Source organism: Panthera tigris, chromosome X (assembly GCF_018350195.1).
Source record: "Panthera tigris isolate Pti1 chromosome X, P.tigris_Pti1_mat1.1, whole genome shotgun sequence".
Lineage (NCBI taxonomy): Eukaryota > Metazoa > Chordata > Mammalia > Carnivora > Felidae > Panthera > Panthera tigris.
Genome location: NC_056677.1, coordinates 125,988,357 through 126,048,285, shown reverse-complemented (window position 1 = coordinate 126,048,285; position 59,929 = coordinate 125,988,357). Strand labels below are relative to the sequence as shown.

General features: G+C 49.5%; 3 protein-coding genes across 3 annotated transcripts in view; 1 reads left to right on the top strand and 2 right to left on the bottom strand.

Annotated features, from left to right (window-relative positions):
• Window positions 1-23,689, bottom strand: part of TKTL1 (transketolase like 1) — a 25,211-nt gene extending 1,522 nt beyond the window's left edge. Inside the window, exons 1-12 of the mRNA XM_042974758.1 lie at window positions 23,452-23,689; window positions 19,454-19,571; window positions 15,239-15,336; window positions 13,664-13,855; window positions 13,456-13,583; window positions 12,044-12,237; window positions 7,681-7,845; window positions 5,105-5,261; window positions 4,605-4,735; window positions 3,138-3,221; window positions 838-934; window positions 586-705 (exon numbers count right to left, since the gene is read on the bottom strand). Coding sequence (XP_042830692.1) covers window positions 586-705; window positions 838-934; window positions 3,138-3,221; window positions 4,605-4,735; window positions 5,105-5,261; window positions 7,681-7,845; window positions 12,044-12,237; window positions 13,456-13,583; window positions 13,664-13,855; window positions 15,239-15,336; window positions 19,454-19,571; window positions 23,452-23,588 — 1,621 coding nt within the window. The 5' untranslated portion in view covers window positions 23,589-23,689. The remainder of the gene's footprint in view (window positions 1-585; window positions 706-837; window positions 935-3,137; window positions 3,222-4,604; window positions 4,736-5,104; window positions 5,262-7,680; window positions 7,846-12,043; window positions 12,238-13,455; window positions 13,584-13,663; window positions 13,856-15,238; window positions 15,337-19,453; window positions 19,572-23,451) is intronic.
• Window positions 23,690-31,480: 7,791 nt separating this feature from the next.
• On the top strand, window positions 31,481-44,220 carry TEX28 (testis expressed 28). Its single transcript, XM_042973988.1, is given in 6 exon segments — window positions 31,481-31,516; window positions 32,116-32,564; window positions 32,566-32,847; window positions 43,300-43,435; window positions 43,859-43,886; window positions 44,018-44,220. Coding segments are annotated over 6 exon segments (1,134 nt in total).
• Window positions 44,221-44,667: 447 nt separating this feature from the next.
• LOC102969987 (long-wave-sensitive opsin 1) lies at window positions 44,668-56,948 on the bottom strand. Its single transcript, XM_042974688.1, has 6 exons — window positions 56,837-56,948; window positions 52,182-52,478; window positions 49,774-49,942; window positions 48,622-48,787; window positions 47,232-47,471; window positions 44,668-44,778 (listed from the first exon to the last, which is right to left on the bottom strand). The coding sequence occupies exons 1-6, from the start codon at window positions 56,946-56,948 to the stop codon at window positions 44,668-44,670; spliced, it is 1,095 nt and encodes a 364-aa protein (XP_042830622.1).
• Between the last annotated feature and the right edge of the window lie 2,981 nt (window positions 56,949-59,929).

Genomic DNA, 59,929 nt, shown 5'->3' with positions numbered 1-59,929 from the left:
CAGAGGATCACTAAAGCCATTAAGTGCTCAGTGATCATGCGGGGGGCAGGGGGTGCTCTTGGGGCCCCTGATACATGAACACATGCAACTCTCCACTCCCTCATGTGCCCCACCTGACATTCCCAGTTCCCTCCCTCTCCCTGCCATGCACACTTTTTTTTTTTTTTTTTGCAGTTGCCACGTTCTCTGCTTGCAAGGCACGATTTCCCATTTTGAGAGGGGAACAATTTATTAATCATTCAAAACTCAAGAGCAACTGTGAAGCTTTTCATTATGATCCCTTCCTGCCCGCAAGAAAGTTATAGACACTCCTTTGTGCTGCCACTAAGCCACCCGGGGACCAGGCACTGTGCCGGGGTCACACAAATGAGTATGGGCATGCCCCTCCCGCCCTCCGCGAGGAGCTGGTATAGGTGGGCAAGAGACCCGTAAGATGATATACTTGCAAAGAGCAGTAATAAAGACTGTTGTATGAGTGGCTGGCTGGCTGACACCCTGAAGCAGGTCACGCTTTCCATCATGGTAAACAAAAACACTTCTAACCAAAGCAGACTTTCAACATGACCCTCAAAGGCTTGCACATACCTTCTGGGTAGTGATCCTCCACTGTGATAATACGGCCACCTGTGGCTTTTGCACTGGACATGATGGTGACAGTATCCAGCGGTTTAACGGTAAAAAGGTCAATGACACGGATGGAAATATCTGGAAAACAGCAATAGCCAGGTTTATGTGTGAAATGGACTTAGAATAAAAAGACCAACTGGGGCACATGAGGCAGCCCAAGTCCTACCTCTGCCCAGCTTAAACTTCAATGTTCACCAACCACCAACTGACCTTGCTTGGAAAGATCTTCGGCAGCTGCTAAGGCTTCATGCAGTGTCACTCCAGCTCCAATAACCGTGACTTTGTCATTGACACTGTGGCGGACGACCTGGTATTATGCCCATTGAACAAAAAAGCCGTGGTTACTATGCACGGAGCACATCTCAAACATAACACTCTGCTACATTGCTCTTCCCTGATCCTACCAATTTTACTGCTTAATAATTCACTATAAAAAAAAGCTGCATCAACACACTGACAAACGACACTCTTTTTGATAAATCCTACTTCATATTCACTTTACAAATTCACCTATCACGCTTCATGATATACATGGTGCCAAATCACTAAGTTCTTACAGAACAAAATACCCCTTTAGCAAAGAAGGTGGACTTCAAATCGGATCTGAAAGGCAGAGGGCCAGAAACAAGTTGTATGAGACACATGTTGCAGACCACAGACTCACACTCACAGAGGGTCTGTAACAGCACTATTTCTGGACCACCCGCAACATCTCGTTGGGGCGTGCGCACAGACTGGACTCTGACGATGAACACGTCAATGGGGATAATTTGGGGGCATTTGCGACATGTACTGTGCAAAGCACCTTGCATGTCCAAATGCCCTATAAAGCCCATGCATTAGAGGGCTCATTCTGTGGCTGGAAAAAGCAAACCTCAGAATGGGAGGAACTTGCTCAGGATAGGGCTGAGGCAAACAGCCAAGCCCATCTGACATCGAAGCCTACATGCTCACCCACTAGCTATTCTGTAAGCAAGGACAGGGGCCTGGCCTTTTTTTCCATAGACTTCTATTTCCTCCAAAGTCACTCAACCAAAGGCATCTGGAACTATTCTGCACTTCATCCTTTTGTATAGGTTTTCTTGTAGCTTAAGCACTGCTGACAGTACAAACATTCAGGGCTTCTAAACCACCCCATTCTTTGAGAATATCCTAACTTTTTCATATACGTCCATATAAATACATAACGCACACCCCCTTTGCAAAACCTAGCCCTTGAATTATCCATGCCACGCACATTATCACACACATTTTAACTCACATCCTTTACCATCAGGAAATGTACTTCATTGTGTCAGGACAGGGCAAATATTAGGGGAAAAAGACGACAAGCTATGAGAAAGCTCTGCCAAATTACAGGTCACTCACCGAGACCCCCACCTCCACCCTCAGAGACATTCAAGCCTTGAGTTTCCGCGGGAGAGTAAGGGGAACAACAGAACCTGTGGTTAACACTGAAGATGAATACTGCGGCTTTCTCATTCAGTGCTGGCAAGCTACCCAGCAGCAGGTCACGATCATCTGGTTATGCCCGCTTTTTCTGCAGCACTAAAGCCATTCAGTAGTACTCAGACACAGTCCTTCTGAGCACTACAAACTATGAATTCTCCAGCAGCTTAGTTCTTAGCAATCAAGTCAGATGTCACCTGTTGTTCCTTCAACACTGGCTAGTGCTCTTTCACACATTTAAGTATGAATGACATTCCAAAAAAGCTTAAAAGATAAAACATACAAACTTTCTTCTGCAATATGATCTCAACTACATAAAACATACACGCCGTAAGAAAGGCAGGAAGGAAATGTGTCAGAACATCTGCGAGCTCTGCTCTCCAGGTGGCGGAGCAGAGTCACTTATTTTCTCCCCAGACGCTGTTGGTTCTGTTCTTTGCACATACACGGCCCCCAACAGAGACCAGGTCAATGTCTTGGTCTGAATCCTGGTCTTGCTGCTGTGAACCCGTAGTAAGCCCCTCACCTACAACACAGGGCTGCTACCAATCTGTGCTTCTAGGGCTTTTGCGAGAACATAGAAGATAGCAAGTGCCCAGTGATGCTAGCCTTTATCAGGCCTATGGGCAAGGCCACATCCCACCAACTTCAGTGCCACACAATGGCCAGTGGCAAGACATTCATGTTCCCTTTTATTCCTGGCTTGGATCTGCAAAACCCAAACCTAACAGATTCATTATTCATTTGAAATCGGTTGTACTATTTCGTTTAGCTCCAGGCTGTGGTAATTTACACCCCAACAACTCAAGGACCTTTAAGTTGTTACCACTTTAAGAGTTCAACAAAGAAGAGACTCCGTTTGGAAAGGGAAAAAGTTTGCTTAGGCTGATACTGATAGAATGCTCCTTCCTGAGGAAAAGCAGGTAAAGGTCACAATGGAATTTTTTTTAAACTAGAGCAAAGGATCAAGCCTTGACTGTAGGGATACCTAGTGCTAGCTTTAGACCAGATCTCTCCACATGAAATGATACTAGAAGGCACTACAGGACTTAAGATCTTACCTTGGCCCGTCCGATCTCAAAGCTTTCTTGTTGGGTGTAAATAACTGCAGTTTCTGGTCGGCTGGTCCGAATATAGCACATCCCCTAGGGCGTAAATTAAAACCAGAGCTACAGTTAAAAAAAAAAAATCAAACTAAATTTCCAACTAATAAACTTGTTTTAAAAGGGGGGGGGGGGAAGACGACTAAACAGTTCTTTTCACTAAGAACAAAGCACACATTTTGGAGCAGAGGATAAACATCTATACAACTACTGGCAAACACGTCAGGTGGCACCTGATCAGATCACTACCAAGCCAGGCAAAAACCTACGTAGGACCCTGGCAGATGCCCTCAGTGACAAGCCTTCTATGCTATCACATTCAGTGACACAGGAAAGCTTTCTCACATACCCACGGACTTGTTCTTTCTCTGCAGAACACAAATGCAGGCCACAGCATGGACTCATGTTTAATAAAAATCCCAGAACACGACGTTAAACAACTAATTTTTGCCATAATAGTTCGTAATATTTCATTCTTTAAAAAACTATACATTATAAGCTATTAGTTTAGGAACACTGGTTCTATCCCAACCATGCCCAGGGCTGCCTATGCAGGGCCATGGGTGGGCACAGGGCTGGTGGTGAGGGGAGTCTGTTGACCATTAGGTGGAGCAGCTGAAAAGGTTCAGACTGTCCTCTAGCCTGCCCTGCAGCTGGGTTCTAGACAGGAATTAGGTTGAGTCCATCTACAGCCCTTGTGGGAGACTTGCAAAAGGGCAAGTGGGGCACAATTCATACTCCTGCCCTTCTAAGAGGTTTCAGAGGGCGGACCTGGGCTGGGGACTCAGAGATGTCTACAGTGGAGACACTGGCCACCCACTGGTCACTCTCCAGCTTCCTGGATATCATGAGGTGGTGACAGCATGGGATGTGTCTAAGGCCAACATCACTGATCCCTCCTGGAGCCCATTCCCAGGACATTGCTGACAGCCCCCCTTTCCTTGGAGCACCCAGAGCACTCTCCTGGCCGTGTTGAGCCCTGCCCCATATGGGCCGTCAGCTGTTTCGTGTCCTTTTGTACTGTCTTTTACAATGTGATCATGTTTATGTTCTACATGCTCACTTTTTTGGGGTAATTGTTCTGTCTCTTAAAGGAATCGTACAGCCAAATTTTCTATAACAAATATAATCTTTACACTGAGAAAATAATGGGAAAAACCCAATCATCAGTATCAAACTAGCAGCGGAGCCCAGAAGCATTTTGTCTTAAAGTGTCCCCTTAAAAAAAAAAAAAATACCTTAGTGCAGCACCTGGGTGGCTCAGTCAAAATGTCCGACTTCGGCTCAGGTCATGATCTCACAGTTCGTGGGTTTGAGCCCCTTGTTGGGCTCTCTGCTGACAGCCTGGAGCCTGCTTCAAATTCTGTGCCTCCCCGCCCCTCCCCCATTCACACTCTCAAAAATAATAATAATAAAAAAAAATACCGTGCTATTGGCTGCCAGGAAAACAGCATGTTCTGTTGAAATGGCATCACTTGGATAGAAAATAGTGCAGTTGGGAACAGCTCGGAACATGGCCAGATCCTCCAGGGCCATCTGGGAGGCACCATCTTCACCTGAGAAAGCAAAGCCATGGCCCAAAAACGCATGATCAAGGGCCAACTGGGAACCTGCCCTCTGCTGGATAAACAAAAGCTTATTTCCATGGGGGGGGGGGCCCACACTTGTAGCTGAGCCCTACAAAACTGTCCAATTCTTGGGCCAATATAATGCCATAATTAACTGCTACATGTCTCCCATGAGACATCACTGTGGGTTAGGATCCTAACTGACCTTCCAGATCCCTGGAGCCTGCTTTGGATTCTGTGCCTCCCTCTCTCTGCTGTTCCCCCCCCCCCACACACACACTCTCTCAAAAATAAGCATTAAAAAAACCCTTAAATTCTAAAAGCAAAACAAAACATGCTGATACTGAGAACTCATACCAACAGATATTCCACAGTGGGACCCAACAAGGTTGATGTTGGTTTGAGAAACGGCTCCCATCCGGATTTGATCAAATGCTCGGGTCAAAAAGGCAGCGAAGGTGCTGACAAAAGCAACAGTCCGACCACGGGTGGCACATCCCAGTGCCACGCTCACCTGCAATAAAAATGTGAATTAGACACCCTTAGAATAGTTGGCCTATTTAAAAAATATTAAAATGTGGAAGCCTTGGGAAAACAAAACCACAATAGTGAAAGGGAAAACAAATGCTTGAACCCTGCCCCTCCTTTTCCCTTCCCCTGTACACAGTGTGTCCCAGGATAATCTCTACTCCACATTCCCCCCACCACCTCTCATCCTTCCCCAGGCACGTAGCTGGGCAAACCCGAAATCTGGCAAACCCCTGATGTCCCCCAAACTTCCAGAAAATAACAGGAATTGGGGCACTGACTTGGCTCCTTCGAGTCAGGAAGATAGGGAAGAGAAGACAGGAAAGCTCGGGACATTCAAAGCCTCCCTCCCCACAGTCCTGGCAGGTCCCCTTCTGCACCCTTCTCCTTATTCCCTCACATGGTGCCCTCACTTTGCATCTCCTGGGAAACGAGAAGAGAACAACAGAGGCTCTCCCATCGGCCCCCAACCACCCACCTGCTGGCTAGGAGACAGGGTACCTGCACCTACCTACGGCCCACTGGCCCACCTGCCATGCTGAATCTCACCCTTCTCCTGAGTTCTCAAGGGCATCTCCAGCAGTGCAGTTATCCCCTCCCCTCATGGATCCAGCCCCTTTCTCGTGTTACTCTCTCACCACTCGAATATATGCTCGTATCTTCTATCTCTACCTCTCCACCTCCACCTCCCCCTCCCCCTCCAGATACCACCCTTCACCTGGGCTCTCCCTCACAAAAAACTTCTCATACCATCCTCACTTTCCCACTTCCTACTCTCTGCCCAGCCTCTTCCAGGTTATCAATAAAAGGCTTTCATGTATAAAAAAAAGTTACGGCAATAGAACAGCAATAAGAATTGAGATAGAAATGCTTCTGACAACTAAGGAGTCCTTGTGTGATCTTTAATTGGATAATTTGAGTATTAAAGTGCCTCAAATTCAATATATGGGAAACTATCTTTTGTTAACTACTTAAATTTGTAACAAGAATTTAAATTTTATCTTAAAACTAGGCAGAAGAATACATAGTTTAGAAAAACACATTCATAGAATACACTTGAAGACAACTGATTTATCCTCCCAACTACCTGACCCCTTACCAACCAGTACTCTGACCCCCCAGGGCCCAAACAGAGCTCCCATGCCCCCAAATCCACTTCTCCCCCAGTCGTGTCCATCTTGGGAAGTGACACCACTCTCTACCGAGTGCCAGCCTTGGTTCTTGCCCTGACACCCACCCTTATGGCATCCTGTTGGCTCTCCTTCCCAAAGAGATTCCAGATGAGTCCACTTACTTCCAACCTGGCCCAAGTCCCCATCTTCTGTCACCCCGCCCCCCAGCAAGCTATTCTTAACATTGCAGGGCCTTGTAAAACATATCATGTGGTTTCCCAGTAAACTGCAAAAGAACCCAAGACACTGAAAGTGGCCAGTAAAAGCACCATATGATCTGGCCCCTGGTGACCTTGCCAATTTCCTCCTGTACTCACCATGCTGCCACTTTTTCTCCCTAGATGGTTCAAATGTTGGCCTGCTGCAGAGATAGCTGTGCCCTCTCTGCTGTTAATGCTGTCTTCCAGATCTGTGCACGACTCATCACTTAAATATCAGCTTAAATGTCACGTCAACTGAGAGACCATCCCTGATTGGCCCCGGTTACATTCCTACCATAGCCACCAGGTTTGACATGGCATTGGATACTACTTATTAGCTGCAGTTTTACTAATTTTCTTCCCACCGTGGGAACCCATCAGTACAGAGTATATGCTGAAGGCTGCTAACTAAAGGAATCAATGAGATGGGGAGCAAGCTTTCTGATAAGAGACTCAATTTGGAGAATGATGGATTGTATTTTTTCCATTCAAAATGGAAATAACTTAATGAGACCTAGAGAAAAACGTATTTATGCTTACAGATGTAACGATCTACTTTACCTAACAGGGTAGCTTAAATTCTAATACTAACAGGGCCAGAGAAGCACCATAAATGAAAGTGCAGGGTGGCCAGAGGCAGGGACATGGCCGGCTGTGGACACCCATCTAAAGGGGGCCCCTGCTTAGTTCCAGCCAACTGGTGGCAGGAGGTAATGCTGTCTCGGTGCTGACAGATCTTCCTACTCTTTAAGAGAATCCAGAAATTTGGATTCTACAGAAAATCTCATTTTTAAAACCTGGCAATCAAAAAAAATTGATAAATACTACTTGTTCCAAATGAATCCTAGCAGTCCTGGAAGCTACCCCACAAACTGCCTAGCTACTCTCGACTTGCTTCCTCAGAGCCATTTTTTCCTCCAGTACCTTTGCTTTTATAAATGGAAAGAAAAACTGTAATTCGGGGCTGGCCTCCTGTGTCCAGCAGGCCACTGTCAATGAGAAGACCCAGGAGGAACACCCACAGTACACGCACCATGTTTTGCTCAGCAATAAAACATTCAATGAAGCGCTCAGGGTGCTCCTTCTTGAATATGTCTGCGAAGGTGGCGCTCTTGGTGTCACCATCCAGCACAATGACTCTATCATTTGCGTGGCCCAGTTTAGCCAGCGCCAAACCACATGCTTTCCGAGTAGCTACCTGGAAAAAAATCAAACGGTAGAGTTTTCTAGAACAGATTTAGAAGGTGAAATTTTGTGGATTACAAATGGTCTTTTGTCTTAACGAAGAAAGCAAATTTGTAATTCATCAAGAATTTCCTTTTGTGTCACAAAAATGGATGGCTAGCCAATCTTAAGCCCATCCTTGGTTCACTGGGTAGCAATTCTCAAAAAAACTTATTCTTCTGCCCCCATTCATATAGTTCACCGAAACAAAACAAAATTTTTTAAATGTTTATTTTTGAGAGAGAGGCAGAGAGAAAGGGAGACAAGAGAATCCCAAGCAGGCTCCACACTGTCAGCACAGGCCCTGCTGTGGACTTGAACTCATGAACTGTGAGATTATGACCAGAGCTGAAACAGCTGGATGCTTACCTGAGCCACCCAGGCACCCCTCACAGAAGTTTATCAAAATACTTAAATTTCCCAAAATGCAAACACCTGTGACTTTGTAACTATAAAACTGATAATGCACAGTGCAAAAATTAAAATGGAGAACATTTTTTAAAAGTTTATTTTGCGGGGGGGGGGGGGGGGAGAAAACACAAGTGGGGGAGGGGCAGAGAGAGGGAGCAAGAGAATCCCATTGAGCAGGCTCCTTGCTGTCAGTGTGGAGCCAGAACCCACAAACTGTGAGATCATGACTCGAGCCAAAATCAAGAGTTGGATGCTTAAACCAACTGAGCCACCCAGGCACCCCTTAAAACATAGAACTTTAGAATCATGATACCAACAAGAAATTCCATTAGGATATTGAGATTGAACTGAGTTTATGGATTCAGGGGATAGTTGACATTTTCACAATATTGAGTTTTTCTACTAGAAATTAAGGTTTGGCATTTTCTCAAAACGTCAAACAGAATTATCACGTGACCCAGCAGTTCTATTCCTAGGTATATACCCAAGAGGAAACTAGATCTCAACAAAACCTTGCACACAAATGTTCAAAGCAGCAGTTACAACAGCCATAAAAGTAGAAAAAACCTAAATGTCCATCAAGAATTGAATGCGTAAACAAAATGTATAGTATATTCATAAAACGCAATACTGTACTGCCACAACAGGGATGGACCTCAAAAACATCATGCTAAGAAGCCAGACAAAAGGTTCACACATAACTATTTAATATGAAATGTCCGGAATAGGCAATTTCACAGAAAGTAGACGAGTGGTTACTAGGGGCTGGGGGAAATAGAGGGTGACTGCTAATGGGCATGGGTTTTTTTTTTTTTTTTTCCTTTGAGGGTGATGGAAATGCTTTAAGACTGAGTGTGGTGGTAACTGGACGATTCTGTTAACATGCTTTTAAACCACTGAATTGTACTTCAAATGGATGGATTATATATAGAGTCATATCTCAATAAAGTCATTAAAGAAAAAGGTTGGTCTCTTCAATGAGTCTGTGTTCATTTCTCTAAACACATATTTTTAAAAATAAACAATTCATGTAGATAGTACAAAATTCAAGTTATGAAAGCCTCAGGTGAAGAGGCCATCCTCTCCCTGCTCACCTGTCCGCCATCCACCCAGTCCCTTGCCCAGAGGCAGACAGAAAGGACGAGTCTGTGTAGCATCTTTTCAGAAATGGTCTATGTACAGATATTTGTTGAGCATCTCATATATACAAAGCATGTGGGTTTCTTTTTGGGGGCTACAGTTTTAAAAGTACCTTTTTAAAAAAAATTTTGATGTTTATTTTTGAAGGAGAGAGACAGTGTGTGAGGGGGGAGGGGCAGAGAGAGAGGGAGACCCAGAATCTGAAGCGGGCTCCAGGCTCTGAGCTGTCAGCACAGAGCCCAACATGGGGCTCAAACCCGTAAATGAGATCATGACCTGAGATGAAGTCAGAGACTTAACCAACTGAGCCACCCAGGTGCCCCTAAAAGTATCTTAATATAGCTCCTATATATTTAAGTTTTTTAGTTTTTCTTGCCATTACAAAAGTCATCTGTTTTGTTAATATAAAAAAGGAGTGAATCTTTTTTTTTTTTTTTGATTATTTTTGAGAGAGCGCGTGCACAAGGAGGGGCAGAGAGAGGGGGGACAGAGGATCCGAAGCAGGCTGTGCAGTGACAGCAGACAGCCTGACACAGGGCTCAAACTCACGAACCGCGAGATCATGACCTGAGCTGAAGTCGGACACTTCACCAACTAAGCCACCCAGGCACCCCCATATATTAGTTTTGATACAAGCTCTTTTACTGGACTCTTATTTATAACTGTTTCCAGCTGATTCTCTTGGGTTTTCCAGACATACAACTTTATCACCTACAAATGAGGAGAGGCTTGCCTTCCTCCTAGTCAGGAGGGAATCTTTTACTGTTATTTAACCTCATTGGCGAACACTTCCAGAGTGGGGCTGACACTCTGGCAGATTAATGAGATACTTCACTGCGAAGTATGAAGAGGGCTCTAGGTTTAAGACCTCTAGATCAAGAATCTAACAGAAGTGTCTTATCAGTCCTGTTTATTGGTTTAAAGTTTTCTTTGATACTTATTCTGAGAGAGACAGCACAAGCGGGAGAGGGACAGAGAGAGAGGGAGACAAAGAATCCCAAGCAGGCTCCGCAAGGTCAGTGTGGAGCTCAACACGGGGCTTGAACCCACAAACCTAGGAGATCATTACCTGAGCCAAAACCAAGAGTCAGATGCTTAACTGACAGGGCCACCCAGGCACGCCATTTTTTAAAGTCCATTTATTTTTAAGTCCTCTCTACACCCAATGTGGGGCTTGAACTTATTAGGACCCTGAGGATCAAGAGCTAATGCTCTTCTGACTGAGCCAGCCAGGTGCCCCTGACTTGGTTTTTAAACTCATTCATTTTTTATGAACCGGACTTAATTTTTTCCTGTTCATAAAAAACATAACCTCTTTTAAAAAAAATGGAAGTTCAAGGGCACCTGGCTGGCTTAGTTAAGCGTTGGACTCTTGATTTTGGCTCAGGTCATAATTTGTTTCGTGCCCTGCTTGGGATTCTTGCTCCCTCTGCCCCTCTTCTGCTCTCTCTCGAAAAATAAAGAAAAAAAAAGTTCTCAAAATCCCACCTTCCATCTTCAATTTGGTGTCATTTCTCCAAATGCACTTTTCAATGGTTTCTAATAATATATGATGCCCCACACCTTTTAAGGTTTTCTACACAAAAACAATTTTATGCTGCTTTACAACTTGAAAAATTTAGTAATTGGGGTGAACTCTTAGCCTCTTGCTGGGTTCTTCCAATTCCATAAGCATTCAATGCTGAAATCAGTTTACTACCTATTTTAAGGTGGGGGGAGACAGGCAGAGGGAGAGAGAATTCCAAGCAGGCTCTATTTTCAGCACTGAGCCTGATGTGGGGCTTGACCCCGTGACCTGGGATCATGACCTGAGTTGAAATCAAGAGTCAGATGTTCAACCAACTGAGCCACCCAGGTGCCCCAACATTCATTCTTCTAGACATAACTGCACACTTGCATAGATAGTTCTGCCGGATAAATTCCTAGGAGTTGTACTATTAGTTCTAAGAGTATGAACAGTTAAAGTGGTGCCCTTCATTAATATGTGCATTTTCCTGATTAACACCTTTCTTCTGTTCCCCCCCCCCCTAATTTCTGGTGTAATCAATTCACTTTAACCCCTATTACCAGGCTAAGAAAACATAAGCAACACTCTAAAGGTCTCGAAATAAATAAATGAAGGCTAAACAATTCTTTCCTTCTGGGTTCATCACCTTGTTTTTCTTTGGTCCCGAAGACTCTGCCTATTTGGGGTCTGCTATTATGGCAGGGTTTCATACCTAATTTGTTTCTTTTGAAGAATTGGTCTTTGATGAATTGACCTACTTCTTTCTGTAATCCAGGGGTAAGTTCAAAACCTTGGCCAGCCAGGCCCCAACCCTTAAAGTAGACACAGAATTGTGGCAGTTTCACACAGAGTAGACTGCCACACCACAATTTTGCAAGCAAAAGTTACACAGCACTAGACGCTTAGAAGTATCAATTGACTAGTAAGAAAATTCAGACTGAAGTTTGAAATAAAAATCAGAAATAGTAAAAGAGAAGATAAGCCTATTTTTATTGCATATAACCTTTAGTTAAATGTCATGCAATCTAATAACTGGTTCATCCATGGAGATCAGAGTAAATGAAGAGTCCTGGGTATTTAAAAAAAAAAAAAAAAAAAAGAACAGTTTGCCTACCTTCTCATCAACTGTGTAAGCAGGTAGAGAGATCATTTCTATACCTAGGATGTTGATTTGAGGGGAGTCTTCAATAGGGGGTTTTGGGTCAAGATTCTCGTTGGTCTGTATCTGGCTCTCAATTAGTTTGATAATTGCATCAGCTCGCTCTTTTGGCATTGGCTTTCCATGCCAATTTTCTGCATCTTCAATACCTGCAACCAAATAAAAGACATTTGTTCCAGAAGTACATAATGGAGCGTCTGTTAGATCATCTCAAAGACATCCTTATGGAAAAGATATTAGCTGAGGACTCACAAGAATAAAAACCTGGCACAGGGAGCCCGAGTTGGTACTGCAGCCCCAGAGGACAGCCTGAAAAGGCCAAGAGGCTCTTGGGGGGAGGCACTGGCCCATATGCTGGTGAATGGAGGGGGGAGTGTGGGATAGGAAGCTGGAGAGACAGGCAGGGTGGACCATGGAGGATCCTGTGCGTATAAAGAGTTTGAGTTTTGTCAGAATCAAGACAGGAAACCACAGAGGAATTTGGAGTGGGGAGGGGACTGATGAGCTCTTAAATGTACAAAGACCACCATGGCAGCCGTGTGGAGAGTGGCTTGGGGAGACTATAATTAGGGAGAGAGGACTTGGGTCTGAGCATGGGAAACGGAGAGCAAGAAGCAGATCTGAGATCAACCCGAATCAATCCAAATCGATGACAGACTGTGTTTGCATGTAGGGGGCACATAAGGGAGAGGTGAAGGCAAGGATAATACCCAGAATTCTCCCAGGAACAAACTGGTCAAGTGGTCATTTACTGAACTGGGGACACCACAGTAAGACTGTATTTTAAGGAAGAGTCATGAAAGTTTTATTCTAAAGCACAGATATTAAAGCAGGAATCACACCCTTTGCAACTATTTATACTTGAATGACTTCAGGTACAGCTTTGAAATCTGCCAGACTTTCAAAACCCCGTCTTCCTTCCCTGACCCTCAGTTCTACAGGTACCTTTTCCAGGAGTGCCACTATCACCAGGTCTGTAGGTGTCCTCCCAGAGAGTGTGGGCACAGACAAGTGTACATGCCCTTATTTGCCTATCTGTTCACGCATATAATAGCATTCTCTCTCACTCTGCACTTCTATGCAAATCGCTCTCCGCCAGTCCTCTGATGGACTATCCTCCTAGCTACTCCCTCCTGCACACGGAAAAATCACTGCTCACTTGCTGGGGGTCTGGGCTTCCCCTCCAACCCTAACCAGACCCACTATGTGTAAGGACCAAGGAGAGCAAGGGCCTCCAGCACATTACAGGTGGGATCACTGAGCATTAAGCCAGATGTCTGCCTGGCCAGACTGAGTCTCCTCCTGCCACACTGCTGTGCAGACAGGTGTTTTCAATAACCCCGAGCAGAAAAGAAACATTTGCTTACTTGGAGCGCCGCGGCCCTTGAAGGTTTTGGCAACTACAGCAGTGGGCTTGTTCTTTACTTGACTTGCCTGCAAGAACACCTGGCACAGTACCTCCACATCGCGTCCGTCCACCACGTAAGTATTCCACCTGTCAACCCAGGAGGAGGCTAGGTTACAAGGTGAAGTGGGAATGGGGCAAAAGGGTGACATAAAACAGGACACAGTTACCCAAAGGCTTCGCAGCGCTTCTGATAGACATCCACGCAGTGCTCAACGGGCAAGGCACCACTGTGGCCCAGGCGGTTCACGTCGAAGATGGCCACAAGGTTATCCAGATTGTAGTGGGAAGCAAAAGCCAATGCTTCCCAGACGGAGCCTTCTGAGGACTCACCATCTCCCAAGAGGCAGAACACCCGGTAGCTAGGGCAAGCCAAGAAAGGTTAAGACCCTGCTTAGGGCTCTTCTGGAGCACTCAAGCAAATGTATTTCATGGAGAAAAACAAAGGAATAGAATGAAATAGTTGCTTCACACATCATTACGTTCCTAAAACTTCTTCTTTTCAGTTCTGTCCAAACTCTACGAGCTAAGGAAACAGCTTTAAAAACTTGGGCCTCACAAGATGGATTTTTGGGCTAGTTTTCTTATTCTAGCATTCTTCTGCCACGTCTCTGGGACCCACAAACAACAGGGGATGTGGAGAAAGTAGCCCCTTAAACACCCAAACAACATTCATATATACAGTTTCTTGGTAAGCTCCGTTTTAAGCACAACCACTATTTCTAATCTAACAAATTTATTTACAACAATCACAACAAAACACTGTACCTCAGGAGCATACGTTCTGTTGTAAACCGTGAACTTCTCCACAACAAAAACACAAAAACGTTAAGACCAATAAGACACAACCTAGACCCCACCAAAACGCTGCAAAGTTTTTAAAAAAATGATTAATGGGGTGCCTGGGTGGCTCAGTCGTTAAGCGGCTGACTTTAGCTAAGGTCATGATCTCATGGTTCACGGGTTCAAGCCTGCATTAGGCTCTAATGCTGGCAGCTCAGAGTCTGGAGCCTGTTTCAGATTCTGTGTCTCCTTCTCTTTCTGCCCCTCCCCCGCTCACGCTTGGTCTCTGAATAAACATTAAAAAAAAAAAAGTTTAAAAATTGATTACAGGATAGGAACTAATACAGGCAATAATGAGATGAAAACGTTAACAGACTCCTGGGAGATGGAACAGGGTAGCTGCCTGAGCAGTGGAGGAAGCACAACCAAGTGCCTCCAAAGGGGCCACCTGGGATGGAACCAAGATGTGACTGGATCTGGACTCAGGCATGTCCGGTGCATCTCGGGAGAACATGCACACCAACACGGCCAACCCTGGGGACCCCCAGCACCACCCCATCTTGCTCACACATCAGCGGCAATTGGGCATACACCCCTGTAGGAAAGACACTGGTGGAACCACTCTAAAAAAGGAACTCTTTGATTATTAACATACAACGGGGCCCAACGAGTCGCAAATGTACCAGCTACTAGCTCTATAATGAGGCTCAGGAGAAATGGAAAACACAAACATGTCACTCTTAGCAACAGAAATAAACCAGTCTATACACTACAGGCAGCACTTAGAATCCAACCAGAGAAGCCAGAACAGTTTACAGAAACACAATTTCTCTACTGCTAGAACACTTGGGAACCTGACCTTTCTAAACAATCACGGTCTTCCGAAACTAGTAAACCATAAGTAAAGCCAAAGTGCCTGAGGGGTGTGGTGGGGACAGGTAAACAGTGGATAAGAGCCTTACCTGGCTTTGTCAAAGTACTTGCCAGTATATGCCATCCCACAAGCAGCCCCCAGTCCTTGCCCAAGCCATCCGGTTGCCACATCAACAAATGACAGCCTCTGTAAGAGAAGGGACCAAATGAACTTAGACATACCTACAGGACACAAAGTTATCAGTCCAACTTCCAGCATGGAGCACAGGCTGCTCTCTGGCACGGCCCCTCCCACCCTTTGGGGTGGATTTCTCTTTACCACACCCACATAGCACCCCGAGTCTCAGATCAACATCAAACACAGGGGGAGCCATAGGTAATCCAAGGTCAGCTGGACCTGTGGAATTATAGAGAAAGGAAATTTCTTCACACAGCAGCCTAAACAGAGCCTAAGAGCAAAGCAGAAAATGTAAGCATGAGCCTTGCCATTTTCACAAAGCCTTTCGTGTAGTCCTGCACAAACCAGATGTTCAATCTCTTTGGAGAATGCGGGTTCTGAAACACCGGAGTGCCTGGATGGCTCAGTTGGTTAAGCGTCTCTCGATCTTCGCTTGGGTCACGATCTCACGGTTTGTGAGACTGAGCCCCGAGGTGGGCTCTGTGCTGACAGTTTGTGGAGTCTGCTTGGGATTCTTTCTCTGCCCCTCCCCCACTTGCACTCTCTCCCCTTCAAAAATAAACATTTTAAGAAAATGGAGGCTCCTGGGTGGCTGAGTTGGTTAAGCATCCGAGTTTGGTTCAGGTCATGATCTCATGGTTCAGGAGTTCAAGTCCTGCATCAGGTGAGCTCAAGCCCTACTTCAGGCTCTGTGCTGACAGTGTGGACCCTGCATGGGATTCTCTGCCCCTCGTTCACTTGTGCCCTGCGCCCCCCCCAATTGAAGATTACAATTTCCCTGGTTTGTAAAACTCAGGTCAAATGAGATTTCAGAAGCAGTCATCTGTAAGTGCTCATGCCAGAGATGAATCACTTTACACCACTGCTTCCTCTCCCCTCCTCCTGTGTCTATGCACAGGCTACTACTATCCATAAAGATAATGGCCTCTGAGTGCCACAAGGTGGTGTCAAAGGTCCCAAGCTTCCGAAGACACACTGAACTTATTCACTGCTTCCCCTGCCACCATCTTAAACTGACCACAGACATCTCAATTCTCACTGCAGTTAACCTCCTTACTTCCCCCCATACCTATTCTCAACAGAGCCACCAGGGGGAGGCTGTCAAAACCTAGGTCCACTCCTCACCCTGCAGAGAGCTGTCCAAGGTCTATTTTGTGCCAAGTAGAGCCCAAGTTCTTACACCACTCTCCAGCCCCCATAATGTCCTACTCTCTCCTGCCATCGCTTTGGATGCCCTGGCTTTCTTGCATCCCTTGAATGCCCTGGGCATACACCTGCCTCAGGGCCTTAGCACTCACAGCTCCCTATCCCCCAAGTGCAGGAGTCTAAACAGGCACACAGTTCCCTCTCACTACGCGCCCCCCCACCCCAAGTCTCTGCTCAAATGTCAGCTTCGAGGCTTTCCTGGACTGTTTCAACTAGTAAACCCTCCCACCCTCACTTCCCTTGGATCCGGGATGCTCAAGCCCATCCAACATGCTGGTTACCCAGGTTTCCTGTCTGACTCGTCCTCCACTCAAATGTCCCCTCCATTCAAGCAAATAATGAGGTGTTTTGTACCAAGGATGGGCCAACGGTACTTGTTAGTCTCTGATCCTTCTCTCGTCGTGCTCCGCCCAGGGCTCTTAACTGCCTTAGCTTTTTTCACACTTTTGTGCCCCCAGAGACTCCCTCTGTTTTGTACTCCTAGCCCTGCAGAACCATCCCGCTGAAGTCTCTCCTGATGTCTCTAGTTCTGCTAAAGAGTCCCCCTCAGGCATCAGGAGACTGTAGGATTGAGAAGATTGGCAAGCACCAGCACAACACTCAGCATGGTGGAGGCACCCCACATGGGTTCCCTTACCTTCCCCAAGAACCCTTACACTGTGGCAAGGGGGGATACACTCACGACTGGGGGGAGGAGCAAGAGCTACAATAGAACGCATACGAGGTGCTATCTATGCACACTGGGAAAAGACTGCTCTTTCAGGTGGCACTTCTTACCTTTGTTCTGGCCCAAAATACGCTTGAAGAACCAGTTCACAAAAAGAACTTTTGGTTACTTCTCTGGCCTGCTTGGTTGGAGAAACAGCTGATAAAAAACAAGGCCCTGCGGCGAGATAGAAGTGGATATACAGGGATCACAAAAACCTCCCCAAAAGCCTTCACAGCACCTCATAGTCAGCAATACCGATACTGCCAGGCCTTAACAGTGAGCCTCCTGATGCAGTTGTTGGTGCCGGACATTCACATCCCAGGAGTACCAATCGTGAAGACTGTGGCTCTTCTGCCATAGCAAGTCCATTTATTCCATTCTCAGCCAATGCCAAGACGAACTACACTCCTAGGTGTTTTCTCTTTCCTTCCAAACTCACCTGCTTCTTAAATCTGATGAATCCATAAATTCTGGCAGCTGAACAGTGCCCAACCTGCTACCGTATGCCAGAAAGCCTCTTTATCCCACTAAGACAGCAACAGTTACAGGACAATCCAGCCATCTTACAGTTTAATTTTTTTTTTTAAGTTTTGAAAGACTAAGCACACACACAGGGGAGGGGCAGAGAGTTCAGATGTGGGACTTGAACTCGCTAACCTTGAGATCATGACCTGAGCCGAAATCAAGAGTCGAATTCTGAACTGAGCCACCCAGGCACCCCATCTTACAGGTTTTAAACCAGAGATCTGTGTGCGCATGCTGTTTGTACATCTGCATTTATTACTTAAAATTTTTAAAAATATTTTTGACAGAGACAGAGCATGAGAGGGGAGGGGCAGAGAGAGAGGGAGACACAGAATCTGAAGCAGGCTCCAGGCTCTGAGCTGCCAGCACAGAGCCCACAGACCGTGAGATCATGACCTGAGCCAAAGTCGGATGCTCAACCCACTGAGCCACCCAGGCGCCCCCATTTACTTTTTATTGCAAAAGTCAAGCTTACAGAAAACTTGTAAAGATAGTACAACGAAATCCCATATACCCTTCACCTAGGTTTGTTACTAAGGGACCACTTTTGCTTCATCTTGCTTTTTCTACACTACATGCTCAGAAATTTTATCTTTCGCCAAACCTCATTTGAAATCACATTTCAGACACCAAGACATGGGTCAGAAATATGACCCCAGGTACTTCAGCCATGCCCATATTCTGACTTTATTCTCTAAACTAACACCCACTACCCAGATCTGAGGTTTCTATTTGTACACGCCGGCTGAGTTTTAAATGTTTCTCTCAGAACACCACAAACTTTCAGACAACGTCAAAAGAACTGAATGTTCTTTTAGATCAACCCTGCTTTTAATATTACTCCCCTTTCCTGCCCCTCAATGTCATGAGATACCTGGTGCTACACCTAGTATAACGAGAAAATCCTCCCATTGTGTCAGGTCAAATTTACTGAGAGATAGAAAATAAAGCTAACTGTCGGGTGGAATATCCCTCCAAATTCAACTCAATTTTCCTTGAGCTCAACATAGATCCACTAATGTTGCCCACCTCTACCCAGGTGGCAGAAGATGGGAGCATGACCCTGCTGGGGACCTGGGGGGGGGGGGCTTTAGTGCTAGGTGGCGTAAGGCAGAGCACCAACAAAGGAAAGGAAGGCTGGCCAGTTGCCACAAGCATCCCTTCCACTACTGCAATCCTTGCTAGAACATCTCTTAAATCTTTACAAGGTGCTATTGTCTCAGTATTTGTGCCTCTCAAAACGCTGATGTTGAAAATCTAAGGCCGAAAGTGGTATCAGGAGGTTTGGGGGGGGGGGGTCTTTGGGTGGTGATTAGGTTGCAAGGGCAGAACCCTCACAAATGGGATTAGTGCCCTTATAAAACAGGGCCTAAGGAGACTACTTCCCCTTCTATGTGAGAGTACAATGAAAAATCTGCAACCAGGAAGAGGACCCCCCACCAGCAGTGACCATGCTGGTGCCTTGATCTTGGACTTCCATTTCCAAAACTACTAGAAATAAGCTTTTATGCTTTATAAGCTACCCAGTCTGTAGTTATTTTGTCACAGCAGACTGAAGAGACTCAAGACATTAGGCAAAGAAGAACCAAAAAAATAGCCCATTTCCGGTCTTGTTGCCACGTGGTGGCTTTGAAAATAACTTTTAAGAAGCAACTGGGCAGGCTCCGGGCTCCTGCGGGGACTTACCTTTGAGAGGATGAAACGGTCATTATCTGGGTTCTCCGGGTCCTCCTGTTTATACCTCATGATGTGAAAGAACAGCACGGCCATGACCTCAGCAGCACTACTGGAGGACGTGGGATGGCTTAAAGACAGACATGGTACAGGTCATTTCTCACAGGTGATTCACCAGGGACCCGGTGCACAAGGAGGCCTTTTATTACACAGGCTTCTCAGACTAGAAGCAGCAGTCCTTTCTCCCAGGCATGGAAGAATCCAGCCAAGGAAAAGGGATGCAGGGCCACTGCCTCCCAAGTTCATGGCTTTTAAGGATGCTATAAGGCCCAGTAACTTCATAACCTCTCTCCCTGTAGAGAGCAAGATCTTCAAGACCAGCTCCCCCTCTATCAATGGAGCACCTGTATACTTGGGGCAAGTTCATCTGGTGACTATCAGCACCTGAGTAGTCTTTTACTTACCTGAATTTATCTTTGAGATCATTGATCAAAAACACCATGAAGCACAAATTAACCCATGCATGTATGAGAAACTAGAATTTGACGAGAAAGCCAAGAATATTCAATGCCGAAAGAACAGTCTCTTCAATAAATGGCGCTGGGAATTGGATATCACATGTGAAAAAATGAAACTATAATGCTAGTGTTCACTCACAGAAATTAAGTTAAAATAAAATTAAGACTTAAATGTAAGACCAGAAACCATTAAGACTCCTAAAAAAAAACCTAGGAAGAAACCTCGACGTGTATCCTTGTTTTTTAAATACAACAGCTAAAGTCAAAGCAATAAAAGATAAACAAGGGGGACTACATCAAACTAAAAAGCTTCTGTACAGCAAAGGAACCATCAACAAGGTGAAACAACCTACAGAACAGGAAAAAATATTGCCAATCGTTTTATCTGATGAGGGGTTAATATCCAAAACATAGAAAAACTCATACAACCCAATAACCTAAAAAAATTTAGGTAAAAATATAGGCAAAGAACCTGAACACCCCCCCACACACACAAATATATGCATGAGCAACAGGCATGTGAAATGATGCCCAAAATCACTAATCAGAGAAAAGCAAGTTAAAACGACAAGGAGGTATCACCTCACACTTGTTAGAATGGCTACCAAAAAGCCAAGAGGTAACCAATGCTGGCCAAGGTGTGGGCAAAAGGGAATCCTCATGTGCACTGTTGGTGGGATTGTAAGTTAGTGCAACTAATTTACAGTATGGAGAATCCTCAAAAAATTAAAAATTAAACTACCATATGATCCAGCAATTCTACTTCTGGGAATATATCTAAATGAAGTGAAAACACTATGTCAAGAAAATCTGCATCCATCTGTCCATAGCATTATTCACAACAGCCAAGACATAGGAACAACCCAAATGTCCATTAACAAAGATGGGATATGTAGATCAAATGGCTATTTGCCATTTGTGACAAAATGGACAGACTTTGAGGGCATTATGCTAAATGAAATAAGTCAACAGAGAAAGAAATACCGGCTGACCTCACTCACATGTGTCATCTAAAAACAAAAACACCTCCAAAGTCCTAGGAAAAGAATCAGATTTATGGCTACCGGAGGCAGGGGATGGGGGAGGGAGGAATTAGATGAAGGTGGTCAAAAGGTACAAGTGTCCAATCACGAGGTAACTACCAGAGATGTAAGGTACAGCATAATGACCACAGCTAACACTGCTATATAGTATATTTGAGAGAGTATACCCTAACAGTTGTCATCACAATGAAAAAAGATTTCTACGTATATAACACAGACGTTAACTTATCATGGCAATCCTTTCATGATATACATAAATCACCATGCTGTATACCTTACACTTACAGAAAACTAGCTGTCAATTATCTCAAAACTGGAAATTAAAAAAAAAAAAACACGAAACACTGCAAAGATCACATACTACCCAAAATGATTTTCTTTTAGGAAGTGAACGGTGAGACCCAAGTTTCTCACAGTGGAATAACTGGAGGTCCTTACTGAAATCCAAAGTAACTGCTGTTCTTAGAGAGCAGCTGGCCTGGGAGTCCAGCCAGTCCATTAATCCAGAAGGGAAGAGGAGACAGGACAGGGGAACAAAACCAACTCTCTAGAACCCCTGCCTCAACTTGCAGAAAAGATTTTAGGCCCAACTCACATGTATTAATCATCTCTTCTTTCAAACTTCACAATTACAAAGCAGAGACTTAACCCCTTGCCTCGCAAGTATTCCATAAGTGGAGAACAGGAATTTTACAATTGTTACATATTAAAAAATTAAAAAAACAAAAATTGCTAGATACCTTGAAGAAATGCAAACCATTATTAATTCTGTAGGCTAAGGGAGCAAAATGAAAGTTAAAAAAAAAAACCCAAAATACGCAGTTAGTTCTTAAATTCATCTATGCAACCTTAATACCATAGTTCAGTATTGAAAAGATTTTATTTGAAAATAGGGATGATCATGGAATGTATTTTATTTCACCACTGAAGTTAGAAATTACTAACAGAAGGAAAACTGGAAAATCCACACATTTGTGGAAATTAAATACCACACTCTTAACCAGCCAATATGTCAAAAAAGGGGAAATTAGAAAATACTCGGAGGGGCGCATGCGTGGCACAGTGCGTTAAGAGCCCAACTCTTGATTTCCGTGATCAGGTCAGGATCTTGAAGTCCTGAGGTCTGGCTGAGCCTGGCTCTACACTAAGCATGGGGCCTGCTTAAGATGCACGCTCTCCCTCTCTCCCCACCCCTCCCCCTATGAGGGCCTGCGTGCGTCCCGCCCGCCCCCCCCCCCCAGCGTCCCGCCCGCCCCTCCCCCCCCCCACGAGCGTCCCGCCCGCTGCTTCCCCCCCCCCCCCCGGGCGTCCCGCCAGCCGGCGAGCTTTCTCCCCAATTTTTTTTACTTAAAAAAATACCTGGAATATGAAAACAGCACACCAAACTTTACGGGACACAAAAGCCATACTAAGAAATTTACAACTACGAATGCTTTCGTGAAGAACTAAAGATCAAAAAATCAAAAACCCTTACTTTACAACATAAGAACTAGCAAAATTAAACCTAAATCTACAAGAGTAATAAAGATTAGAGCAAAAATAAATTAGAACAGAAATGGAGACCAAGAAAGCCGGTAGAACAAATCAATGAAAACAAAAGCTACTTGTTTAATAACGTGACCAAAATTAACAAAAACGAAGACATTTTAACTTTAAAATTTACTGATTTGAAAACACCAGTTTCATTTCTAAAATGAGGACAAAAACAGTACTACCAACCATACAGACGTAAAAGGGAACACACGGTACTACGAAGAACTGTACACATCGGCTAACAGCCGAGAAACTTCTAGAAGCAGAAAACTCAAGAACACTAAGGACCAAGTAGAGATTTGAAATACACCCGTGACTAAGGAGAAGCCTGACCCAGGAGTCAAAAACCTCTCTGCACAGGAAAACATGGCCCCATGGGCCTCACTGGTGAATTTCAAGCACGAGCACGGCCCCCCAGGGAATGCGAACCGTCCCACCGCCCGCGCGCCTCACGAAAAAGCTACCACACCGCGACCGCACGAACCCGACCGTCCTGGCACACGCCAGGGGACCGGAAAGCCGCCTTCGGCGGCCGTTCCCACTCACCCGCCGCCTTCTCCGCGGCTCGCTTTCGAGTCCGGGACGCCAGCGTCTAGGGCAGCCGCCCACACAACGCCACGGCCGCACGCCCCCTTCCCACTCTGGCCCGAGGCCGTCCCCAGGACGCCTCCCCGCCGGGCCCGGAAGATTCTGGGCTGCCTGCTACTCAATGGGAGAGACCACGGGAGCCGCTCCCTTCCCCCCCCCCCCCCCCCCGCCCAGCGCAGACCCGCCGGCCACGCGGGCCCGTCCATGCTTCCCCCCGCGGCCCCAAACGGGGCCCCTACGACTGAGCCCGCCTGCCCGCCCACCTCCCAACGACTCCCTTACACCTCAGGCGCCGGCCACCACGATGCCTCTGACGGGGGAACCTTACCCGGAGCTCGAAGCGCAGGTAGCCCTGATAGAATGGATGCGCAGGCGACTAGCCATGTCTCGCAAGATCTGCAGGGTCTTCCAGTCGGGTTTGGTCTCCTCCTCGGCCGTCACAGTGCTCAACGCGGAGTCTGCCATAGCTGCGAACTCTTCGGCGTCTGAGGACCGAATGCCGCGAAGCGGGTCCGCGGAGCGTATGAGTCGGCGCCGAGCGACTCTCTGAGCTCCGCCCCCTCCTCGTGCTGATTCCTTGCGCACTCCGCTCCCTCCGCGCACCGCCCCTCCTCGTGCCAATTGCCCTCGCGTGCCGCCCCCTCCGAGCACCGCCCCCTCCTCGTGCCAAGTCGCCTCGCGCACTGCTCCCTCCGCGCACCGCCCCCTCGCGCGCCAACTGCCCTCGAGCGCGGGTCCCTCCTCCCGCCAATTTGCGCCGCGTGCCGCTCTCCGAGCTCCGCCCCCGCCTCGTGCTGATAGCCTCAGCACTCTGCTCCCTCCGCGCACCGCCCCTCCTCGTGCCGGTTCCTTCCGCGCACCGCCCTTCCTCGTGCCAATTGCCCCCGCACTTCGCTCCCTCCGAGCCCCGCCCCTCCGAGCTCCGCCCCCTCCGAACTCCGCCCCCTCCGAGCTCCGCCCCCCCGAGCTCCGCCCCCCTCCGAGCGCCAATTCGCCTCGCGCACTGCTCCCTCCGCGCGTCGTCTCCGAGCGCGCCAACTGCCCTCGAGCGCGGGTCCCTCCGCCCGCCAATTTGCCCCGCGCGCCGCTCTCTCCGAGCTCCGCCCCCGCCTCGTGCTGATACCCTCCGCACTCCGCTCCCTCCGCGCGCCGCCCTCCTCGTGTAGATTCCTTCCGCGCGCCGCCCCTCCTCGTGCCAATTGCCCCCGCACTTCGCTCCCTCCGAGCCCCGCCCCCTCCGAGCCCCGCCCCCCTCCGAGCCCCGCCCCCTCCGAGCCCCGCCCCCCTCCGAGCGCCAATTCGCCTCGCGCACTGCTCCCTCCGCGCGTCGCCTCCGAGCGCGCCAACTGCCCTCGAGCGCGGGCCCTTCCGCCCGCCAATTTGCGCCGCGCGCCGCTCTCTCCGAGCTCCGCCCCCGCCTCGTGCTGATACTCGCCGCACTCCGCTCTCTCCGCACTCCGCTCCCTCCGCGCGCCGCCCCTCCTCGTGCCGATTCCCTCCGCGCGCCGCCCCTCCTCGTGCCGATTGCCCCCACGCACCGCCCCTCCTCGTGCCGATTGCCCCCGCACGTCACTCCCTCCGAGCTCCGCCTCCCTCCGAGCCCCGCCCCGCTCCGAGCGCCAATTCTCCTCGCGCACTGCTCCCTCCGCGCGTCGCCTCCGAGCGCGCCAACTGCCCTCGAGCGCGGGCCCCTCCGCCCGCCAATTTGTCCCGCGCGCCGCTCTCTCCGCGCTCCGGCCCTTCCGAGCGCCAGTCCCCCTCGCGCGCTGCTCCCTCAGCTCAATGGATTTTGAACTCTTCTTTGCGTGTGTGCGGACATTAATCGAAATAACTTAATTTCTTTACATATCCCTTTGTGCTATCAATTCAAAGAGGCCTGCCTCCGCCGGGGTCCAGGGGCTGCTGTGGGGGTGATAAAAAGGTTCTGGAACTAGATGTGGTCTTTTCACCACCTGGTGTATGTAAACGGGACTGCTTCACACACTTTAAAGAGTTACGATGGTGAAGTTTATGTTTCATGCAATTGATCACGATATTTAAAAAAGCCACGCTGGAATTTTACCCTCTGTTGGTCCCTTCCCCCCACCCCCAAGGCAGCCCAGGTGGGCTTCTTAGCAGATGAGCATGCCTTGTCTTTGCGGTGACCTCTTTCTCTTTCTGGAACCCTGTGCACGGCGGCAGGCCACAAGCCCCTTGTGACTATTGAGGGTTGGGGTGGCCTTAGCCCAATGCTAGCGTGCAGCTTTCCCCAGGGAGCTTGACTTCTGGGAGTTTCCCACCTCCTCCAGGTCGCAGCGTAGTCTCAGAGAGCTGTTGGCTTTGACTTTGCGATGATCTTCCAAGGCCCAGCGTGGCTTCCCCACAACTCTATGCCCTAAGTTCAACCAACGCGCAGCATCTTCGTTCAAAAGGGCCCCGCTCCCGAGAGGCCCCGAGTGTCCGTTAATGCGGCGGCTACGCTGCCGTGTTCTTGCTTGGGTGAAGGGTATCTGCGTTGAAAATTTTATTTGCTCAAGAAAAACCTTCGTGTATTCCTACCCGCAGAGTATGTGAGTGTTCTTTTTCCCACCTCCTCATCGACACTGAATGTTTAGTCTTTTTAGTGTGTGCCATTCTCATGGATGAGAAAATCGTATTCAACAGTCAGTGCTTTGACTTACATTTGCCTGATATCCTTGTAGTTGCACATTTTTTTGTACGTTTGTTGCCACTCGTAGTTTGTCCTTTCTGAATTGCCTACTATCCTTTACTGTTTTTGTAATGGATTGTTTGTTTTAGTTTCCTAATTTGTAGGAATTCTCTGCATATTGTGTTGAACAGACTGTTCTCTGTCAGGGAGACTGTAAATATTTTTTTCTCAACCTGTTGCTTTTTGAAAATATTAAGAGATACTTTGGTTTTAAGTGTTTGAGCCCAAACCTAAATGTTGCTTTTTTTTTTTTTTTGGCTTTTCCCTTCTTTATTTTGTATTTTTAATTTATTTATTCATCACTTATATATAACGCCCAGTGCTCGACCCAAGTGCCCTCCTTCATGCCTATCACCCATTTAGCCCACCCCCCCGAATGTTGCTTCTTTTTAACTTCATGCTTTTTTTTTTTTTTCCATGAGAAGGTTTGAATTTTTTTTCTGTAGTAAAATATATAAATCTTTTTCTTTGTGGAATTTTGGGTTGACTCTTGTTTAGAAAGGTTCTCTTCACACAAAGATTGTAAAAACACTTGCTATTATGTCCTTCTAACACTTTTGTTATTTCCTTCTTTTAAAGTTTAATTTATTTTTGAGAGAGAGAGAGTGCACACGCAAAAGGGGGAGAGGGGCCGAGAGAAGGAGACGCAGAATCCCAAGCAGGCTCCAGGCTCCGAGCTGTCAGCACAGAGCCTGAAGTGGGGCTCAAACCCAAGAACCATGAACTCATGACCTGAGCTGAAGTCGGACGCTTACCCCCGACTGAGGCACCCAGGAGTCCCCTATTATTTCATTTTTATGTTCAATTCTGTATCTTGTCTCAACTTTATATGATGTATATGATGTAAGATGACACTGTGATTTAATTTTTTTCAAATAGCCAATGGTCCCAAGACTATATTTATTATTCTTTTTAAAAAATTGCTCTGCTAGGGTCGCCTGGGTGGCTCAGTCAGTTGAACATCTGACTCTTGATTTTGGCTTGGGCTGTGAACTCGTGGGATCGAGTTCCTCATCAGGCTCCACACTCTTCGTGGACCCTGCTTGGGATTCTCTCTCCCTCTCCCTCTGCCCCTCTTCCCTACTTGCGCTTGTACCGTCTCTCTCTCTGTCTAAAAATTCTTTTTTCTTTGCCGCTCTTTTGCATTTTCTCTTCCAAGTAAGTTTTAGAAGCAGCTAATGTAAGATTCCTAAGACAATTCCATTGGGTTTTTAATTGGGATTTCATTGAATTGATAAGTTGATGTGTAGAGGGCTGACATATTTGTGGCGTTGAGTCTTCTGTTCAAGAACATAGCGTATGCTTTTTGATAATCACGTCGCATCGGCATCCTATTTTATAGCTTCTGTGTACCCTGATATCTCGTTTCTCTTTGTTCCTCCTCTCCTTCCTTTTTTTGGATTAATAGAGTTCCATGGTTTTTCTCCCCTTGGTTATTTGGATCTTATGTACGTGACTTTTTTTTTCTAATGGTTACCTTTAATTTTTTTTTCAATTTTGAGTTTTTTATGTTATCTATAAAATTCCACAATAGAACCAGTCATTAACAACTGTCCATTCTCCCTATTTCCTACTTCCTTTTTAATTTTTAAAGATTTTATGTTTTTTTAAGATTTTATTATTATAAATGTTTATTTTTGAGACAGAGAGAGCATGAGAGTGTGAGCGGGGGAGGGGCAGAGAAGAAGGGGGACAGGATTCGAAGCAGGCTTTGTGCCGAGAGCAGAGGGCCCGATGTGGGGCCTGAACTCACAAACCATGAAATCATGACTTGAGCTGAAGTGGGACACTTAACTGACTGAGCCCCTCAGCCATCCCTAAAGCTTTTATTTTTAAGCAATCTCTACTCACAATATGGAGCTCCTATTTATAACCCAGAGATCAAGAGTCGCATGCTCTACTGACTGAGCAAACCGGGCACCCCCCACTTTGTTTTTAAATAAACAATTATTTTGTTCTTTTATTCATTCAATGGTTTACCTGAACATAGTTGAAAGCAGGGGTCGGCAAACTTCTCCTATAAAGGGCCAGATAGTAAATATTTGAGGTCACGTGGTCTCTGTTGAAGCCATTTGGGCCATTTTTGTGGCACACATACAGCCATAGACAACACCTAAATGAACAAGTGTGGCCATGTGCCAATCACTGTGTTTACGGACTGAAATTTGAATCTTACGTACTTTTCACATGTCACAAAATACTCTTCTGATTTTTTCATCTGTTTCAAAATTTAATAAACCATTCTTAGCTGACACCTGTATAAAACCAAGCCATTGTTGGGCCAACTCCTGCTTCAAAGAGTTAAACGGTTCTACAAGGTTTATTGCAAAAGCTGTAATCGTTTCCACCCACGTAATCGTCCACCTCCTGGAATCAACCACTTTCAACTCTTTCAGCTGTTTCTTTTGGTATTTAGCTCCAGTTCTCTAAATAAATTGTTTATAGTGCTATTTTTTATTTTTATATTTGAACGATTATTGATTGTTTTTTTTCACTATAGAAGATGATAACGTAGCTCTTTGTCATACCCCCCCCCCCCCACCAGATCCTTCCAGTACGGTATACAATGATTAGGGTTAGGTCATATCTTGGTGTTTGCATTATCAAGTCCATGGAACACTAGTTATAACTGAGTCATCACTCTGATGACTTTTGTCTCCCAATGTTTCGTTGACCTTAGAGTTGACCCTTGTCTCCCACCCCCCCCCCCCGCCCTGCTCCCATGTTTCTTGTTCTCTACTACTTTTCACAGGCCCGCACTCCCCCCAGCTGTCTCCATCTCCTCTCCAGCTGGTTACAGATGTCCAGCAGGACGTGCATTTCACTCCCTTGCAGTGTTCTCTCCTGAGGCCTTTTGACTTGCCCCCCGAGCCACTAGCCTGGGCCCCCCTTCCATCATGCTGGAGATATCCTCTGCTTCCTCTTGACTGGCCTTATCGATCCCATCTCAACCTCTTTCTTAGGTTCCCCTCTGGTTTTGGTGAGACTCCTTCTCTAGTAGCTTCCAGAGAATGAATGCAGACGGGGTGAACTATTTCGGTTCTCTCATACCTTTAGTCTAATCTCACAATAGACAGTTTGGGTGCAGAATGCTAGGTTGGAAAATCATCCCTCCCCCCAGTTTGGAGGCATTACTTCATTGTTCCCAGTGCTTTGCTGAAAAATCTGAAAACGTTCTGACTTCCAATTGTTTGAACGTGACCTATTTTTTTTCTCTCTGACAGTTATTCTCTCAGCATATTGAAGATATCACTCAACTCTTCTGAATTTCATTAATGCCATTGAAAACTCAGCTTTCAGTCTAAAGGTCATGGTTTTAAAGGGAATTAGCTTTTTAAATGTGGCCTTTTTTTGAGAGAGAGAGAGAGAGAGAGAGAGAGAGAGAGAGAGAGACAAAGCATGAGCAGGGAAGGGGCAGAGAGAGAGGGAGACAGAGAATTCCAAGCAGGCTCTGCACTATCAGGGTGCAGAGCTCAATTCAGGGCTCAGACTCACGAAACTGTGAGATCATGACCTGAGCTGAAATCAAGAAAGTGATCGAGCCACCCAGGTGCCCCATAAATCTGGCTGCTTTTAAAATCTTGTGTCTAGATGTGGTTCTATTTCTCTTTTCCTGTTTGGGATTTATTGGGCTTCTTGAATTTGTGTTGTCTTTTATCAGTTCTGGAAAGTTGTTTGTGACTCTCTCTTAAAATCTCGCCATTCCCTCATTCTATTAGACTTTTGCATCTATTTTCCACGTCTTCTGTCTTTCACTAGTTTTTTTTTTTTTTTAATTTTCTGTTTCTTTGTGCCTCTGTGTTGCATTCTGGATGCTTTCTTTACTAATTCTCCCTCTAGCTATTTCTAACTTGCTATTATATCCATCTCTTGAACATTTAAAAACTTTTACAAATGTGAAATTTGGCAGATGTATGTAAAGGCACAGGAAACATCAACAGACATTTCGGGAAATAATGATGATGTGAACTGACGTGTAACTACTACTCAGGTTAAGCACCTTGGCCTCCACCTGTCTCTCCCAATCACGACCCCCTGCTCCCACTTTAGTGGGAGCCACTATCCTGACACTTAGGCTACCAATGCCCATGCTTTTCTTTATAGCTTTATTGTCTGTTGTCCCTAAACAACATCATTTTGTTTTGCTTGCTTTTCAACTTTATATGCCGAAACCATATATAGTATGGATTTTTCTGTGTTTAGCTTCTTTTGTTCAACATTATGCTTGTTCATTCATATTTTCTTTTTTTTTTAATTTTTTTAATGTTTATTATTTTTTGAGAGAGACAGACAGACAGAGAGCAAGCAGGGGAGGGGCAGAGAGAGAGGGAGACACAGAATCGGAAGCAGGCTCCAGGCTCTGAGCTGCCAGCACAGAGCCCGAGGCGGGGCTTGAACTCACAGACTTCGAGACCACGAGCTGAGCTGAAGTCGGCCGCTTAACCGACTGAGCTACCCAGTGCCCCCGTTCATTCATATTTTCAAGGCTGTAGTTCACTTTCATTGCTGTATAGTAGTATGTTGTTGAATATTTTGCAGTTCGCTTACACATTTTACAGCCGATGGGCAGAGGGTTATTTCTAGCAGTTGGCTATTGGGAACATTCGTGAACCTGTTTCCCAAGGCCATACCAGTGAATGCAATTGCTGGGCCATTTGGTATACATGTCTTCAGCTTTACAGTTTAGCACTGCTTTTCCAAAGCGCCCGTACCAGTTTCTGTCCTGCGGCTCCATTTTCACCGAGGAGCCCACCTCAGATCCTCTGTCTCCCTCTCTCTCTGCTCCCTCTCCCACTCGCTCTCTCTCTCAAAAATAAATAAACATTTAAAAAAGCTTTTTAAAAAGTAGAAACAGAACAGAGACTTTACCTGTTCTTTTTTAAAAGTTTTTTTAAAGTTAACTTGTATTTTTTATATAATTTTTTTAAATCAAAAAAATTTTTAATGTTTATTTAATTTTGAGAGAGAGAGAGAGAGAGAGAGAGAGAGTGCAAGCGGGGAAGGTGCACAGAGAGAAGACACAGAGGCTGAAGCAGGCTCTGGGCTCTGAGATAGCAGGACAGAGCCAAGTGCGGGGCTTGAACTCATGAACTGCGAGATCATGACCCGAGCCAGAGTCAGATACTCAACCAACTGAGCCACCAAGCTGCCCCTAAATTTAAAAAAATATTTATTTATTTTTCAGAGAAAGGGAGAAAGAGCACGAGCGGGGGAGGGACAGAGAGACACAGGGACAGAGGATCTGAAATGTGCTCCATGATGACAGCAGAGAGCCCAATGCAGGGTTCAAACTCACAAGTGAGATCATGACCTGAGCCAAAGTTGGACGCTTACCCAACTGAGCCACCCAGGCGCCCCAAGATTTGATTTTGAAGTAATCTCTATGCCCAACGTGGGGCTCAAAGGCATAACCCCGAGATCAAGAGTCACACCCTCCGCTGACTGAGCCAGCCAGGCACCCCTCCACCTGTCGTGACCTCACCTGCCTCTCCTAGCTCATCACCATCCACTCTGCCCTGGTCCACTGTCTCCCAGCTATGCTGCTATGGCCATCTTTGTTTGAAAGATGAGAAAACTGACTCTCTGAGTGGTTTATTAACTTGCCCATATGAGAGGTGCATTCATTTGCATTACAGTAGTTTTTTTCACCCCTGACTGTCCGCTCTCTATGAGCAAGGAATGTGTCTGGCTTCTGTACCACATGGTAGGTGCTCAGGAAGTGTGTGTTGAATGAATGATCGAATGAAGGAATGAACTCGTCGGGATGCGGATCTCCTTGCCTCCCTCTTCGATCTGCTGGCGGTAGCAATATAATAAAACATATGGGTTGATGGGAATGAGCTCATTACGTACTTTATAAGATGAGATCTATACCAATACAGTTGGTATTTGTGGGGAGAGAAGAAGTCCAAGAACAGACAAGACAGGTGTGGAGGGGGGGATTCTAGCCACCTGAGGGTTCTAGCGAGGTCCATTCATACAGCAAAAAGTCAGGTGCTCAGTCAGAGGAGTGTGCGACTCTTGATCTCAGAGTTGAGTTTAAGCCCCATATTGGGTGTAGAGAGGACTTAAAAAAAAAAAAAAAAACAACAACTAGGTGCTGAAAAGAAAGGGAGAGGGGCCCGGAAGTTGAACTTGACCTCTCCAGTCTGTGTTGGGCCCGTCTTGAGTGCACAAATGTTGCATATGTAAGTACCTGTGCCTGCAGCTGAGTATTGTTACAGAGTGAGACGACAGTAGGTCCACTTGTACCGTTTGCAGCTCACAGAAGTACCTGTTAACCATTCCTTGTTTCCGACGCAGGCAGAATATACCAAGAGCCCAAGTGCGGCCATTCTCTCCGACGTTTCCTCATGCGGGTCCCTTTCATCCAGCGAGGACGGCCCCCCCAGGGGCCATTCCTGTCTGTCAGATGGGGAGCTGGCCTGGAACTTACAGGATAGTGTCAAGCACCGCGTCCTTTACCTCTCAGAGCAGCAGAGACTGGAGAAGGCCAGTCGGGACGAGAACACGGTGGGCTACCTCAAGCTGGTGTCCAAAGCCAACCGGCACCACGCCCCCCACATCCGGCAGGCCTTCGAGAAGGTGAACCAGCGCGCCTCTGCCACCATTGCCCAGATCGAGCGAAGGCTCTGCCGTTGCCACCGGCAGCTGCAGGGGCTGGAGGGGGGCTGGAGGCCCCAGGGCTTAGCGCCCAAGGCCAAAAGCAGCCTGCGCCACTGCAGGCGGCCCAGCGAGAAGGCCCCGTCTTCAGTCTCCCAGGCCAGGTGGGGAAGACTGCCTGTCCACCGACCTGTCTGATATCGTCAGACACTTGCCCCTGGCGAGCCACTTCCCAGCTTCGTGGCCGGGGAAGTCCTGGGGGACAAAGCGTGTGGCCCAGCAGCGAAACCTGCCGTTGCGACAGATGAAGGAGGACCTAAGAGAAGTTAGGGAGCTCCACCTCAGCCTCCAGGTGTCCTATCGGAGCCTAAACGAGAGCCGTCTGATGGGCCTGCAGGTGTCGCTGGCGTCCCTCCAGGAACAGAAATGCAGGTGAAGTGGCCCATCCGCTGCAGCCTGGGCTGTGGGGTCGCCCCGCCCCCCCGCCCCGCCTCCGGGGCTATCGCTGGGAGAGTGGAGGCAAGCAAGGACATGGGTTTGGAGGGTTGCGGGGAGGGGGAGGTGGAGAGGAGCTGGTCAGTGTTTCTCGGGCCCCTGGGCCCCGTGGTGGAGAGGGCTCGTCCCCTGCCTGCTGTTGTGCGCCCACCGGGGCCCTCTCCTGGCAAAATGGGGCTCCAGCTCAGGGTCTCGCCAGCTGATCCCAGAAGCTGTAGGCTCTGCCTGTGGTGGTGGGAGATACTTGCGGTGGCGGTGAGCCTAGCGGGCGCCCGTCATGGGTCACGGAGGGGTCCTGCACATCCCCATCTGTGAGCATAATGTGTGAAACAGGATGCCCTACCTGCCACGATCCCTTCACCTGTGCTCATGGCTGAGCTGGGGCTATTTCTTCTGAAAATGATTGCCTTCTGGGGAATGCTTTCTCCCCGCTGTGTGGCGGGTCGAACTTATTTTCATCTAAGATGAGACCAGGGCTCACAAATAAGGGGGGAAAGGCAAACACAGTCTCTCGAGGACCCGCACTATTCCTATTTGGACCTTTCTTAGGGTCCTAGCGGCCCTCAGGGGTGCCACATTCTCTCCCCTGGTCCCCGCAGTCTGTTGCATCTGGTTTTTGCATTAGCTCTAATTCTTCCAAAGCCTGGCCAGAGAGGGAGGTATTACATGGATGACCCAAGATTCCCAGCAAAGTGAGAACTCTGCCATCCCTTCTTAGCACCTGTGTGTCTGTGGGGAAAGAGGCACTTGGGGATCAGTCCTCTTCTGCTTTCACAGGGAAGCGTTACCTGCATTTACACTGCTTGACAAGTCTGTGGGGGACGCCTCAAAACTACTGCAGGGCAGCAAAGTGTCAAATAAGAGCGCCGATCAGAATTATGAGTTTCTTTTGGGTGTGATGTTTGGAGGACAGGGCAACCAAACCTAACTCTTGGGACTCTTAATGGCAACCCCTTTGTCAAAATACCATTTCCAAGATTGGATTTATATACAGCGAGACTAGAGCCCAGTGGCAGTGACACATATCCCCATAAGTTTCCATACCTCCAGGCCAACAGGACTGTTGTGCTCCCATAAGCTCTTAACCCCTTAGCAAATCAGGATGTGCCTGCAGCGCGGTGGGGCAGGGTGACCTCCCTCCCTTGGGTTCCCTGTGAATTCTACATGCTTGCACTTCTGAAACAGCCACCCCCACCACCGTTGGACTGTGATAGGAGTGTGCTGTAAGCTTTTGTTGTGTTCAGCCACCGAGATTTTCCACTTGTTGCCCACGGCAGTTAGCCTATCTTGATAAATATACATTAGAAGCAACAAAGCAGGTCTGTAGGACTCCGATTTGCCAGGAGACATGGAGAATGGGCGGGAGATGACTATATAATAACAGTGACAGCAGGGAGCAAATAGCATTGTCACCTGTGGTGTTCAGCGACCCACTTTACGGATGGGGAAATGGAGTCTCAGAGAGGCACAAGCCTGAGAGCATGTCAACATGTCCTGGCCACGTAGCTTCCTAATCTAGGGTGAAGGGGACACAGGAATTCATTGAATTTTTTAAAACCTATGTCTCCTTCCAATCTTTTAAAAAACCTTTATGTGAGCTAGATGTAGACATGACCTATGTGTTGAAGTCAGTAAAGTGTCACCTGGTGTTCATACCTGTACGGTCACCACCCAAGCCCCTGTGATTGTCACGTCTCCTCTGGCGTGTCACAAACTGAGATTTCAAACCGAAAAGTCCTATGACACTTCTCACAGGTAAATGTTTCCTTTCAAGAGGTCTTTCTTCCTTCCTTCCTTAACCACTTTTAAAATGTTTTATTTATTTTTGAGAGAGAGTGCAAGTGGAGGAGAGGCACAGAAGCAGGGGGTACAGAAGAGTCAAAGCGGGCTCTGTGCTGACAGCAGCGAGCCTGGTGCAGGGCTTGAACTCACGAACCGCAAGATCATCACCTGAGCTGAAGTCAGATGCTCATTGACCGAGCCACCCAGGTGCCCCTTTTCTATTTTTGAATTGAGATGAAATTCACAAAACAAAATGATCCATCTTAAAATGTGCAATCCAGTGGCATTTAGTACGTTCGCAGTGTTGTGCAACCACCACCTATATTTGGTTCCAGAACATTTCCATCACTCCAGAGGAACACCCCACCACTCCCCATTCCCCTAACCCTAACCCCTGGTAACCACCAGTGTGCTTTCTGTCTCTCTGCGTTTGTCTCTTCTGGATACTTCATGTAAATGGAATCATACGGTATATAGTCCTTTATGTCTGTCTTCTTTCACCCAGTGTAATATTCTGAGATTCATCCAAGCTGTGCATAGGAATAGATCACTCTTTCTTGCTCAGCAGTATTCTACTGTATGGATGCACCACAGTTAGTTTACCCGTTCACCTGCTGCTGGTTGGGGCTGTTATGAATAAAGCTGCTATGGACATTCTTGTACGTCAGCTTCTGGTGGCTGCCGGGACCTTAGCTTGTGGCCACATCACTCCAACCTTCAAGGCCAGTATCTTCACATCTCTCTCTGCTCTGTTTTCATATGGCCCTCTTCTCTGTGTGTAAAAGCTCCCTCTGCTTCCCTCCTATAAGGACGCATGTGGTTGCACATTTGCTCAGGAGGACCTACTCGGTCCCTGCTGCATTACCCCACCCTACCTGCAGGGCTTGATCCCTCCTACATTTGTTTCTTCATCTCAGACTTCTTCAAGTTGCAGGCCACTAGTTTCTAGCTCAGTTTGCCAAAAGCCAGTGCTCAGGTATGATCAAGAATAAACTCATCTTAAGGGCGCCTGGGTGGCTCAGTCGCTTAAGTGTCCGATTCTTGATTTCGGCTCAGGTCATGATCTCACGGTCATGAGATCAAGCGCCTGTCAGGCCCTGCACTGGGTGTGGAGCCTGCTTGGGATTCTCTCTCTTCCTCTCTGTCTGCCCCTCACCTGCGCACACTTTCTCTCTCTCTCTCAAAATAAAATAAACTTAAAAAAAGGATATACTTTTCTTCAACAACAATGATGTTTAAGACAATTTGTATTACAAAGGGTGGCCTTCACAGCTCTGGAAGATTTGGGGGGCATTTTGGTTGGCTGGTCGTCACGTTGTCTTTGTAAGAGCATTTTCTAGAGCGGTCCATTTGCTGGACTAAATGCTCCAGTCAAAAGATATGGGGTATTAGAATGGATTAAAAAAAAAAAAAAAAAGACCCATCTGTATGCTGCTTACAAGAGACTCATTTTAGACCTAAAAACACCTCTAGATTTAAAGTGAGGGGATTGAGAACCATCTATCATGCTAATGGACGTCAAAAGAAAGCCAGGGTAGCCATACTTATATCAGACAAATAGATTTTAATTTTTTAATGTTTATTTATTCTTAGAGAGAGAGAGAGACAGAGCATGAGCAGGGGAGGGGCAGAGAGAGAGAGAGGGAGACACAGAATCTAAACCAGGCTCCAGGCTCTGAGCTGTCAACACGGAGCCCGACGCAGGGCTCAGGCTCACGGGCTGTGAGATCATGACCTGAGCCAAAGTCGGTCACTCAACCAACTGAGCCACCCAGGTGCCCCCAGACAATAGATTTTTTAAACTGAAGACTGTAACAAGAGATGAAGAAGGGCACTATATCATAATTAAGGGGGCTATCCAAGAAGATCTAACAACTGTAAATATTTATGCCCCCAACTTGAAACACCCAAATATATAAATCAATTAATAACAAACATAAAGAAACTCATTGATAATAATACAAGAATACTAGGGGACTTTAACACCCCACTTACAACAATGGACAGATCATCTAAGCAGAAAATCAACAAAGAAACAATGGCTTTGAAAGACACACTGGACCCAATGGACTTAACAGATATATTCAGAACATTTCATCCTAAAGCAGCAGAATATACATTCTTCTTGAGTGCACATGGAACATTCTCCAGAATAGATCACATACTGGGGCACAAATCAGCCCTCAATGAGTACAAAAAGATCAAGATCAAGAGTACAAAAAGATCAAGATACCATGCATATTTGCAGACCACATGCTATGAAACTTGAAGTCAACCACAAGAAAAAAATTTGGACAGACCGCAAATACATGGAGGTTAAAGAACATACTAAGGAATGAGTGGGTTAACCAGGAAATTCAAGAAGATGTAAAAAAAAAAAAATACATGTAAGCAAATGAAAATGAAAACACGACAGTCCAAACCCTTTGGGATACAGCAAAGGTGGTCATAAGAGAGAAGTATATAGCAATACCGGCCTATCTCAAGAAGCAAGAAAAGTCTCAAACACACAAACTAACCTTACACTTAAAGGAGCTAGAAAAGGAATAGTAAATAAAGCTTCAAGCCAGCAGAAGAGGGGACGTGATAAAGATTAAAGGAGAGATAAGCAATATACAAACAAACAACATTAGATCAGATCAATGAAACTAAGAGCTGGTTCTTTGAAAGAATTAATAAAATTGAAAAACACCTAGCCAGACTTTTCAAAGAGAAAAGAGAAAGTACCCAAATAAAATCAAGAATGAAAGAGGAGAGATCACAGCCAACACCACAGAAATACAGACAATTATAAGACAATATTATGAAAAATTATATGCCAACAAACTGGACAATCTGAAAGAAATGGATAAGTTCCTAGAAATATAGAAACTACCAAACTGAAACAGGAAGAAATAGAAAATTTGAACAGACCCATAACCAGCAAAGAAATTGAATCAGTAATCAAAAAATCTCCCAACACAGCTCAGGTCATGATCTCACAGTCCGTGAGTTCGAGCCCCACGTTGGGCTCTGTGCTGACAGCTCAGAGCCTGGAGCCTGCTTCCGATTCTGTGTCTCCCTCTCTCTCTGACCCTCCCCTGTTCATGCTCTGTCTCTCTCTGTCTCAAAAATAAATAAACATTAAAAAAAAAATCTCCCAACAAAAGTCCAGGGCCAGAAGCCTTCTCAGGAGAATTCTACCAGACATTTATTTATTTTTTATTAAAAAAATTTTTTTTAATGTTTATTGATTTTTGAGAGAGACAGACAGACAGAGCATGAGCAGGAGAGGGGCAGAGAGAGAGGGAGACACAGAATCTGAAGTAGGCTCCAGCCTCTGAGCCATCAGCACAGAGCCTGATGCAGGGCTCGAACTCAATGAACTGTTGGATCATGACCTGAGCTGAAACCAAGAGCCGAAACCAGGAGTCAGATGCTTAACCAACTGAGTCAGCCAGGTGCCCCCCCCCCCCAGGCATTTAAAGAAGAGTTAATACCTATTCTTCTCAAACTGTTCCAAAAAACAGAAATGGAAGGAAAACTTGCAAACTTCTTCTATAAGGCCAGCATTACCTTGATTCAAAATCCACGCCAATATCCCTCATGGACACAGATGAAAAAATTCTCAACAAGATACTAGCAAATCAAATCCAACCGTACATTAAAATAATTATTCACCGCGATCAAGTGGGATTTATTCCTGGGCTGCAGGGGTGTTCAATATTTGCAAATCAATCAATGTTATGCACCATGTTAATAAAGGATAAGAATCCTATGATCCTCTCTATAGATGCAGAGAAAGCATTTGACAAAATACAGCATTCATTCTTGATAAAAACCCTCAACAAAGGAAGGATAGAGGGAACACACCTCAACATCATAAAGACTATATATGAAAGACCCACAGCTAATATCAACCTCAATGAGGAAAACCTGAGAGCTTTTCCTCTACGTTCAGGAACACGACAGGGATATCCACTCTCACCCCTGATATTTAACATAGTACTGGAAGTCCTAGCCTCAGCACTCAGACAACAAAAAGAAATCAAAGTCATCCAGATTGGCAAAGGAGCAAACTTTCACTATTTGCAGATGACATGATACTCTATGTAGGAAACCCGAAAGACTCCACCAAAAAATTACTGGAACTAATACACAAGTCAAGAACATAAAAGTCAATGTACAGAAACCAGATGCATTTTTATACACCAATAATGAAGCAGCAGAAAAGGAAATCCAGGAACTGATCCCATTTACAATTGCACCAAATCCCATAGGATCCTGGGAATAAACCTCCCCAAAGGGGTGAAAGATCTGTACTCCAAAACTACAGAACACTTATGAAACAAAGTGCAGAGCACATAATGAAATGGACAAACAGTCCTGGCTCATGGATTAGAAGAACAAATATTGTTAAAATGTCCATATTACCCAAAGCAATGTACACGTTTGATGCAATCCCTATCAAAATACCACCAGCATTTTGCACAGAGCTAGAACAAACAATCCTAAAACTTGTATGGAACCAGAAAAGACTCTGAATAGCCAAAGCAATCCTGAAAAAGAAAACCAAAGCTGGAGGCATCACAATCCTGGACTTCAAGATGTATTACAAAGCTGTAATCACCAAGGCAGTATGGTATTGGCACAGAAACAGACACATAGATCAGTGGAATAGAATAGAAACCCCAGAAATAGACCCACAACTATATGGTCAACTAATGTTTGACAAAGCAGGAAAGAATATCCAATGGAAAAAGGACAGTCTCTTCAACAACTGGTCTTGGGAAAACTGGAGAGCAACATGCAGAAGAAAAACTGGACCACTTTCTTACATCACACACAAAAATAAATTCAAAATGGACGAAAGACCTAAATGTGTGATGGGAAACCATCAAAATCCTACAGGAGAACACAGGCAGCAACCTCTTTGGCCTCAGCTGTAGCAACTTCTTACTAGACACATCTCTGGAGGCAAGAGAAAGAAAAGCAAAAATGAACTATTGGGACCTCATCAAGATAAAAAGCTTCTGCACAATGAAGGAAACAATCAACAAAACTAAGACAACCAACAGAATGGGAGAAGATATTTGCAAATGACATATCTGATAAAGGGTTATTATCTAAAATCTATAAAGAACTTCTAAAACCCAACATCCCCCAAATAAATAATCCAGTTAAGAAATGGGCAGAAGACATGAACAGACATTTTTGCGAAGAAGACATCCGGATGGCTAACAGACGCATGAAGAGATGCTCAACATCACTCATCATCAGGGAAATACAAATCAAAACCATGATGAGGGGTGCCTGGGTGGCTCAGCCGGCTAAGCATCTGGCTTTGGTCAAGTCACGATCTCCCTGTTTGTGAGTTTGAGCCCCACATTGGGCTCTCTGCTGTCAGTGTGGAGCCTGCTTCAGATCCTCTGTCTCCACTCATTCTCATTCTCTGTCTCTGTCTCTCTTTCAAAATAAATAAAGTAATTAAAAAAAAAAACCATGATGAGATACCACCTCACACCTGTCAGGATGGCTAAAATTAACAACTCGGGAAGCAACAGACATTGGTGAAGATGTGGAGAAAAGGGAACCCTCGTGCACTGTTGGTGGGAATGCAAACTGGTGCAGTCACTCTGGGAAACAGTATGGAGGTTCCTCAGAAAGTTAAAAATAGAACTACTCTAGGACACAGCAAATGCACTATTAGGCATTTACACAAAGGACACGAAAATACCGATTCAGAGGAGCATGTGCACCCCAATGTTTGTAGCAGTGCTATCAACAATAGCCAAAGTATGGAAAGAGCCCAAATGTCCATCAACTGATGGATGGATAAAGAAGATGTGGTCTATATGCACATACATGTATATACACACATATATATATGTAATGGAATGTTACTCAGCCATAAAAAAGAATGAAGTCTTGTCATTTGCAGTGCTGTGGATGGAGCTATAGAGTATTATGCTAAGCAAAATAAGTCAGAGAAAAACAAATACCATATGATTTCATTCATATGTGGAATTTAAGAAATAAAACAGTTGAACATAAGGGAAGGGCGGGGGAAGAGAGAGGAAACAAACCATAGGAGACCCTTAAATACAGAGAACAAACTGAGGGTTGATGGAGAGAGGTGGGGGTGGGCTAGATGAGTGATGGAGATTAAGGAGGGCACTTGTGATGAGCACTGGGTGTTATATGTAAGTGATAAATCACTAAATTCTACACCCGAAACTAATTTTACCATACATGTCAACTAACTAGAATTTAAATAGAAGTTGAGATAAAAAAAAAATAGAGTGGTTCATTTGCCTCTGCAACTGTAGGAGTGGGGTGGAGAGGATCCTTGACTAAGGGAGGAACAGGGAAGGGAGTCAGCTCTGTCGTAGCCAGGATGCTGTTGCCAGAGGGCAAAGAGCCTGGGGGCCAGAGACAAGGGGAGACTAATAGAATATCCTTGTGAATTAATATTTTCTTCTTGAATACTCTATTCAAGAATTCATTTAAGAATATGTTTGTAAATTCTTATAAATATATTAGTGGCAGATCTATTCCTTGACTTCATATCTATGAAGAGTATATTCATGAGGGGCGCCTGGGTGGCTCAGTTAAGCGTCTGACTTCGGCTCAGGTCATGATCTCAAGGTTTGTGAGTTCGAGCCCCACATCGGGCTCTGTGCTAACCGCTCGGAGCCTGGAGCCTGCTTCGGATTCTGTGTCTCCCTCTCTCTCTGCTCCTCCCCCCGCTCATGCTCTGTCTCTCTCTACTTCAAAAATAAACAAATATATATATATATATGTATATATATATATATATTCATTAATATATACTTGAACATAGTTAATATCTTGAACATTCTTGTGTCTGAATCCTTCATGTAAATAGAAAGACAGTCATGGGAAATGTCCTTTCAAGTGGACACTCTACTGCCTCCCCCTCTCTGTGGGCATTGTCAGTCTGCTCTCTTCTCTACAGGGAGCAGGGCAGAGATCAAGGGAATGTTCCTTGAAATGCTGTTATGGACCAGCTCTTGATGAATTGGCTTTCAGCAAATGCCTGGGGGACATCTCCATGGGGGTGTCAGTCAAGTCCTTGAAGCGAGACCAAACCGACCCCCTTGCCTCATATTCCCTGTCTGCGCGACAGCACCATTGCTTAGGCTCTTGTGCATGCCAGAGCCACGTGAACTGATCGGCCGCATCCTCCATTGCCCTGTTTTCCACAGGGTAGCAGGCCCCAGCAATCCTGTGTCTCCAGTGCCTTTCTGCTTCTCCAGCATCACCATCCCCGACTCACGGGACAAGCATTCCGTGGCTCGTCCCCAAGTGACGGTGCTAAAAGCCACATGGCCTCTGTCCTCTGGGCCATCCTTCCTGGTGCCCAAATGAAGAGCCTCAAAGTTTCTTTAAATTATGGAATATTCCAAACCCAGGGAAAATGTAGAGGATAACACGGTCAACACTGTATACCCACCCTCAGCTTTCTCAAATCTTAATTAACATTTACCAAATTTGCCTCAAATGTTATTTTGTTAAGAAGTAAAACTTCAATGCTTATTTTTGAGAGAGAGATAGAGAGACAGAGTGCGAGCAGGGGAGGGGCAGAGAGAGAGGGAGACCCAGAATCGGAAGCAGGCTCCAGGCTCTGAGCTGTCAGTGCAGAGCCCGACACGGGGCTCAAACCCGTAAACCACGAGATCATGACCTGAGCCGAAGTCGGATGCCTAACCAACTGAGCCACCCAGGCACCCCAAGAAAGAAAACTTTAGAAGGTTCACTTGAAGCTCTCACCTTATCCCTTCCCAACCCCTCCCCTTCCACCCGTCTCGCTATCCTCATTGGGCCCTTATCTTTTTCATACGTATTTTTATACTTTTACAACTTCCACACATAGCCATAAACAACTGGTTAGTGATATTTTGTTTGTGTTTTTTAAGAGGTCTACTGAGATATAAGTTACGTGCCGTAAAATGCACCATCGTGACTATACGTTTCAATGACCGTTCGTAGATTTACTAAGGTGTACGACCACTGCCACAATTCAATTTTTTGTTTTTGTTTTAATAACAGCTTTATTGAGATCTAATTCACATCCCCATAAAATTCACCCATTTACGATCAGTGGTTTTCAGTGTATTCACAGACTTGCGCAACCGTCACCGCTGTCTCATTCCGGAACGTTGTCATCACTCCAAAAAGAAACCCCATCCCATTGGCAGTCACTCCCCATTCTCTCCCCACCCTCAGCTGCCAGGAACCACTCATCTGTTTCTGTCTCTACAGGCTTTTATGGAATGATTACTGCTTGCCAAACACCGATGCTGGGAATTTATATGGGATTTAATAGCAGGCATGGATAACTCAGATTTTCCTTTCTACGACTTCTAGTCTGTGGCTAGTTTTGTGAAGCCATTGTGAAACAGGATCTGTACATGAAAGGTGTATGAATACCAGCATGTGTGTGACTGGTGCGCGTTTCTGGTGTTCTGAGGCAGACCTGGGGGAGGAGAGAGGAGGAAGGTGGGATCTGAACCCAAGTCTAGTCTTGACGTGGGACTGCTCCTTGCCAGCACAACCCCTGGGCAGAGTGCTCAGGGAGTAGTCCCCTTGTCTTTTGCTCCCAAGACAAGCGTCGGTGGAAGAACAGGTGAATGAGCACGTCCAGGGGTACCCGGATGACATGTGCCGCCTCGAACAGAATCTGGCCCGCGCTGAAGAGAAAATGGCCTATCTGTCCTACGAGGGAGCCAAGGAAATATGGGTGAGCAACTCGCGGGGGAGCTTTTAAAGAAAGGGCCCGTGAGAAGGACAGGGATGAGAGAGGCAAACGATGAGCAGAGCCACCCGGATGGCCTGCGATCTGAGGCAAGGGGCCGGTCCTCAGGCAGCCCCCCCCCCCCCCCCCCGCTGACGGCTCAGTTGCGCTTCACCCATCTGCCACAGAGCTGGAAACATCTAGTGACCGTGTCCCTGCCGCACCCCCGCCCCTGCCCCGAGCCGGCTCATGTGGGAACCGGGGCCTCGCAGCTTTCGCCCGCGGGGGCGCCTCGGCGGAGGGGGGCGCCTTCTGCCGGCGCAGGGAGCTCTCTCTGGGCGCCCCTGCTTCTGACCCTGGGTTAGCAAGCACGGGGGAGGGCTTTCCCTCACCTGTGACGGTCGGGCCCACTCTCTTCCGCGCTCCCAGACCCCACTCCTGTCCGTGGCCGGCTCTCGTGCCGCCGGGTTCTCGGTCCCGGGCCACACTGGATGACGGAGCGTGGCCGAGTCAGCTAGGCCCTTCGCTGTCACCGGGCACGCACACACCCTCCCGGGACGGCGCTCGCACCGGCCACCGTCCTCCCAGCCTTCATCTGCACCGTGTGCGCCTGCCCCCCGCCGCCGCTGAGCTCCGGCCCGCACACCTGCGCCGCCCTCGTGCTGATCGGGCTCGGGTCCCCGGCCTGGCAGAAGCGGCGCGCCGTGTCCGCCACCGACCGGCAGGCGCGGGTCCCCTCCAGATGGAGGTGGCGTTCCGAGGAGCCCGAGCCTCTAGCAGGTGGGCCTTAGAGGGCCTGGGCTACCTACCTCAGGCCGCCCTCCGGGTGTTGAGGGCGTCCAGCCAGCCCTCCCTAGACAGCCACCCTCACCTCCCTTTCCGGCTCCATCGCCACCAGCCCGCCTCACGTTTCCGTTTCGTGATCCTCCCGTACCGTCTGCAGACACAAGGCTTGCGAAATATTAAAGCCCCTGAAGCGCGGTGCTGCTCTCGTCTCTATCCCCCTCATGCCCTCTCGTGACCCCGCGACCGAACCCTCGGAGGCTCAGGTGTCCCCAGACTGCAGCGGGAGCCTCCGCAACTTTGTTGTTTTTGGCAAAGAGAAACTACTTTTATTCCCCAGGGATGGAGGAGAAGGGGCAAAGGGGGGGGGGTGTGGCCGAAGTGCCGGTGTGTGGGACAGGGTTTACGTTTTCCGGTAGGAAGCAGACCTTTTTGTTGTCATGGCCGGGAGGGACTCATGCAGGTGACACCGAAGACACAGATGAGGCCTCCGTTCTGGAGGCGCTGGAGAGTTCAGAGCCGTCGTCAACCTTCTTCCCGAAAAGCTGCATGATGCAGTTTCGAAACTGGCGGGGCAGAAAACGCTACTCAGCAGAGCGGAAAGGGCCCGCATACCGTGCTAAAGGTCGTTCTCGGGGAATTCTGAGGAGGCTATTCATTAGGGGGCACCTTGATGACTGAGCACCTTCTCCGCTACCATTCAGAGTCCCGTGCAGAGACTGGAGCAGGCCTGAGATTATTACTCGCACATGGGGATGGTCTGCTCCTGACTGCTCGCTCATCTGAGCCATCGAATTTAGACTCTGATGGTGACCATTGTGCGTCAAGTTGTAACACCACGCCCCCCTCTCCAAAGCTACGTTCAAGGACTAACCCCTAGAGCCTGTGAATGTGACCTTATTTGGAAATAGAGTCCTTGTAGATGTGATGAAGATATACATTGCCATGAGGTCATGCTAGAGTGGAGTGGGCCCTAATCCAACCACTGGTGTCATTATGAGAAGGGAATTTGGACACAGACTCAGAGAAGGTCACGTGGAGGTGAAGGCAGAGATCGGGGTGACTTGTCTAGGAGCCAAGGGACACCAAGGACCGCTGGCCACCACCGGAGGCTAGGAGACGGGCGGGAACGGATTCGCCCTCAGAGCCCTCAGAAGGAAACAGCCCTGCCCACGCCTTGACCCCGGACTTCTGGCCTCCAGAACCGGGAGAGAATACATCTCTGTTGTTTTAAGCCCCGCCCCCCCCCGCCCCAGTTTGTGGTACTTTGTTATGGCAGCCCCAGGAAACTTATACAGTGACCAAAGAGGACGCCAGCTAAGGGGCCCATGCATAGGGCGACCCATTTCCAGAATGTCTGGGAAGAGACTCAGAGGCATTTTAGTGAAAAGGGATGTGATTGTCATCTTGTTTCTATCCCGTCGATTCTGAGGCCACGCAGGCACTAGTTAGACCACAGTCTAGCTACTACTTCATGTCTACAGCCAAGAGAATCTTCTGGCACCAAGAGGGCCCCAGTGCATTTCCCCTATAAAGAGATTTGTAATGTATTCATTTCTCAAGTTATACCTCATATCATCACTGGGATAACCCCAATGTCTTGAGACTGCAGACGAGGGGCATCTCCTGTATATTCTAGGCCTATTCTTGACCACCTCCAGCTCCCTGCAACATCAAAACCCTCGCAAATAAAACACATAATTACGGAAGTCAGTAACACAAGAAGTGAACTGAATGGGAGAATTGACTTAGCTGAGGAATTCATTTGACATCTACCTACTGAGGGTCCACCGTGTGCCAGACTGTCTCAGGGCGATCGGCAGTGGACAAAAAGAGCAACGTTCTCTGCCCTCGTGAGCTCCATTACAGATAATTCTCTCAGGACGCAACAGGAAGGGATAACAATGTGGAGAGGGTGAAAGCAAACTTCAAAAGCCTGGAGAGGTCCAGAAGTGCAGACATCTTGTCTAGGAGGGCCAGTTTGGGGAGGGGAGAATGGAGACTCAAGTAAACAAGTACAAGTACAAGGCAAGAGAGCCTAGGGTTCCACAAGCAAAAGCCAGACCTAAAAAGAGACTCACATGAACCAGGAAACAGGGGTCAGGGCTACAAAGACACTCTAGGTATTGAGTTGCCAACAGTGGAGTCCCGGGGGATCAACTGTGTCCTACTTAATGCCTGAACATTACAGAAAGAGTGCGTGCTTAATGAACTCTGCAGGGAGCCAAGGGCCAGGCCAGACTGAGCGGGGCCTTGGAGCAACTGTGACATGAGGGGGAGGGGGAAGGGACAGAAGAGCTAGTTGGAAGGAATGGGGACTGGGTCTGGCACGATGCCAGGCCCCTGCGAGGGCCCCTGGACCTTTCTGGTCACCATCAAGTCACACATCGCATCTCAGTGAAGTAGATTTGATGGATTCAAGGAAGAGGAAGCCAAATTGTGCTTGGAAGATGGTAAGCCTCAGCGGTCACCTGTAACCTCCCGGGGGATCTAGGAGTCACAGGCAATTTGCTGCTGAGGCTGAGTATACTGGCCCATGATGGCTACCGTCCGGCGAGACCTTGGGCGGGACCACAGCGGGCCCCCTCGAACTAACCCACAAAGTCGCAAAAGCCGCATGCGGGTGCAGCCGAGGAGGGCCTCTCTGCGTCCTTGTTGGGGTTAGGGTTTAAAAACGGAAAGATGAAGACTGAGAGGACAGCTGTGCCTATCAAAGTGGGAAGGGCACAGCCAGGGGCAATGCAGACACGTTCGGGCGCTCCTTCGGGTGTGAGCGCAGGACAACCCTGAGGCCGACGGAACAGGAGAGCAGCAACGTGCGCGACTGCGCTGTGCCGGGCCGAGACTCCGACACGACCCACGGGGAGGGCTGGCTGGGGCTAGGTCACGTGCTGAGCCTTCTCCGGTCGTTGTCCTGGAGGTCATTAACGGGCACCCCCTCGACGTGATTCCAGGCGGGAGCCATCGCTGGGCTCTCCGGGGGTAAATTCCTATTTGCTCTGCCAATGGTGTGACTTACCTGCCGGTTCATAAAGACATAGATGATGGGGTTGTAGATAGTGGCACTTTTGGCAAAGTAGGCCGGCAGGGCGGCCACCAGAGGGTGGAAGGCGTAGCCGGGGTGGGCAGCGGCGAAGCACGCAAAGAAAGTGTAGGGCCCCCAGCAGACGCAGTAGGCGAAGATCATGACCATCACCATGCGAGTCACCTCCTTCTCCGCCTTCTGGGTGGACTCGGATTCTTTTTGCTGCTTTGCCACCTGGGGGAGACAGAGATTCGTGCCTGGGGACGGTGCGTGGGAGAGTCCTTCGGGGCTCTGTATCCAGAGGGCTCCGTGTTGCCGTTGCCTGGGCCGTGAGTCAGGGAGGCGGCGAGAGACAGGTGGCCGGGGGACGTGGAGTCATGAAGACGAGGAGATGGGCCCACCCCAGGCGGGTCAGCGGCCAGCGGCCAGCGGCCAGCTCCCACCTGAGTGAGCCCGCAGCCTGGCTCAGGCTGGACCGGGCCGGCCTTGATGGAGCTTGTGTAGGCTCTGAGGTAGCACAGAGCCTGCCCCAGCGAAGATGGCCTTGAAGGGCCTTCCAAGCTCTTGGCTTAGCCTGGCTCCCGTTAGGAGTTTGGGAAGGAGCTAAGGAGGCCATCTTAGCCTCGCCTGGTCCCTTATCAGCGTGTTTCCTGCCCGCCCCCCATGCTTAACTCTGAGGGGCCGATCGGGGGAAGACACAGACGCTGGACACTGTCTGCTGCGGGCAGGGACACAGCCCCGAGCTAACAAGGCCCAAGCCATGGTTGGATACCTGTGGGAGCTGGTGAGGTTGCTTCTGATCCCTGACCACCGGCGGGGTTGGGGGAGGAAGCGGGGTGGGGGCACACTGCAGGCTGAAGGCAGGGAGCCTGTGGCCTTCACTCGGGCTGCCTACGTAGGGGGCTAGGGGTGGCCGGGACGGGGTCAACTTCCCAGTGAGGACAGTGGAGAGCGGGTCTGGGTGGCACATGGCACACGTGAAGCCACTCCTTGGCCTGCCCCACAGCCCCATGAAGGGGACAAGGTCACTCTGGTGGCAGCTTTTCAAAAGCACCTTTTGATCTGCAGGGTTCACTCGCGGATCTGGCTGGCTGCTCTCCACTCCCCGGGAAAGGCAGGCTTTCTACCCAGGGGAGGACCGTCCCGGGTCACGGAAGAAATGCGGCTCTGCTCCCTTATTGGGAGCATGAAGTTGGGGACGGTCCCTTCACATCGTGTAGGGACAAGGACAAGGGAGCCAGGACTGCAGGCGCAGCCCCAAAGGAATTGGAGGATTCAGGCCTGCTTTGAGGGCAGGAGAGAGATTCTCTGTCCCAGCCTAAGTGTCCTTGGCTCCCACGATCCTATCGGCAGGGGGTAGAGCCAGGAGAGTTCGGGGGCTCACCGCTCGGATGGCCAGCCACACTTGGAGGTAGCAGAGCACGATGACGCTGAGGGGGATGATGCAGCACGTGATCATGAGGACGATCATGTAGGACTGCACGCCGGGGTACGAGCTGCCACTGAACACGTCAGGCCCGCATGATGTCTTCAGGCCATGGGGCCAGTACCTGGAGAGAAGGGCTGGCAGCCTGTCCTGATGCAGGCAGGGCACCCTGGGGCCCCCCAGTCCAGGCATGCCACTGACTTGGGGTGGACGATTGGTGGCTTGTTTTAATTAAGGTGAAATTTACATTGCATGAATTCACCTTTTTTTTTTGAAGTTTATTTAATTATTATTGGAGAGACAGAGAGAGAGTGTGTGTGTTCATGAGCAGGGCAGGGGCAGAGAGAGAGGGAGAGAGAGAATCCCAAGTAGGCTCTGCACTATCAGCATGGAGCCCGACGTGGGGCTCGATCTCATGAACCTCGAGATCATGACCTGAGCCGAGATTCCTTAACTGACAGAGCCACCCAGGTGCCCCTCACCAACCATTTTTGAAGCGAGCCATTCAATCTGACAGCACCTTCACAGTATTGTGCAACCACCACCTCTGTCTAGTTCCAGAACGTTTTCACTGGTCTTATAGCCCCTTGTGTTTTTATTGTGGTAAAATACACATAGCATCTGAGCCCGCAAAGAAGCAGCCTGGCCAAGACACAAATGACCTATGGGCCCAGGTGTACCTACAACCCAAGAAGTCTCTGAAAGGGAGGCCCCCGAGAATGTGCGAGACGTAGGCCTAGGGCAGAGTGGGTGAGATGGCCCTGCTTTCACTTATAGCTGCTCCTGTGGCTTGAGCTTGTCGCCTTTCTCTGTGTGCACCCATGAGCCGTTCATGTTTGGCAGAAACAGACCTTTCCAGAGGCTCAGAGATCACAGGACCTATTTCCATGTCGCAGCCAGGCAGATTTATATGTTCATAGGCACCGCGCCCTCAAAGGGGGTCACAGGGACATCGGGTCCATCCTCACTTTAGTCATGGGGCCGCGGAGGCCCAGAAACAGGAAGCGACTGACCCCACGGTTACAAATGGAGTCATGTGTCTGACCCTCCCCGCTGTCCTTCACCGTCTGTCCTAAATGAGCTGCATGCCTGACATACTGGCCTCCTTACCTGCTCCAGCCAAAGATGGGCGGGGCTGTCCACACAGCGGCCCAGATCCAGGAGAAGGCAATGCCCGCGATGGCTAGCTTGGCATCAAATCTCACATTGCCAAAGGGCTTGCAGACTACCAGCCACCTCTCCCAGGAAATGATGGCCAGGGACCAGAGACCCGTGATCCCTGCAGGGGAGAGCAGGCAGATGAGGGCTTTGAGCCTCCAACATCACTTCTTCCACCCAGACCAGCCGATAGCTTTTAGGATCAAGAGACATCCTCCCCACCCATGTGAAAAACCTAATTCTCCAAAAAGTGTGTTCAGCTCCAGGGGGCAGTGGACCTCTTGGTCAATTTGTCTGACACCCTCTTTCCCCATTCTTTCCTCTTGGGCCTCTGGCACCCCGACTCCTATCTTCCTCCTAGTTGGCCACCAGCCTTTCTTCGGATGCAGACGCAACTCCCGATGGCCATGCATGCACCCACGTGACCACACTGAGGTGCCGTGGTCCCAGCCAAGGGCAAGGAAACGGGACGTGTCCGGTGACCTGTGGCCCTTCGGCCCATATGCACGTTCACCTAGGCTTCCAGATTTCCCACCGCTGCCCTCCCCCCGGCGGGTGGAGATCATGTCTCCATGCCCTGCTTAGACACTGGAGGTCTGTGGGCAGAGTTTAGGGCTCCATTAACTGGGGCGGGAAAAAGGACAGCTTTTTTCCACTAAAAACTCTAATGGACCCTTGGCATCGCCTTCCATTATGAGCATGGCAGCATTAGCAGTGCCTGCGACTTGGTCACTTTACAGAGGCAGCAGACACTTCCCTATATCACCATATTCATTACCACTTTGAAATTTCAGTGGCTGTCAGACCAGATCCGGTTATTTGATACTTTAATAAAGAATGGTGTCATCAATACTTCTAAAAAATGCATTTACTCATAATTTTAGTGAAGGACTATGTCACTCATTAATATTTAATACTTTGATCACTATATTTCGGTATCATGGGACTCCTTTGTAGTTCTATGGATCTTATTGTGCACGTTGGCAAACATTCTTCTGAGGAGGGGTCCGCAGGCTTTCCCTGGTCACTGCCGTTCTATACCTTTGGGAGAGCGCTGGGCCGTCATCTGTAAAACGAGGGGCAGTTAGATATGGGGGGGGCGGCGTCCTGCCCTGTACAGTGTGTGGGCCTCGTGTTGGCACCTACCTCACAGGGATATGAGGGGCCGATGCGCTCATTTCAATCTTGCCCCCGTGTCCTGCCCCCATTTCACCGATGCGCAGTAGCAATTCAAACCTGCAGCCAGGGTCCCCCTGCCTTCCCCAGGCCCTGGCTGTCCTAGCGTCTTTTTTTTTTTTTTTCCTCCTCTTCGTGTCCACCTCTCAGAATCTGAATTGGAGACCAGTTTAGGTGGCAGTTGGATGAACCCGAGTTAGATGTGGGTGCTCAGGACCCAGGATTGGAGACCCCGTGGTCCTGGGAAACTTAAAACGGAGGAGCAGTGGTGTGATGGCTGGGGGCCCGGAGGCAGGCCAGCCTCGAGCCCTCGGCCCTGTGGGAGGGGTAGCTCCCTCGTGCTGCTGCGGGCACGGCCTTTGCTCTCTCACTCGGCCTCTTCCCGGCTCTCTCCCGCCAGCCTCCGCCTCCCGGAATCAAGTCCGCGCCCCTGCGTGTGCCCGGCCTCATAGTCCGCTCGGCCACCGGCCAATGCTCACCTGTCCTCTGCCCACCCAGCTGCCGCCTGCACCCTGCTCTCCTTGGCCACCTCGGCCCAGCTCCCTTCTCATCTCGCTGACTCAACGTCTGGGTGCTCCCTCGTCTCCTCCTGCACACGGTCCTCTGAGGGGGCGGATGGCGCCCCGTGCTCGCGATCTGGGATAGGGACCCCTCTTTCCGGGACTCGGGAGTGCCTCGGGGAAGGGATCGTATGCTCCTGGTGCCCCCCACATGGGTTCTTCTCTGCCAAGGTTGACCTGAGCAGGGCCCCGGCCCACAGAGATGTGAGTGATGGGGACCAGGACCTGAGATCAGTTTCAGGATCTCAAAAGCTCTAACGGGAAGCGCTGCTTTCTCTGGGAAAAGCTGACACAGGTGAGCTGAAAGAACACACATCCCCAGTTTGAGTGGAACTTCTGTTTGGGGTGACCGGAGCCCTCCTTCCCATATTGTTCTGGGATTGTCCGTCTCCTCCTATGCCAGCTGCGTGGCCCTAGACCGGCCTGTCTCAGGGTAGGCACTCTGGATGCCCACTTGTTGGTCTGCAACCCCCCCCCCCCACGATGACCCCGGCCCAGGTTCCCCTACAGGTCTGTCTCCCTTCAAATGCGCACCGTGGGCACACCCGGGGGGTGCCGCGTGAATGTTTCCTTTACACACGGCAGGCTGGGTCTTCCCGGAGTCCGGGGCCCTGGCTAGCTTACCACACAAGGAGACAGTGTAGCCTTCCAGGACACACATGGGGTGGCCCAGCACAAAGTAGCCGTAGATCTGGTTCACGACGCTGATGGTGCTGGCGATGATGGTCTCCGCCAGGTCAGCCACCGCCAAATTCACCAGGATCCAGTTCAGAGGGTGGCGCAGCTTCTTGAACTTCATGGTGGCTGCCAGCACAAGCCCATTAGTGAAGACGGACGCAATGACCACGAAGATCATCCAGGCGCTGGTGACGTGGTACACCCATCGGGGCGCGATGTGGTAATTGGGACCTTCAAAGGGGCCTAGAAGGCAGGAGGTACAGCGCGGGGAGAGGAGCTGGGCATCGGCGTTACCCGCCTGCACAGCTGTGCCCGCCCCGCCCTCCCTTCCTCGTCAGAGCGTCGCGTTAGCCCTCCCGCCCTCCTGCCCGCTACCCTTGCCTTTGCAACCAGCTCTTTCCCTCTAGCTGGGCCCGCCTGCGAACAACCTTCCGTGTTGTGATGGAATGGAGTGCTGGAACCTCACGGATGTTGTGAGGCATCCGTGTCTCATGCCAGAGGCCGTGGCCCACCAGACAGGCATCCTTGAACTTAACAAAGCCGAACTCCTCACCAGCTATGCCAGGTATCACCCCCCCATCCGATTTGCCACCCCCGTACACGGGCCGGCCCTCTGGGGTGCCGTGGGCAGGCCTCTGCTCCCTCAAACCCCTGCACCCGCCGCGCTGCTTCCCGTGACTGCTGCATGCCTCTCTGTCATGGGACCTTTGCTCACATTCTCCCCTGCACCGCGGTCCTCTTCTCTCCCATACCGTAAAGCCCAGCTCGGATGGCCTTGCTTCCCGGAAGCCTTTCCGGATTCCTAAGCCGAGTGTCAACTCAGCCCCTTGGGACCGCCACCTCAGTGTACCTGTGTGACATCCTACACTGTACTGGAGCCACCCACGCGCACGTCTCGTCATATCCCATGTGGCAGGTTTGACGCACAGTCAGTGCTCAGAGAATGGATGAACGAATGAGTTCTGGGTTGAGTTGTGTCCCCCCATGAGAACGACATGTCGGGGTCGTAACCCCCAGGACCTGTGGAGGGGACCTTATTTGGAGACGGGGTCTGCACAGAGATGATCAAGTTACCGTGCGGTCATTAGCACGGGCCCCAATCCCGTAGGACTGGGTCCTCACGAAAAGGGGTAGTTTGGACGCAGAGACACGCACACGGGGAGAAGGTCACGTGAAGATCAAGGCCGAGATCCGGGCGAGGCTTCCACAGGCCGAGCGACGCCGCAGAGGGCCGGGAAGAGCCAGAAACCGGAGGAGAGGCCCGGAGCGGACTCTCTCTCGGAGTCGCCGGAAGGAGCCAACCCGGCCCACGCCCGGACCTCAGACTCCTCGTAAGCCAAGGAGTTTCTCTGGTGTGAGCCACTCAGCGTGTGGTGCTGTTACAGCCGCCCTACGAAACACACGCAACGAAAAGGAAGGGTAACTCCCCTTTATTACAACGCAGCGGCTCTACACCTGTCGTGCCGAAGGACCTTTTTTACCACCATCATTTTTGGCAAAATACTTAAAGGGATGATACGCCAGCGCCTGCCGCCGTGTACCAAAGCCTTATGACGCCCAGGAAAGCATCCACGCAGAGTCCCCACATTTACCAGGACACTTCAGTTGTGTGCCACAAAAGCCCAGCTCGAACTAGTTTTAGAAGAGTAGGGCTTTCTTGGGTCCCCCGGCTAGGAGGGCTGGGGTAGATGCCAATCGCCCCCAGCACAACCAGACCCCACAGCACCCGTGATGTTCCAGCACCCTGTGCGTGAGCTTTGTTCATTGCTTTCACGGGGAGCTCCTGGAAACCCATCAGCAATGCCCACAGCCATGCTAGGTGGCACAGGCCCCCTGGGGACAGACCTCTGACTACCGAAGGCCCGCGTGCTATCAGTTTCCGTACAGAAGGAAGTGGAGGGAAACCACGGGGCTGCTGATAGACCGGAGAACAGAGGACCCCGAATTGCCAACGGGTCTTGCCCAGAAACTACAGCGGGTTAGTCCGAGAACAGCAGCTGGGACTGGGAGGTGTACGGAACGCTCCAGCTTTTGAACAGTTTCAAAACGAAGCAGCCAGAGCATCCTTCCCGGACAGTCCGCCGAGTCCAAATTGGACAGGGCAGGGACAAGAGGGACGGGGCTGTGCACAGTGGGGGAGGGGATGGACTGCTCCGAATGTGGGAGGTCACAGGGGAGGGTCCTCTAGCGGCGCAAGCAGAGCCCGTGTCCCAGCCTGCCCCTCGCTTCTGAACTCTCCAGGACCAACTTCATAAAGAAGTGGGCACCACAAGGGTATCAGGGTCAACTCCCGGGGGGAAGGTGTTCTGAAGAAATTCAGGGAGGGAGTGAATTGGGTGTGGGGGCAGGCGAGGAAGCAAGATTTCTGTGAATATACCTTCTTCTCTAGATTTTAATTCGGAACCTTGTGAATATTTTATCACACGATTTTAAAACAACATTAAAATTTAAAAAGCAATCCCTGAAAATCAAAAATAAAACAAATGAACCTAAATGCATATCCACTCAGAGGCATAATCACACAGAGAGGGACTGTTCTAAACGACTTGGAAGGGCACTAGTTTGACTATTCGAACCTGGTGGCATAGACCCTAAGGACGAAAAGACCTGTCCAAATGTTGAGTTTTGGGTATGCATGTTGTCGATGGCGGTGTCGGTGTCATTACTCTGAGACCGTTGTGAGTGTGTGTGATAAAAAGCAAATGAGTAATTGAATCATATTCTTATTCTTCTACGCAAAGCCCTTGAGAACAGGATTCTTAGTGGGAGAGAAAGGAGACCCAGAGGTCAAACCCAACTGGCTCCACTGGGAAACCAAGTCATTACTTTGGAGTGGGAGAAATAAAAGGAAAGAAGAAGCATTTCTCCTGCCTTTCCCATACAGTCTGTGTCCCTGGGGAAGCCAAGAGTAGATGAGGGAATGTTTCAGTCTATCCAAGGACTCCAGCTAATAGATGAAGACAGGGTGAGGAAGTCAGAATGTCACCATTTTGCAACCCCCAGTGGTTTCGTGGGTCCAAGCATCGAGTTCAGCAGCTGCCAACACCCCAGAAAAAGGGGCACCCTCCTGACGGTGAGGAGATCCAACCAAACACAAAACCGATCCAACTGGCCTCCAAGCAGATCTTCAGATCAACTACAGATTTACAGACACATAATGATGAACAAGATGGGAAGGGGCATGGGAAGCCACACACGGGAAACCATCAGCAAGTCCAAAGTGGAGGGGTCCGGGGACAGGTGACCCATTCCCTTGAACAAATAAATTACAAGGAGGTAGAGAGGGAGCCCCTGACTTCAAAGAGGACAAAAAGAGATAATGATCGATCTGAACGTGTGGACCTTATCGGAGCCCTGATTCAAGCAAGGTAAAAAAAAAAATGTACGACCTTTTGTTCAACACTGGTTAAGAGATTCAATAATATCAAGGCAATGTTACCTTATAGGTGTGACAGTGGCATTGTGTTTATGTTTTAGAGTCCTTTCCTCTTACAGGTGCATACTGAAGATTTACAGACGGAATGGTGTCATGTCTTAGATCTGCTTCCAGGAATCAGCAGGAGTGGGTCCAGTTTGCTAGATACTTGAATTTTGCCAGGGGAAATGTACAAAAAGGAATCTCAGGCATCAGTGAAGGCCCAGGGGCCTCCAGGGAGGGCCCTGTTGTGTCGCCATCAAGGACATTTTGACAGAACGATCAGGTCAGGGCAGACTTGAGGGTTCTCAATTAGTTTGGCCTGGGAACCCTGGCTGTCAGGGAGCTGGTGTGGCTTCTGGAAACCATGGCACCTGAGACGTCCTTGAAGGAACAGATGGGGTGGTCTTTGGTTTGGAGGAGGGACTGGGGAAGGGGGGCCAGGGGCAGGGGGTCACTAACGTCCTCAGTTCTTTGCAAGGCTTGCACGCAAAGCGTTCGGACTGGTGCACTTCCAGGGCATAACTCGGGCCGCCTCCGCGGACGTTTCAGGTGTCTGTTGGGCCCGAGCCCTTTCTCCTGGGACACCTCCCAGTGGAAAGGCTGCCCTGGGAGCCAAGCGAGTCCCCTCCCCAAGAACGTGCAGCCGAAGTCTGCAGGCCCCGGGGGCAGAGTTGGACAGGACGGCCACTCCCGTCTCTTCCGACCCTGAGGTTGGAGAAGGCACCTACCCTCCTCCGGGCCACCTGCTGTTTGCCTCCTTTTGGCTTCGGGAGGTGCAAAACTGAGTCCGAGCTGGATTCTTTCCCAGGAAGCCAGGGCGGTGCGGCCAGAGAGACACGCCAGAACTGAACGTAACGGGTGCTTACTAGCGGCACGGGACCGCAAGGAAAGAGTCAGTGAGCATTCCCGGGACAGCGGTTCGCAAAAGGTCTGGGAAGCCTGTGTGGTTTGGAAAGGCAAGTTGCATATTACGGTGTCCTTTTGTGTTCAGAAAGGACCGCCCCCCCCCCCCCCCAATTTCATGGCATCATGAAGGTGAAGGGAGAAGGACCACCTCGGCCGCTGCTGACGTGTGTGGAAGAGAGCTTTCCTGGCGGGTGGGTGGCCAGCGGCCCTCCGCGTGGCCACTCGGGCCTGGTGTCCCTGGAGGGCTGTCCAGCCTCCACGGCGCCCGCTTGCTCACCTCTGGTGGCGTTGCTGTTGGTGTAGGTGAAGATGCTCGCCCGGGTGCTGTCCTCCAAGCTGGCGTGCGGCTGCCCGCCTGCAAGCCTCTGGGGGCCCCACCGCTGGGTCATGGCTCCGGAAAGCCCTGTCCCCAGTGCCTGCCAGCCCTGGCGCTGCTTGGGGGGTCACGGCGCTTTATAGCAGCCCGCGGGATCAGCCGGGGCTTCCTCACCTTAGAAGCTCCCAAACCCTTCCCCACCTGATCTCTTAATTGGGCCCGGGACTTAGACCTCCCCCTCCCCCACCCCCTGCCTCCTGGCTCCTAAGGTGAGCCTGCGAGGGCGGCTCAGAGGCTTTTCTGGGAACCCACTCGGAGTCCCCCGCCTGCTAAGGCCGCTGCAGGAGCTGCCGCGGGCCCTCGCTGGTGTTTACGTGCGCTTTCCTCCCTACTGTGCGGTGCTCGGGCTTAGGCCAGCTGGGCCCTAGTGTCGGCCTTTCCACATTGACGTGTGGGTTAGGGAAGCAGCCCGAGGCCCAGACCCGCCGTTGCTGCGTGGTTCTCCTCAGAGCCGCGGGGGGGGGGGGGGGGGGGGGGCGGGGGCGGGGGGCCGGGAGACTTTGCTGCGGCCCAAAACGCAGCCTCCTCACGGGTCGGGCCATCTTGGTGGGCCCGCATGGTCGCGAGTGGTGCTGGCGGGGGCCCCTCACCCAGGAAGGGAAAGACAGGCCTGGGGTGGGGCTCCCCTGCTCCCTTTTGCTTCCCAGGAGCCCACGGCCCCTGCGGTCACCGGGGAGCTCGTCCAGGCCCTCCCGGTGGCCTTCCCGCAGCAACTGAAGGTGCCCACGGGCACTCAGGTTCCACCAGCTCGGGTCTCCTTGGCCTGAGTCCATAACCCTTCCCTGGACTGCTCCTGACGACAACTCCCTGCAGGCTTGCCTTCAAAAGCAAGCCTCTCAACCGAGTGTTCCAGACGGGCTGCCTCCTCTGTCCCTCTTGGCCCACTACAATCTGGCTGCGGCCCGGACTTGGCAGCATTCCGACTGCAGGCGGATCGCCTAATTCTGCAGTCCCACCCCCGTCCCCCTCCGCAGGGGGGCACAACCCTCTCTCCTGGGTCCTGCCAGCTCCTCTCTCCCGAAGGTCAGCTGTCTTCATCACCTCCTTGGGGCCGGCCTGAAGCTCGGTAAAGCCAAGCCACGGGCGTGCGACCTCACTCCCCTGCTCTCGGGGCCATGACTTGTCAGCACCCCAGGCGGAGGCTCCGGGTAACATGGCTGGACGTCTGTGCCGCCCCGTGCGGCCACCCATAGTGGGAATGGCTCCCGGCACTGGTCCGGGCCTGCCACGCGCCTGGTGCCGGGCCAGGGGCTCTGTGTGGAATCGAAGGAACGGGTCCTGACCGCCGTCTTGCCAGGGCCCCCTGGTGGCCTGGAAAGCTGGGCTCGTCGTCCAAGGGCAGGAGAAAGCGCACCCAGTATTTACACCCCTAGGTGTCTACTCAAGAGAATTGAAGCCACGTGCCCACACAAAAACCTGTCCAGGACCACTCACAGCAACACTAATCCCAACAGGCGAACAGGTAGAAACAGTGGAAAAGCGAGTCAACAGGTGAACGGACACACAGAATGCGGTCCGTCCGGGCGACGGCGGCGACTCGGCCGGAACGAGGAATGCGGTTCTGACCCCTGCCACAGCAGGACCTGCCACAACAGGACCTGGAGGGTGGGGTGGAGTGAGAGCAGCCGGACGCAGAAGCCCGCATGGTGCGTGATTTCACGGACGGGAAATGTCCAGGACGGGCAAATCCGCGGAGGCCGAACGCCGACGGGTGGGTGCCAGCGGCCGGGGGCAATGGGGAGTGACTGCTCGTGGGAACGGGTTCTTTTGGGGGTGATGAAAAGATTCCAAAAGTAGACTGTAATGGTGTAGCCGCTGTGGAAAACAGTCTGGCAATCCCTCAAAAAAATGCAACGAGGCATCGCCACGTGGTCCAGCAGTCCCGTCGCTGGGCGCACACGCAAAAGAATGGAAAGCAGGGGCTCGTAACATGAACGTCGCATGTTCAAGTGGCCCCGTGACGCGTGGACCTCAAAACGTAGCTTGATGCCACAAGGTCGGATCCCTAGAACTCAGCCCCAAGTTTTTGTGACTTCCAAGTTTATACTTTTCCCTCCTCCTGGGTCCCAGGGAGCTTTATCTGTCTGTCCCCACAAGGGTCAAAGAATCAGAGCCTCTGGGATTGTCAGAACTAAAAGCGGGCCTCCTGTGAGGTCACCCGCCCGACCTGGCCCCTTTGGAGCACTGGACACAGGATCGCCTCTTCCCAGCACCGTCGGGGACCGGCAGGGTGGCCTCGGATGGGGCAGCCCTGCCCTCTCAGGCCAGGCACACCTTCTTTCTAAAGGGCTGTCATGGACCTCCGAGGCCACCACGTTGTTTGGGAGGCGAAGTGCCACCTCGGTGGGGGTCTGGCAGAGGCGGAGCAGGTCATGTGGGGGAACCTCCAGCTCACTGCTTGCTCAGCCCGCTTGTCTAGCATCACACTCATGACTGAGCTCAGTCCTGGGTCCGCCCCAAGACGCCGGGGAAGGAGAGGGGAGGGGACAGAGGGAAGAGAAGGGGGAGATGGCCGTGAGTCCGTCGCGGTCTCTGCAGAGTGGGATGCTAATTGATGATTAGGGCTAACAGAAGATCAAGTCTCATTTTAGCCTAAAGCAGATTACTGCCCTGGAAAGTCACCCGGCACCTGGGTGCCCACGTGTGCCACCCGAGGCCCAGTCTGGGTCCCACGCTCTGGCACAGGGTGGATGAAAGGGGAGGGGCCCTGGAGAGGGAGGGCTTGGGCGAAAATGGGTGTGAAAAGCAGCAGAAGTGGGTGGGTGGGGACCTTGACCGCCGTGGGCTTTTGGTTCATTGCCCCCCGCCCCAGCACCCACTGGACTAATGTGCTTCCGGAAAATGGGACCCTTTGGCCAGGCCGGGCACGCCGCCTCGCCGCAGCCTCCACCCTGCCCCACTTACGGCGCCCTCGCTGCCAGCTGGGGCCGCCCGGCCAGGCCGGAGGAGGAGGTGTCGGCCCCGTCGCTAATCCGACTACTCCGAAGTGATGCG

Bases quoted from the DNA above. Each gene is read 5' to 3' on its own strand.
- LOC102969987 (XM_042974688.1), bottom strand. From the start codon at position 56,948: ATGACCCAGCGGTGGGGCCCCCAGAGGCTTGCAGGCGGGCAGCCGCAC. The intron at 47,472-48,621 runs GTGAGCCCCCGA...TGTCTCCCCCAG, and splicing joins TGTGGCTGGCCATCCGAGCG to GTGGCAAAGCAGCAAAAAGA. The intron at 44,779-47,231 runs GTAAGTCACACC...CTGCCCCGCCAG, and splicing joins ATGTCTTTATGAACCGGCAG to TTTCGAAACTGCATCATGCA.